At 45.3% G+C, this 67,083-nt stretch overlaps 10 protein-coding genes across 17 annotated transcripts in view; 7 read left to right on the top strand and 3 right to left on the bottom strand.

Moving 5' to 3' along the window:
- LOC101765618 (peroxidase 2) overlaps positions 1-1,144 on the bottom strand; it is a 1,242-nt gene extending 98 nt beyond the window's left edge. The window contains exons 1-2 of the mRNA XM_004958426.2: positions 791-1,144; positions 1-673 (exon numbers count right to left, since the gene is read on the bottom strand). The exon at positions 1-673 is cut by the window's left edge and continues 98 nt beyond it. Of these exons, the coding sequence (XP_004958483.1) occupies positions 1-673; positions 791-1,072 (955 nt within the window). The 5' untranslated portion in view covers positions 1,073-1,144. The remainder of the gene's footprint in view (positions 674-790) is intronic.
- An 8,253-nt stretch (positions 1,145-9,397) lies between these two features.
- LOC101765212 (peroxidase 2) lies at positions 9,398-10,639 on the top strand. Its single transcript, XM_004958425.2, has 2 exons — positions 9,398-9,751; positions 9,869-10,639. The coding sequence occupies exons 1-2, from the start codon at positions 9,470-9,472 to the stop codon at positions 10,637-10,639; spliced, it is 1,053 nt and encodes a 350-aa protein (XP_004958482.1). The 5' UTR covers positions 9,398-9,469.
- Positions 10,640-24,174: 13,535 nt separating this feature from the next.
- On the top strand, positions 24,175-27,742 carry LOC101764538 (pyrrolidone-carboxylate peptidase). Of its 2 annotated transcripts, XM_022824584.1 has the most exons (7): positions 24,203-24,365; positions 25,069-25,130; positions 25,587-25,901; positions 26,385-26,489; positions 26,583-26,630; positions 27,120-27,375; positions 27,474-27,742. In XM_022824584.1, exons 3-6 carry the CDS (start codon positions 25,635-25,637, stop codon positions 27,357-27,359), a joined length of 660 nt encoding a protein of 219 aa, XP_022680319.1. In that variant the 5' UTR covers positions 24,203-24,365; positions 25,069-25,130; positions 25,587-25,634; the 3' UTR covers positions 27,360-27,375; positions 27,474-27,742. The 2 variants fall into 2 exon arrangements, with proteins under 2 accessions (XP_004958480.1, XP_022680319.1); XM_004958423.2 differs by lacking the exon at positions 25,069-25,130 and having other exon boundaries at positions 24,175-24,365.
- Positions 27,743-28,737: 995 nt separating this feature from the next.
- LOC101763462 (eukaryotic translation initiation factor 6-2) lies at positions 28,738-31,678 on the top strand. Its single transcript, XM_004958420.2, has 8 exons — positions 28,738-28,889; positions 29,007-29,071; positions 29,600-29,696; positions 29,799-29,884; positions 29,964-30,008; positions 30,705-30,835; positions 30,931-31,041; positions 31,126-31,678. Exons 2-8 carry the CDS (start codon positions 29,062-29,064, stop codon positions 31,381-31,383), a joined length of 738 nt encoding a protein of 245 aa, XP_004958477.1. The 5' UTR covers positions 28,738-28,889; positions 29,007-29,061; the 3' UTR covers positions 31,384-31,678.
- Positions 31,679-31,751: 73 nt separating this feature from the next.
- On the bottom strand, positions 31,752-34,554 carry LOC101763869 (thymidylate kinase). The gene is made up of 6 exons (XM_004958421.3): positions 34,340-34,554; positions 33,477-33,803; positions 33,214-33,325; positions 33,066-33,125; positions 32,515-32,619; positions 31,752-32,170 (listed from the first exon to the last, which is right to left on the bottom strand). Exons 1-6 carry the CDS (start codon positions 34,384-34,386, stop codon positions 32,060-32,062), a joined length of 762 nt encoding a protein of 253 aa, XP_004958478.1. The 5' UTR covers positions 34,387-34,554; the 3' UTR covers positions 31,752-32,059.
- A 1,549-nt stretch (positions 34,555-36,103) lies between these two features.
- LOC101762784 (xylulose kinase) lies at positions 36,104-40,701 on the top strand. Its single transcript, XM_004958419.4, has 11 exons — positions 36,104-36,460; positions 37,332-37,983; positions 38,119-38,207; positions 38,773-38,837; positions 38,955-39,010; positions 39,102-39,222; positions 39,302-39,376; positions 39,596-39,649; positions 39,734-39,828; positions 39,910-40,084; positions 40,206-40,701. Exons 1-11 carry the CDS (start codon positions 36,399-36,401, stop codon positions 40,448-40,450), a joined length of 1,689 nt encoding a protein of 562 aa, XP_004958476.1. The 5' UTR covers positions 36,104-36,398; the 3' UTR covers positions 40,451-40,701.
- A 103-nt stretch (positions 40,702-40,804) lies between these two features.
- LOC101762385 (SUMO-activating enzyme subunit 1A) lies at positions 40,805-46,478 on the top strand. Of its 6 annotated transcripts, XR_002676473.1 has the most exons (11): positions 40,805-41,164; positions 41,611-41,774; positions 42,133-42,193; positions 42,968-43,163; positions 43,531-43,610; positions 43,725-43,841; positions 44,863-44,916; positions 45,125-45,191; positions 45,351-45,454; positions 45,531-45,638; positions 46,116-46,478. XR_002676473.1 is itself a non-coding variant. In XM_012844145.2 (10 exons), exons 1-10 carry the CDS (start codon positions 40,805-40,807, stop codon positions 46,121-46,123), a joined length of 1,215 nt encoding a protein of 404 aa, XP_012699599.1. In that variant the 3' UTR covers positions 46,124-46,478. The 6 variants fall into 6 exon arrangements, 2 of the variants coding, with proteins under 2 accessions (XP_012699599.1, XP_012699598.1); XR_002676472.1 differs by having other exon boundaries at positions 45,351-45,638; positions 46,113-46,478; XR_002676470.1 differs by having other exon boundaries at positions 45,125-45,454.
- A 657-nt stretch (positions 46,479-47,135) lies between these two features.
- On the top strand, positions 47,136-49,483 carry LOC101761970 (zinc finger CCHC domain-containing protein 10). The gene is made up of 2 exons (XM_004958417.3): positions 47,136-47,288; positions 48,325-49,483. Exon 2 carries the CDS (start codon positions 48,377-48,379, stop codon positions 49,184-49,186), a length of 810 nt encoding a protein of 269 aa, XP_004958474.1. The 5' UTR covers positions 47,136-47,288; positions 48,325-48,376; the 3' UTR covers positions 49,187-49,483.
- Positions 49,484-60,780: 11,297 nt separating this feature from the next.
- On the top strand, positions 60,781-63,360 carry LOC101761563 (heat stress transcription factor B-4b). Its single transcript, XM_004958416.3, has 2 exons — positions 60,781-61,262; positions 62,438-63,360. Exons 1-2 carry the CDS (start codon positions 61,002-61,004, stop codon positions 63,107-63,109), a joined length of 933 nt encoding a protein of 310 aa, XP_004958473.1. The 5' UTR covers positions 60,781-61,001; the 3' UTR covers positions 63,110-63,360.
- A 533-nt stretch (positions 63,361-63,893) lies between these two features.
- Positions 63,894-67,083, bottom strand: part of LOC101760898 — a 3,808-nt gene continuing 618 nt past the window's right edge. The window contains exons 2-6 of one of the 2 annotated variants that reach the window (XM_004958414.3): positions 66,966-67,055; positions 66,636-66,869; positions 66,386-66,488; positions 65,360-65,589; positions 63,894-64,605 (exon numbers count right to left, since the gene is read on the bottom strand). In XM_004958414.3, the coding sequence (XP_004958471.1) occupies positions 64,395-64,605; positions 65,360-65,589; positions 66,386-66,488; positions 66,636-66,869; positions 66,966-67,055 (868 nt within the window). In that variant the 3' untranslated portion in view covers positions 63,894-64,394. The other variant, XM_004958415.3, reaches the window with a different exon arrangement.

The following is a 67,083-nucleotide window of genomic DNA, read 5'->3' as shown; positions in this document are numbered from 1 at the left end:
CCCACAGCCCCGGCACGAACGCGTTCAGCACCACCGACGCCGCCGTCTGCCCCGACTTGAGGAGCGCCGCGTCCGACGTGAACAGCACGTTGCGGTTCAGCACGTTCTTGTAGTACTGGCTGTCCAGCCTGGCCGGCGTCACCACGTCCTGCACCACGGTGGGGTCGTTGGCCGCGGTCGGGGCGGCCGGGCACTGGCGCCGCAGCGACGCGGCCAGCGCCGGGTTCATGTCGGACGTGGACGCGTTGAGGCGGCCGTCGGTGACGATGAAGGACGAGCAGTGGGAGCGGCCGACGGTGTGGGCGCCGGAGAGCACGACGAGGTCGCTGACGTCGAGCCCCTTGGCGGCGAAGCTGGCGGTGAGCTCGGAGAGGTTGAAGGAGGGCGGGGGAAGGAACTGAAGCGCCTCGTCGGAGCGGGACACGCGGCCGTCGCGGCGGCCCGCGGGCATGGCGAAGTCGGCCCGGCCGCCGCTGAGCACGGCGCTGGCGTCGCGGCCGGCGAAGGCGACGATGTCGGCGCAGGAGACCGTGCCCGAGCAGGCGGCCTCGAGCGCCGCCTTGGCCGCGTCGATGACCTCGAATCCGCGCAGGCTCGGGAAGTTGGGTGGGGACAGCTTCTCCGGCTGCGGGTTCGCCGCGGTCGGGTCGAGCAGCACGGACGCGTCACAGCCCTGAACCACAAACACGTTGTTCCATGTGCAGAATTGTTAAGCATGCAGCGAATGCATGGTAGCACGTGAAGTACCGAAGAGAACACTGATGAACATGCACAGCATGCATGTACGTACCTGGACGAAGCAGTCGTGGAAGAGCATTCGGATGAGCCCTGCCCCGACGCCTGGGTTCTGCTCCACCGCCTTCTTGACGACGCCTCTCACGATCGCCTCGGCGTTCGGGCACGTGTGACTGTAGAAGCCAACCGCCAGGCCGGTGCCACTCGGTGTCGGGGTTGGGGCCGGGCTGGGGTAGCCCCCTCCCGAGCCAGGGTAGCCGTAGCCATAGCCTGAAGCTTGGCAGCATGTCACCGAGCACAGCAGCGCAAGCAAGGTCACAGCGGCAAGCCTAGCCATCGTCGTCTCTCAGGCCGTCGGAGGCTCGAAGCAGCTAGCGAGCAGTGGGATTGAGCTGCTAGCTGGAGAGTGCACTAGAGCATGAAATTGGTGGTGGGAAGGCTGCTGGCCGGTTTGCACGTGTATTTATAGTCGGATACGATGAGATACAGACGACGACGGTGGTTCGAACAGTAGCTTGTGCGGTCTTGATTGGTGAGTTCTTTAGCTCAATGTCAGCGACCAGCAATGATTTAGCGGTTGACTTATTGTGACGCAATTGAAAAATGATCAGTTTAAACGAGTAAGCGTCGTCTCATTGGCCCTGTGGTTAGTTGATCGAGGACTTTTTGGGTACCCTCTCTAGCCGGAGGCGATTAAGTTGCAGATTCCTGCTTGCTGTGTGGCAATGATCTCTTGGCGTCACCTAATCTCTTACACGATCAGTCGTTGATCGTCGTATGGTGCATGGTTACTTTACGAGATCAAGAGACGGTGCACGCCGTGATTTACAAGATGATTGACGACGCGCGCGGACGACAGAGGATGAACTAACGGTCGGTGCTCACGGTACTGCCGCGCTAGCTGCCACATTTCACTCTATACCATGCAGGCTGCAGCGACCGTTCACGCGTGCCAGCCCAGCACCAGGCTGATTACTTACGATATAACTGCATGCGTAGCCAACAACCGCAGTCGTCCCAACAACGGAAACATGCATGCTCTCGCAAACAGGTGGTTATATTTTGCAGGTTCTCTTCAATCGGGTTTTATTATTTGTTGACTGCTTACAAAAGGCCAAATTAACTTAACATTTATGATTTCCCTTGCACACATATAGAGCCCGGTCTTTCTTCACACATATAGAGCCCGGTCTTTCTTAGGCGACCGCTTGTTCGGCGCCCCATGTCACCTTTTATGTCGGGGAAAAGGTTGACCGCCAGGGGACTTAGAGGAAGGTCTTCGATGAGAGAGGAAGTAGAGATCATGTTGCGGTAATGTTTTAGTTACAATTCAGAACTTGTGAGACATGCGAAGTAATTAACTTTTGATGAAGACCGGTGTACTTTCCTTCCTTCAATGTAAAGTTGCAAACTCCACCCTGTAATCGTTTCTTGCTTCCCCTAGTTTTTTTCTCAAAATTTCTGAACTGCAGATGTAAACAGCTTTTGGCTTGATGAAAAGCCCTTTAATGCAATCAGGTGGGGATGCTCCCCCTGACACCCCCCTCCCAAAAAAAAACAAATTTTGATGAAAGATTTTATTCGCAAATAATCGATACATGTTTTGCCAAAATACCCTCAAGTATACAATCCTTTTCCTGTTTTCACCTTCTTTGTTTATGCTTTAGATACTATTGAGGGGCACATGTGTCACAATTTCTTCAAAAGAAGTATTACTTAGATGTGGGAGATTGGTAAAACTGAAAATATCTAAAAGTTTGGAGAGTACAAATAAAGAACCATTTCAGCTTAGCTTCTCAAGTTTTAAATTTAAGAGAAAACTATTTTATTAAAGTCACATGAATACCATGATCTGATGGTCATCCAGATAATAAAGTGTCTGTTAATAAAGATATAAATCTGATTTCAAATTAATCCATAGTCTAGAACTTATAAGAATTTGAGTTTCTTGAAATCAAGTCTTGCTCTAATAATTGCATGATAGTCCAATATGAGCAATTTATGAATTATGCAGTATTATAGCATGATTAAAAAAGATTTTCTGAAGATATAGTAAATAAATCATTAGTGATATGCCTAAATGAGATTATATAGTTTGCTGCACTCAAGAAGTAAAATATTGATGTCAAACCTCCTACAGCTCGCAGTATGAAACAATTAAATCATCCTTCAGTTCAGCAAAAGAGCATCATCAACAAACGTTTATGATTTTTTTAAAAGCATAATATAACTTTAATTTTGTCAACTAAAAATGAGTAACGTTATTAGGCAACACACATCAATATTTGCTTGTGGTCAGTGATCAAACATCACATTATTAACTCCTTTGTTGCTAAGTTTTTCTATCCATACTCGAAGTTATGCATTTCCTCCCTTTCTGTAAGTGGTGTACTCTAATGCTAAGTATTCTGCTAGGTCTATATGTATATAAAAACGTGAGTGACTTCAGCTGCAACATTGTACCTAAACAGACTTCTATCCATGATTTGTTTACTCATAAGTCATATGATATTGTGGTAGTTGGACATCATGCAAATTAATGTATTATTTTTTTTCCTAAAGTTCAAACCATGTTTAAGGTAATTTGAACCAAATCTAGAAATATCTTTGATTTGCAGATAATAAAGTATAATAGACAGAGCTAGTATATGATCTTCAACATCATCCTCTCTAAAAACATTATCTCTAGTTTCTATAGCTCGAAACAAAAGCAATTATATCGACCTTGGTTTATTAACCTGAGAACTGACTCACCATATAGATTGTCCATTATTGACTCAATACTTATACATAATACATCAACACAAATACAACCGTCGTTACTAATGCCCATCACCCCTAGCTTTAGCTATACTTCTCTACGTAACTTTTAACCATTTCATGTAGTGTGTCATCGTCCGCAAAAAAAGACTTGGCCGCCGGCCTGCTATCCGCGCGCAACATCAGTATCGTGATTATGGCGTGCCCATCAGCGACTCAAAGAGTCACTATTACCGACCCTACGCCACAGGGTTCACGGTACGCTGTGGCATTCCACGTTCTGAGTACATGGTATAGTACTCAATCCAGGAATGGGTTCGTTACGGTACGATCCTTGGGTCGACGGCCGGTACAGAAGATGGTACGTTGTCCTAGTTCTTGATGGCAGCTGCTAGATTGGACGACACATTGTACTGTTGGGCTGTAATGTTGGCTGTTGAATTGGACTGCACGCTGTACTGCTGGGATGGAATGTTGGCTATAAAAAAGGTTTGCATTGCAAAATGCAAGACTCGATGCCAGAATGAGTTTTACAGTACAATCCTTGGTCGGCGGGCGGTACTCCCAGTGCTTGATGGTATGTTGGATGCTGGATTGGACGGCATGCTATACTGTTGTGCTTGATGGTATGCTGCTGGATTGGACACCTATTGGGCTGGAATGTTGGCTACCAAACAAAAAGAAAAGTTTGCGTTGCAAAATACAACTCGATCTATATGCTAATAGCCATTATCTTAATAGTGATTTGGGTGGGAACGTATACAAATCGGCAACGTAATATTTCCAGTAATTTTATGGATAATCACCATGCGTATATAATCCTAAATATGCAGCGATCATGAACCTCATTTCACATTTGTTCTGAAAATCACTGGTTCACGTTTCGACATCTCGAACCCACATTTCTAAAGAGATGCACCCCTTTTACCTGAAACATAGAATGTGTCGATCCATATCCCGCGTAACCGTTCCTTGACCTGATCGTACCGGGAACTTTGTGACATCACACCAACCGTTAGTTGATTCTCTGTCCGTCATCGTCTGCTATATCATCTCTGCATCTTAGTCGCAAATCACGGTGCGTGCACACTAGTTCTCTCCATTTCGTTAAGAAACCATGCACCACCGTACCATACGCGACGGTGTGGTAACGACGTGCACCCGGCCAAGTAACTGTTGGCAGTTGGCACACAGCAAGAACCTCCAACTTACTCCTCCGGTTGGGGACAGAGTTTCTCTGTTACGCACATTACTCCAGTGTCTTCAACTAACCATAGCGACAATCAAAACTTTATCCATGCAACATCCGTAACCAACAGTCCAACATCTCATAATATTCCTGTCGATTTTCAGGCCATTCAGACGCTTGCTCGTCTAAACTTTTCGATTAATTTGAGTTGCGTCACAAGTCAACTGCTGAGCTGTGTGTCACTGTGTACCCCGTTATCTTGCTGACATTGGGCTAATCAAAGAACTCAAATTACAATCCAGAACGAACGCAATCATTCTTCGAACCACCGTCGTCCGTCTGTTCTCGTAGACTCGTACTGCAGATCATCCGACGACGACCAACAGCTCTCTCCGCCGTCACTGCACTCTCTTTTGCACGCACACTGTCATGACCCGAAATTGCAAAACAAGTTTAACATGTTAACATGAGCATCATTTGTACTTAATTGAGCATCATGGCCATGCAGTGCACATATTTATTGTTTATTGTTGAAAATTCAACTTGTGAAGCAACTCAAATTTTGATATGCAACTGTGCCTCCTGTTATTTTATTTAAATACTAGATGTAATTTGATGATTTTAAAGTATTTTTAATTCATTTTCCAGTGATGTTTCCTTATGTTAAAAATTCATTTAAGTTTCAGTTTTGGCTGTTTTCTTTTGTCAATTGTGTGAAAACTGAGTAGCTCTTGAGGTGATTCTTACGGCATTGTATTATTTGCATTTTTATCTTTCAAATAAGTATTTTTGGAAGAATTTTGGATGCCTGTAGCTGAGTCGTTTGAGTGGGGAAAGGTTCAGTTTGAAACCGACCGGGCCACGCGTCAGCCTCCTCTTCCTTCCTCCCCGCGCCTGCTCGCTCGCCGGTTGGCCAACGCCGACGGCGCCTGCCGCACTGCCGCGGCCGGACTGGCCACCGTCGCTCCGCCCCACACGAAATGCCGCCCGTGCCCTCACCCCTCTCCTCCTTTATATGCCGACGTCAGCGTCCCCAAACCCTAGCCACTCTTGTCTCCATTGCGCCGACACCAGTACTGCCACCTCCAAGCCCCAACGCCCCTTGCCGCCGCCGATTCGTCGCCGTGGGTAAGCCCTGCACTGATTCCTCGAGACCACGGCTCCCTCGCGACGTTGCGCTTTCGTTTTGCCCCTCACCCTTCTTCCTCATCCGCCGTGCAGGCCGGTCGTCGACGCCTCTGTTCGCCGCCCGCCGCCTGTCGCCGCCTCCTGAAGCTCCTGCGCCACCTCCTCCTCGCCACCTGTGCCGCCGCTGGTGAGCCCCTTGGGCTTGGGGCGTGGCCCCGCCGCTCTCCCCGCCGCCGCCGCGCCGTTTCCCCCGCCACCGCCGGCAGGGCCATGGCCGGCCGTGCGCCGCCCGTGCATGTGTCCTGTGTTGTGCGTGAAGGATGTGTGGTGGGAAGAAGAAAGAAAGAGAGGGGGTTATGAGGAGTTTTCAGGGATCTATGTGTGAGAGTTCAATAGATCTGAGGGTTGTTTTGAAAGTTGACCTCGGTTTTGTTTTATTTCCTGGATTTAAATAGCTACAAACTTGAAAAAGGCATAGAAATGTGTAGAAAAATGACAAAAATGTGAATTTTATTTTGCTGAGCTCCTGGTGATATCTAGTTTATTTCAAAAATGATTATGTTGTTCGGACCGCTAGATCACATAATACCCTACGTACTGTATGTTGTTTGCTTGTATTCAATTGAACTTGTCTTGAGGGAGTTCCTGCCCGCCCTTATATACTGGGGGAGCAGGGTTACCGGGTAGTTGTCATACAGGAGTACTAGTCGGATTCGACTAGAGAGTCCTACTCTAACTCGGAGGAGTAGTTTCCATGTCCTCGACTAGTCCCTTGGAGTCCATGCAGACTACGTCACCCTGTACCGTAGTCTCCATATCTTGATACGATTCGGTGTACGTCTCCTGATGTGGGTCCGTACAAGTCTTCTGGTGGGTCCATAGGTGTATGGCCGACAGCCTCCTCGCGCCTCACAGCCGCGCGCCTCTCCTCCTCCTGCCGCGCCGCCTCCTCGCGCGTAGCAACTGCACGCCGCGCCTAGCGCCGCTCCGCCGCTGCCTCCTCCTCCAGTAGCACTGCTCGCTGCTCCTCCTCTTGGCGCGCGCGCATCGCGTCGGCGCCGCTTCATCCTCCACCATCACCGCCCTCCTCCTCGCGCTGGATGTCACCGAGCCGCGAGAGGAAGCACAGGAGGAGGCATGTGTGGCCGCCAGAGTTGCGCCGGCTGCCGGGCCTGCAGCTCCCACAGAGCCCGTGCCGTCCGTGCCCTGCGTGCCCGCGGGTCGGTGCTACCGCCTGGAGCCCGCCATGGGGAGGGGAAGAGGTCAAGGGAGCTGGGAAGAAGCTGTCGTCACCGGGTCAACCCATCCGCGCCGCCGCCGGATCCGCGGGGGATGACACCCGCCGCCCCGGGATCCGTGTGGGGGAAGGTCAGATTCGCGCCGGGAAGAAGCGCCGCCGCCAGGATAGGGTGGCGCCGCTACCGGCTGAAGTTGGGCTCGGGCATGGGAGAGAGAGGTGAGGGGTAGGTGGGAAAAAATTAGGCTCTAGATACCAATTGTTGGTCCAAATTGAACTTTTCTATTAACCACAGCCACAAAGGGAAAATTTAGGGTACATATAGGTCAACCATGGGTAAGTGGCTTAGAAGTTAAGCAAAGCATCTAAAGAGCTTCTAAATAGATAAGGTGCAAACAGGAGATAGATAGCACACCTAACACACACATGACTTAGTGTATCACGGCGAACCTGCAGCTGGAGAATCTCTCCCCGCCCACTTCCCCAGCCTGCGGGGCTTCGAGGTCATCGACGCCGCCAGGCGGCGCTCGATGCTCCTAGCTTATACAAATTGGCATGGAGAAAGCAGCGAACTGTTCAGCAGGAAATCACAAATCAAAATTGGATGCGCGGTCTGTGGCGCATGATAACTTTTCAGGAAATGGTGGAATTCGTTGATCTGTGGGATCTGGTACAGAATGTTCACTGAATGATCAGCCTGATTCCATCACATGGAGATGGACAGCAAATGGGTTGTATTCTGCGAAGTCGGCGTACAAGGTGCAATTTCAGGGAACTTTCTTCACTGGCTAACATGACAGTATATGGAAAGCTTATGCTGAGGGCAAACTTAAGTTCTTTGGTTGGCTGCTGATTCAAAAGAAAATCCTAACGGCCGATAAGCTATAGAAGCTGGCTGTGTTCAGCCATTTGCCCTCTTCGTGACCAAGAGCCTGAAACTGCAAACCACATTTGCTTGCAGTGCTACTTTGCTAAGGAGATCTGGCTGCTCATTTGCAACTGGTTGGGTTAGGGTGTCGGTTTTCTGTCAGGTGCAGACAGTGACATTCAGGAATGGTGGGCAGCAACCCTGACGCCATTATAAGGTAAAGACCGAAGATCGACAGCAGCGGTACTGATGTATGTCACTTGGAACATATGGAAGGAGAGAAACCGAAGGATTTTTGAGAACAAAGCGATGCGCTCGGATCAAGTGTTTGATCTCATACAAGCCAAAAGCTGTTTGCGAAGGAGAGAAACCTGATTGCATTAAAGGGCTTTTCATCAAGCCAAAAGCTGTTTACATCTGCAGTTCAGAAATTTTGAGAAAAAAACTAGGGGAAGCAAGAAACGATTACAGGGTGGAGTTTGCAACTTTACATTGAAGGAAGGAAAGTACACCGGTCTTCATCAAAAGTTAATTACTTCGCATGTCTCACAAGTTCTGAATTGTAACTAAAACATTACCGCAACATGATCTCTACTTCCTCTCTCATCGAAGACCTTCCTCTAAGCCCCCTGGCGGTCAACCTTTTCCCCGACATAAAAGGTGACATGGGGCGCCGAACAAGCGGTCGCCTAAGAAAGACCGGGCTCTATATGTGTGAAGAAAGACCGGGCCCTATATGTGTGCAAGGGAAATCATAAATGTTAAGTTAATTTGGCCTTTTGTAAGCAGTCAACAAATAATAAAACCCGATTGAAGAGAACCTGCAAAATATAACCACCTGTTTGCGAGAGCATGCATGTTTCCGTTGTTGGGACGACTGCGGTTGTTGGCTACGCATGCAGTTATATCGTAAGTAATCAGCCTGGTGCTGGGCTGGCACGCGTGAACGGTCGCTGCAGCCTGCATGGTATAGAGTGAAATGTGGCAGCTAGCGCGGCAGTACCGTGAGCACCGACCGTTAGTTCATCCTCTGTCGTCCGCGCGCGTCGTCAATCATCTTGTAAATCACGGCGTGCACCGTCTCTTGATCTCGTAAAGTAACCATGCACCATACGACGATCAACGACTGATCGTGTAAGAGATTAGGTGACGCCAAGAGATCATTGCCACACAGCAAGCAGGAATCTGCAACTTAATCGCCTCCGGCTAGAGAGGGTACCCAAAAAGTCCTCGATCAACTAACCACAGGGCCAATGAGACGACGCTTACTCGTTTAAACTGATCATTTTTCAATTGCGTCACAATAAGTCAACCGCTAAATCATTGCTGGTCGCTGACATTGAGCTAAAGAACTCACCAATCAAGACCGCACAAGCTACTGTTCGAACCACCGTCGTCGTCTGTATCTCATCGTATCCGACTATAAATACACGTGCAAACCGGCCAGCAGCCTTCCCACCACCAATTTCATGCTCTAGTGCACTCTCCAGCTAGCAGCTCAATCCCACTGCTCGCTAGCTGCTTCGAGCCTCCGACGGCCTGAGAGACGACGATGGCTAGGCTTGCCGCTGTGACCTTGCTTGCGCTGCTGTGCTCGGTGACATGCTGCCAAGCTTCAGGCTATGGCTACGGCTACCCTGGCTCGGGAGGGGGCTACCCCAGCCCGGCCCCAACCCCGACACCGAGTGGCACCGGCCTGGCGGTTGGCTTCTACAGTCACACGTGCCCGAACGCCGAGGCGATCGTGAGAGGCGTCGTCAAGAAGGCGGTGGAGCAGAACCCAGGCGTCGGGGCAGGGCTCATCCGAATGCTCTTCCACGACTGCTTCGTCCAGGTACGTACATGCATGCTGTGCATGTTCATCAGTGTTCTCTTCGGTACTTCACGTGCTACCATGCATTCGCTGCATGCTTAACAATTCTGCACATGGAACAACGTGTTTGTGGTTCAGGGCTGTGACGCGTCCGTGCTGCTCGACCCGACCGCGGCGAACCCGCAGCCGGAGAAGCTGTCCCCACCCAACTTCCCGAGCCTGCGCGGATTCGAGGTCATCGACGCGGCCAAGGCGGCGCTCGAGGCCGCCTGCTCGGGCACGGTCTCCTGCGCCGACATCGTCGCCTTCGCCGGCCGCGACGCCAGCGCCGTGCTCAGCGGCGGCCGGGCCGACTTCGCCATGCCCGCGGGCCGCCGCGACGGCCGCGTGTCCCGCTCCGACGAGGCGCTTCAGTTCCTTCCCCCGCCCTCCTTCAACCTCTCCGAGCTCACCGCCAGCTTCGCCGCCAAGGGGCTCGACGTCAGCGACCTCGTCGTGCTCTCCGGCGCCCACACCGTCGGCCGCTCCCACTGCTCGTCCTTCATCGTCACCGACGGCCGCCTCAACGCGTCCACGTCCGACATGAACCCGGCGCTGGCCGCGTCGCTGCGGCGCCAGTGCCCGGCCGCCCCGACCGCGGCCAACGACCCCACCGTGGTGCAGGACGTGGTGACGCCGGCCAGGCTGGACAGCCAGTACTACAAGAACGTGCTGAACCGCAACGTGCTGTTCACGTCGGACGCGGCGCTCCTCAAGTCGGGGCAGACGGCGGCGTCGGTGGTGCTGAACGCGTTTGTGCCGGGGCTGTGGGAGCAGAAGTTTGCCAGGGCCATGGTGAAGATGGCCAGCATCGAGGTCAAGACCGGCGCCAACGGCGAGATCAGGAGGAACTGCAGGATCGTCAACTAGTTCGCTCGGTGAATCAGAGTATTCCTTGCATGGCTGCTTTGGTTTCTCCATGTTGATGTTGACAATGAGTAAATCTCTTATATATGCCTCATTTTGTGCGCGCGTGCATAGCGAGTGTTACTCTGCACTCGCGGTATGCCGTTGCTGTTACCTCCCTTGTAATACCGATCATCCGCTACGTATTCTTTCTTGTGTTGCATGCGTTGGCGTGTCCACTGTACTTAAAATCTTATCGGAATTCAGACAAACTTTGGGTTTTCAAAGATATGGTTGATCCATGTAGAGCTGTCTGCATCATGCCTGGGTATTGTACATTTGTACCCAACCATTCATATCGGTTTTTCTCTAGCAACCTCGGCCCGGCGACGCCCTCACGAGCCTGCCTACGAACAACCTCTACCGTAGGGCTGGCCTTCCTCCCCCAACCTTTCTCTCTAAAGCTCCAAATCTCCGAACCATAAACCCCCTACCTTTATCCCGCCAGGAGATCGAGAATTGATCCTCACCGGAATGCAATAGAACAAAGCAAATCCCACCGGAGTTGGAAAAAAGGAGTGGAGAGGGGGGAAGAGAAAAATCCGGGTGTAAGAGAGGGAAATATTGAGAGAAGAAGAAATCGATGGTCATATAATCGATTTCCTCTCTCTTGGGGAACTGTTATTTTGATGAATAATTGTAGGTTGTTTTACACGAAAGATTCAAAGGTCACAAGGGATTTTAGAATAGCGGACGCGCTAATCGCCGTCAACGGCAATCTTTGACTCTGAACCTGAAAAATATAGGTCAAGGCCCATCAAAATGTTCCAGCCCAAACCGTCGTGTGTGTGGCTCGGCTTTCCTTGGGCCGGGCCAGACGAATCGCTCACAGTTTCAAGTTCGAGCATGCAGTTCCGTAGTGAGATGGACACGGCACACGGAGGACGCTGAGCGCAACGATGGATGCCGTGAACAAGAGGACGAGAGTGTTCACTGTTCACGGCGAGTTACAACTTGCTCATTCAATGCCGGAGGTCCCAGAGAATGACTTAGCTGACGAGGATCTGACACGACGAGCTTCATCTGAATATGAGCTCCGTCTGATGGATGGCTTCCCAGTTATCTCTTGCACTGCACAATGAACTGAAGCCTCTGCTGGTTGCAAGCTTCTTCTTTCTTTCTTCTTCTTTTCCACCGTACTGTGAAGCTAACAAGCTGTGGGGATGCATGTCACGCCGCGTCCTCAACAAGTGCAGAGAAAACCTGAAGAGCTTTTCGGAGGATCCATCCAATCTGAATGTCAGCTGACACTCGAGATCTTCAGAGTTCTGAGGAACACAGGCGCTCTGTAGTATGAAAAACGAGTCCACTGACAAAATGAAAAGGAATTATGTGTCTCTAGGAGTCAACGTGCAAACTCACTTGCTGGCGGCGCAAGACGAGTAGACAACGTGTGCGTGTGCTCGCACGTCAGGATAAAGATAAAGACACGCCAACACCACAAAGGCATCTCAAGAGAACTTGAGGCACGGCTGTCCCCGGTTTCTGCTGCGTTTTCCGACGAGGATGTGGGCTCACCGGTGGCTCACAGCTCTGCTAGCGGCCTACAACCTTCCAAGCGAAAAGCGATGATGCCATTCTCTACAATGATCACATGCCTATGCATCTCATATCCAGAAGCTGCGAACCCAATCATATCCATCCATTATAATTACATGTATTTTATATTAGACATGTTTTCTTCTTGTTTCCTCGCTTTCATCAGGTTCTGAAGATACTTTGAAAAAATCAGGTTCTGAAGACGAAACAGCTGCCTGCTGTCCCTTTTGCTGGTATGCTACTTGTCCCGTCCAGGTCACCTGCCAAAGACTCGGTGGTATTGGTGATCTAGCACTGAAAGGACACCACAGATTAATCTAATTTAATGTGGAATCCTATCCTAATGCAGTGGTTGCTTTACAATTCCACTAGGTGGATGATCCTTGGCATCACCGGTTTATTAGTTTACTGCCAACTGGTTTGTAAGATTGGAAGAGCATAAACCGCCAGTGGTTGGAAGAATTCTGATCGAATGCGGAACGGGTGAAGAAGCAACCTGGATGGTTGGCGCCAAAAGAATTTCTGTTCTCATGTACTGAATTCACATGGCTGTTTCAGTCACCACGTGGCACACACTAATTGGGGTTAGAACATTCATACACATGATGGGTCTGAATTAAAAGCAACTCGGTACATCAAGTGTGATCAAGAGACGACCTTGTTTAACGATCGGTCAGCTTAGTTAACAATAGTTTCATTTTCCGCATGTGGAGCATGAATTCAACTAGCTAGGTGGCAACGCGTGAATCTTAGCCAGTTAAACAAATGCACAAGGGGATAAGGTTGATGAGCACCAGTGGAAGAATATATGGAGGCACTTACCCTTCTTCACGACAATAGTGGCTGTTGGGTTAATGTTCTGCACTTCACCGAGCTGACACAAGCAAGGAATCTCCAGATCACTAGGCTAACCTTTCATGGAGTTTTCTTTTGTTCCACCATTTCAGGATAGAGAATCTTATTAGAGAAGTGGTTATGGTACTGCTAGGTCGTTGATTACCGCTTGCCAAGGACCAAACCTAAAAGTTCCGCAGTGATAGCTGATAGATGGCGTGAACTCATAGTACAGTACTATGCATCGGTTGTCATGATTTTTTGCCAAAAGAAAAGGTTAGAAAAGCGTGTAGTTACTCCGTATTTGATAAAGTAAATTCTACATAACAAATCTTTCCTTTGATGACTTGGTCTGGGTGGCTTGGCTCTGCCCATTTGTTTATTCATCTCCTCACAGTCACAGCTACTCAGAGAAACACAAGTTGGATCATGGATGAGTACATCATACCTGTTCGCTATCATCTGATTCCCCTGCATACTGCACAAACGTTTTAAACATTCAGAAAGATCCAGCTGAGAAGCTGCAAAGATGCTTGGACCATTACACGGCTGTTAATGATCTGTCCTTACTTGATCTCATTTCCTGGTGCTTTATCCCTAAGTTTATCGTATTTTTATGGATCTGGCACTGGCAGTTTGTTATTTCTGGTTGCTTCTTCGTGGCCAGTCGCTCTCTGTGCTTCTGGTTCAGAGAGCTGGTGGATGAAGGAACTGGCAACACAATGGATTTCCTACGGGAGCTGGAGCCGGTTTTCTATTTCTTGATGAGCGAATCCCAAACCGTATTTTCTCGATCAACCAATCAATCAATCAAATCTGCTTCACGATATGCACACGAACTACTGCAATCATTGATGACTGCCGACTGCAGCGGCTGCTGCGCTTGCGAAAGCAGAGCCGTGAGCCCGTGGCCTTACTCTTCAATCTTCATCGTCATCCCATGCAGGGGTTTGTTGTTGGATTTGGCGTTTTTTATTTTTAACCCTTTTTTAAAAATATTTTTTAAAAAAACCCATCCCGAACATTATTTGCGTTTTGGTCATGCCGCGGGCTGAGGTGCGGCAGGTAGCCTCTGCCGCGCCACATGCACTAGCGCGGCAGAGGTGCCACGCTGGCGCGGCGCGGGAAGCCACGCCAACACGACGCTGATCTGGCGTAGCGCTTGCCGCGCCAGGCGCCTGGCGCGGCAGAGCCTGACTTACAACCACGTGTCGGCTTCCTCCTCCTTTCTCCCTCCTCTCTTCCTTCCTCCAGAAACACCCCAGCGCCCCTAGCTGCCCTCGCTGTTGGCCGCCACATACATAGTTGTTTCCAGCAAGATTACAACGGATGCAAACGAAGTTCCAGCGGAACATACGAACAACAACGACGGTAGGGTGAAGAACTAATTATACATTGTAGTGGCATGTGCGGCACGGATGCTATCATAAACTAGTGCCGTTGCTAAACCTAACATGCCTTAGGTAATCGAAATAGTTGGGTAAAGAGCCATGTGTACTTCCTAGTAGAACTAACTCTCCGAGGACAGCGACGGTCCAGCTTCATATTAGCCAGCACCCCCAGAGGATGGCGGAGACGAGGGGCGATCCTTGTTGAGGTGGTACGGGCACTTGCACCATGGACCTTTGCAAATCAAGTTACCAGCGATGTTAACGGCCCAAGGATTCGCGTTAACTTTGGACTGAAGGTCCTCGACCTTATGCTCCAGGTCAAAGATCTTGCACTTCAGGTAGTGTATATACTCCTGGGTTGGCTCAGGAAGTGGTGGATCGACCCACTTGGCGTAGCGATAGTTACCTTCATCGAGATAGGTCTGAACATGATGTTAGTTAGAAGGAAAAGAAAGTTTATGAAGAGTAACGAAGGAATAACTTTACTCACCAACCCATATGGCCATCAAAAGAAACGGCGACTTCCTTCCATCACCGTAGCCGTCATATAGCTGGACGACACAAGCCACACCATGATGACACATTGGCCACGCATCCTGGCGGTCGTCATAAGGCCTAAGGCAGTTTGGAGGGGCGTAGTTAGCCCTGTCCTCCAGAGGGAACTCATCTAGGGGTGCCTCATACTCCATTGGGCTAAAAGAACCTGGCTAAGTGATGGTTGGAATAAGACCACTCCCTCCTCTTCCCCTACTCCCATGACCTCTCTCTCTTGCAGATGACATAGTTATTACCCGTGCTCAGTGGCGTCGAAGGATATGGGAGTGTTCAGTGGCATGCAAGGATTTGGGAGAGGGGGGTTCAATATAAGGAGTGCTGAGATGAAGACGCGTTGCGCGCCCATGTGCTCAGTATGTCGTCATGTTCAATCATCCTGAGAAATGGTACATATAGCCTTTGCAGGTGCAGGGACGTAAGTGTAAGTGTGCAGTCCCATCCGCCTGAGAAGGCTTCATGTTCAGGGTCCTTACAGTCTATAGTGTAGGTTTTTCAGTGAAGGTTCATGTCAATAGTCTATAGTATAGCATTTTCAGTGAGGGTTCATGTCTTGCTGCAATTGTTCAGGATCCTTAACCTTGGTTTCTTTGCATAGAGCCTTGAGGATTTGGGATCGCTGATGTGTATAGCACTAGCAGGCCAGCCGGGTCACCATCCGAGTAATGCTTGCTATTGCCATATTTGCACGGTAATTCTGGCTACATTAATGTGATCTAGCACAAGGCAGAGCGTACTGTGTTAGGGTATATGTTGCCTCATTCATACAGTCTATAGCGTAGCATGCACCGTAGAATCTATATTATATTGTCAATATACACATAGTATCTATAATAATTATCAAAGTTAAATGTTGACAGAAAGGAATATCTAAATAGGAATTAGAGAGTGCAAGTATTTAGATTTGTATTACCATCAAGAGATGGTATGACCGATGTTGACCGATGTTGATTGCATGTCATACCCTCCTGTCCTCCTTCCCTTATAATGATGTGGTATCACCGATGTGTTTTTGAAAACCACACTTCCACGAGTATATTATATTATTTATAAATTTAGGGTTGATATTTATAAGATAATATTTTCAAATATAAATTTAATTTTAGATTGAGGGCTAGACAGACTATAGGCGCGTATGCATGATTACAAATCTGCCTCATTAATTCACAGGATTCGTGTGTATATTCTCGAGGATATTTTGGGCAGCCTGCCATGGCCCTCTCTGCGACTCTGACTCATTTCTTCAGCTGCTTGAGGTGACGCACCAGCTTCGCCTGGCCCTACGCACACATCCACAACCATCCATGACCATCCATGCATCAATCACAACCACACCATCATGATTCATGAAGGAGAAGGGCATCGCATCAAATCTTTTTTGAAGTACAACACATCAAATCTTTAGCCGGGACGATCTAGTAACATTTGCACATGGTGGTAGTAGCACTTTGTAAGAACAATGTATGGAATTTTAGGAACATATGATTCGTAATACATGCTTTACCTATTGTGGAGCCTCTAGCTCTTGTTTGTATTTGCTCACTGGATTTCTACTAGCCTCTGGAATCTGAACTCGAGTGTGCTGGATTTGTACTAGCTCTACCATGGCCAGGCGCCCGAAAGGCGGCCAAATAATTGCTTCAAAAGAGCTCATCGCTACCACTACCACGCCCGCGCACTCAATGCAAATAACATAATACATGGTTCTCAAAAAATAAACATAGTTTTCACAATAAACATGGTTCTCGACAATAAATATAGTTCTCTCACAAATGAACATAGTTTTCACAACTAAAGAGACACATGTACCAACTCAATGAACACATTCATCTAGTCAGAGTCACCTTCATATAATAACTCATCATCATCATCATCATCCCCCGCAATAACAACTTCTTTCTCTTTTTTATCCATATAACCTTACTAACAGGTAAATCGGCAACAAGTGCCTTCATCGCCTCTATCTACGCCTCTTCTGTCCTTTCTTGTAACTCTTCCATTTCAATCCTCCTCTTCCTTGCCTTAACCTGCTGCAAATATTCTTCTCATGAACCCTTAGGGTATTTTGCATTCGGATCAACCATAAAACCTATGCGATCTCTCTCCTCCCCCAACTTTTGTTTCTCCAATTCCCTCTCCTCCTACAACTTTCTCCTATTTTCTCTCCTCTCATCTTTAGTTAGAGGCCGTGGATACTTGGTTATGTTCTGTCTCCAATACTTAATAATAGCTTCCTTCGTATAAAGTCCTTCAAGCTTTACTCCAGTCTCCCAAACCATGTCTTGGTATACTTTCCCCCATAGCAAGTTACTGTCAGGTATAGGCACATCATACTCCTCCTTAATCTTTTCTTTCAGATCTTGTGTTTCTCTTGACTTTCATAGTTCCGATGTACAACCTAACTTTAACAATAAATCATGACGATCAGAAAAGTCTTTCCAATCACATGTCCTTCCCTCCTACAATAAGATATTCATATTGTTACAAATTTGTAACAATGGATACACATTTCACATGTAATGGCATAAACGATCAACAAAAAATATGAATAGTTACTCACCCAGTACTCGCCATGTTCATTGCCACAGAACGAACCATATCCAAGTTCAGAAGGCACCACATCTTGTGTTGCCAATATACCACACTTGCATCTATCACTAGGAGAGGAAACACATGGCCATGGTGCCTTTCCAGTCTCGAACTCCCGCACTTGCTCCTCCGTTGGGCACATCGGCTTAGGCCCATAGATATACTCATTGAAATCACATAGCGGCCACCCATCCTGCATAAAACCGGTGATAAGATTACACGATGCATATAAAAAAACTATCACTACTTCCTACACATGATCCTAACATTTTCCTACTAAACTTACATGGGTCGTTAGCGAACATCGAAAGAATGGAGTGAACTTAGGTGGAACCCCTAGCAGCAACTCCACACTTGCACATGGGAGGATCCCTCACACGCCTACAGGCGGCCTCCTGCTTCTCCTCCTTGGTCATTCTAGGTGGGTTTGGTGGAGGAGGAACCCAACGCCTACATTGATAGTATGGTTTAAGCTGCACGTTATTGCATGGGAATAGGCGGATACTAGGATCATATTTGTCGGGTCCATCTATCCACTGAAAGAAATTACAATCCGCAGCAAGCATAGGATCAAACTTCCACTTGCACATATAGAAAAGCTCTTCCGGCAGTCTTTGGGTGCCTTAATTGTTTCACCTCGGCTGGCACGCCACAGCTACAATTCAGTACCGGAAGGGCAGGAGGTACGGGAGCATCCGCATCGGACTCTCACATGGAATGCATGTACCCCATACACTACTTGTATTCAAACCCGGTCGCCGTGATCTCACCTACACATCAAGTGACCAAAAATTAAGTAAATGATCCATCTACTTTACCATACCAACTATAGACATCAAGTGGATATATTGCACAAATAAACCTACCAATGCCATGTACAATACACAAATGGATCAATAACTAGCTAAATATAAGCATGCAACAAGTTCTACACGTAAAAATCGCGGGCAGAGAGTCTACTGCGTATGAACTAAGCATCCAATACTACGTAACAACATTCAATTTCATCAAAAATTCAAAACAACATCCGTAACCCTAGGTCACCCAAACATCCACCGATCTAGCAAATGGTACGGTAAAACAAGAAAAAAAGTGAGGGAATACCTTCCCAAGCACGCGGGGATTGATTCCCCCCAATTTTTCACCAAAAATCGTTTGATTTGGGGGGATTTTGGGGGCCAGGGGGCAGCGGCGAGTTGGAAGTTATACTTCACTGACGAAGTAGACAGGTCTCTGGACTTTGTAGACGTGGCCTGGTTTAGACCTTTCGACTACTACTGTTGTGCTGACAACATGAGTAGTAGCAGCTATGTATAGGAACAAGTCCTTGTTTGGAGATGGAGCTGTGAAGATTGATGGTTTTGATAGAAAGTCCTTGAGCTATGTCAAGATTTTGTCTGCCTCCTCTGTCCATTAAAACTTGTCTTGTCATTTGAGTAGCTTGAAGAAGGGTAATCCACGTTCTCCAAGTCTTGAGATGAATTGATTGAGGGCTAACATGCAGCCTGTAAGCTTCTGCACGTCCTTGATGCCGGCTGAAGCTTGCATATTTGTGATGGCAGAGATTTTCTCCGGGTTGGTCTCAATGCCACGGTGGCTAATGATGAATCCAAGTAGTTTTCCCGAGGGTACACCAAAAACGCATTTTGTAGGGTTGAGCTTCCACCAGAACGCTCGTAGGCTTGCAAAAGTTTTTTCTAAGTCTGCGACTAGATCATTTGGATTTCTTGTTTTGACGACTACGTCGTCTACATAAGCTTATACATTGCGGTGTAGTTGTTTCTCGAAACACATCTGGATGGCACGTTGATAGGTCGCACCTGCATTTTTTAGCCCGAAAGACATTGTTTTGTAACAAAATGCTCCAAATAGGCTGATGAAAGCTGTTTTGGCTTGATTTTCTTCTTTGAGGGCTATTTGAAGATAGCCTGAGTAGCAGTCGAGAAAACAGAGCAAAGCACACCCAGCTATGGAGTCGACTACTTGGTCGATCCTGGGTAGTTCAAAGGGGTCCTTTGGGAAATGCTTGTTGAGGTCTGTGTAGTCGACGCACATCCTCCACTCATTGTTCTTCTTGCGAACGAGTACAGGGTTGGCTAGCCAATCAGGGTGGAAAACCTCCTTGATAAACCCTGCCGCGAGTAATTTGACCAGCTCTTTTTTGATTGCATCTCTTCTGTATTGTGCAAACCTTCATAGTCGTTGTCTTTTTGGGGTAGCTTTGGGGTTGACGTTTAATGAATGCTCAATCAGCTCCTTGGGCACACTAGGCATGTCAGCTGGCTTCGAAGCAAAGATGTCGTGGTTAGCCCGAAGAAAATTGACAAGCACGTTTTCCTATTTAGGGTCTAGCCCTATTCTAGTCAGGGCTGTCTTGGATGAGTCACCAGTCTGGAGATCGACGGTTTTGAAGTCCTTCTCGCTTGCTGGTTTCACCTTAGTCGATCCCGACTTGTTTTCTAGGATCTCGAGTTTAGTGGGGCTAAGTTTCTTTGAAGATGTGAAGACTTTTTGCACGGGGTTGGGTGCTTGAGAAGTCGCTGCGATCTTGATAGCTTTCGTGTCACACTCGTACGATCATCTTAAATCTCCACATAGTGTCAACTCACCCTTAGATCCTGGCATCTTGAGTACCAGGTACACGTAGTGTGGTATGACCATAAACTTAGCCAGGGCTGGTCTTCCGAGTATGGCGTGGTAAGACGTTTCGAAGTCGACAACCTCAAACCTGATGTACTCGGTTCGGTAATGTTCCTTGGTGCCGGAAGTGACTTGTAGGACAACTTGTCCTAAAGGTATAGCAACATTTCCTAGGACAATTCCGTAAAATGGTGAGTCCATTGGAGTAAGCATGTATGTGATGTCGAACCATATTTTCCTTAGTGTCTTGGTGAAAATGACGTTGAGTCCGCTTCCGCCATCGATGAGTACTTTGGTCAGTCTTGTGCCTGCGATGACAGGGTCGAGTACTAGAGGGAATCAATTTGGTTCTGAGAAACTTATCCATTAGTCCTTTCTGTTGAAAGTTATGGGTAGTTCAGACCATTTGAGTGGTGTAGGAGCTGCTGGCTTGATAGCCATAATCTCTTTAAGTACTAGCTTATTGGACCGCTTGGACGCAATACCTGGGATTCCGCCAAAGATGATGTTGACCATCTTAGAGGCAGTTTGGAACTCGCCTTCTCCTTCGTCAGCTTCGTTGACCTTACCTTTACCCTTATCCTTCTTTTGACCAATGTCTTCGGGAGGAGGTGGTGCGGGTAATTCTTACATTACTCGGCTCATGCTATAGCAATCAATCGTCGAGTGTTTGTTGTTTGGATGCCATGGGCATTGTTTCTTGAGTAACTCGGTGAAGGAGGGCCCATCATTGCGTTTGTGTGATCCTTTCTTGCCTGAGTTGGACATAGCCACGATAGTGTTGTCAGGTTTGCGCTTGCGGTTCTGATTATCCGAGTAGTTGTTTCGAGTATCATTGTTGCAGTTTCTGTCTTGTTCATGATTGTTGTTATTGTTGTTGCGATTGCGGTTGCGATGAGAGCCGAATCTCTCATGCTCCTTATCTTCTTCATCTGCCCATTGTTGCACCATGATTTTGAGATCTTTGACAGTGGTTGGTCAACGTCTGCCAAAGTCTTGGTATGTTCGACGATCATAGAGGTCATTTTGAAAGCACTCGATGACGTCCCCTTCTGAAATGTCGACTATTATGGCCTTTTTTTCAAAGAAATGACGTAAGTAGTCGCGAAGTGTCTCGCTTTCCTTCTGTTTGACTTGGCTCAGGTCAATTTTGTTGCCTGGGCGAGACATAGAATCCGTGTAATTATTAGCGAAAGCCTTCGTCAAGTCTTCCCAGGAATCGATCGATTTTGGTTTGAGTGACTCGAGCCATGTCAACGGCACGGGTTCCATGCATATGGGGAAGTGAATGACCTTTGTATCATCATTACCCCCAGCTGCTTGAACTGCTAGTAAGGAACATCGTAGCCATTGGACTGGATCTTGCTTGCCATCATACTTGGTTATCCCCGTCGGCTTGAACTTTTTAGGTAGTTTAGTCTTCGTTACCCGTGTGGTGAAGGCGGGGAAGTGATCATAGTCATTGGCTTCGCGTTCGTGTTCGCGTTCGCGTTCGCGGTGACGGTTGTTATTGATTACCTCTCTAAGGTCGCTGAAGATTGAGGCTTCGTGATCAGCTCTTCGGTGGCGAGGGCTCTTTGCAGAATTGGTGCAGCTAGCCTCCCCTGCATCCCTGTTTCGCCTTGGGGCCTCACGTTTATCTCTATTTTGCCTTTGGTTATGTTGTCTCGGCTGGTTGACTACTTCGTTACTATTTCTTGGAGCCTCGCGATTGTCACCGTAGACTGCAACGTCTCTGCTGCCATCCTGGTGGGCCGAGTTTCAAGGGATAGATGGAATTGGTGATTCTTTGTCGAATAGTTTGTAAGCTTGTTCTGCGAGTTGTGCTATTAACTCATTGCCCCTTTCTGCGAGTTGTGCTGTTAACTCGTTACCTCTGCCATGAGGTATGAGAGTTGATATGAGATTGATCGAGGTAATTGCTGCGAGTGGTGTGTTGTGCTCTCGAGCTTGCACTGCGTCGAATGCTCTTTCAAGGTTCACAATAGGAATGTTTGTAGCTAGTAGTCGGTGATGATCTGCTCGGGCAGCATTGCGTGCCCTTCTTTGATTTCTCTGTTCGGAAGTTTCATCTTGCGGGGCGTTAGCTGTCGATTCGTCCTGTGAAACGTCGTTGAGTTATGCAACCCGTCGAGGAGTTTTTTGGTGGCTGGCACCTGCGTCGTTGTTTGGTGACGTGATGACGAAGATTTCTCTGTCCCGGTAGTAACTTCCAGAGCTTGATGTTGCAATCTCCGTAGTGCTTCCTTCTTCGCGGGTTGAAATAAGCAGAATACCCTCTTGATACGGGAGGTTGTCTATGTGAGCGACAATGCGTGACTTGTAATCTTGGGCAAGGAACGATGGCTTCATCCCAGACCAATAAATGAATTTGCCTTGCGGAGTTGAAGTAATTACCAAGCCTTGAGTTGGGCCTGATAAAGGGATCTCTTGGACGGAGTTCGAGTCTTAGTCGCAGTCCTCGACTGACTCGAGTTCGGATTGGACTTGTGAGGAGTTCTTGGTGGACCGCGGCTGCATTGCAGAGTCCGAGCGGGAATCGACTTCGAGTTGAAGTCAACTTGCGGGATGACTTGGACGTCAGCCTGTGCAGGCTAGTCCGAGTCGGTGTCGAATCCAAGCCGTAGTCGAACTCAATGTTGTTGACATTGAAATTTTGGATTTCCTCGATGAGATTTTCTGCTTCTTGATGAAGAAAGTTTTCGTTGAGATGCTTCTTTTCCTGGTTGTCAATGATGCAGCGTTGAAAGGATCCAATGCCGTCAGCAATGCAAAGCCAGGAGCCGAAGATGAAGGTTGCGCTCGCCTCAAAGGCGAAAGCAGACTTGATGATGATTGGTGCCATCGATCTCGCGCGGAGAAACTCGACGACTTCCCCTACCTGGCGCGCCAGCTGTTGATGTTTTAGACCGGCAACCCTCCTAGGGAGTATCCTAGGTGGTCTTTTGTGCGGTGGGTGTCGTCGAGAATCAAGGAGTCGATGGTGACACAAGGAATACAATTTAGACAGGTTCGGGCCGCTAGATCACGTAATATCCTAGATCCTGTGTGTAGATTGTATTGATCTTGTTCTTCGTTGTTTGGAGGGGGTCCCTGCCCGCCCTTATATAGTCGGGGGAGCAGGGTTATAGGGTGGATTGTGTATAAGTCCTAGTCGAGTACGTTTACAGAGTCCTACTCTAACTCGGTAGAGTAGTTTCCTTTTGACCCGACTAATTTTCGGGGAGTCCATGAAGCCTACGCGCCCTGCGGAGTAATCTTTATGTCCGAGTAGGTTTCGGGTACGTTCCCTTGAGTGGGTCCGTACAAGTCCTCCGGTGGGCCCAGAGGTGCCTAGCCGACAAAGGTGGAGCTCGGGTGTGGCTGGAGGAGGAGGAGAGGAGGAGGAAGGCTAGCGCGCGCATGTAGTGTTGGCGCTGGCGCGCCAGGTGGGCTGGCGCGTCAAGGGCTATGCCAGGTCAGTGCGCTAGCGTGGCAGCTCTGCCGCGCCAGTGCATGTGGCGCGGCAGAGGTCACCTGCCGCGCCATGGGTCGCGGTGCGACCAGGAGGGTCACGAGCTGCAAATAAAGTTGGGAGGGTTTTTTTAAAAGAATATTTAAAAAAAAGGTAAAAAAAAAATCTTGGATTTGTCTGGAAATGTAAAATCCTCGCGGAATTTCTGCTGCGTGGAACATGCATGGAGGAGCCGGTTTGCAACTGGTGATCGATACGAAAACAGCCAACGAACTCCGGCCATGTTGCAGATCGCATCTTCATCCTGCGTGTCTTGTCATCCTGATTGATCCTGACGGCATCCAACAAACAGCCCACTGCACCGTGTCTACGGAGTCCTAGCTAGCTAGCACTACACCCCTACCTGAGAGCGGGCCCACCCAGCCGGCGGGACCAGTCACTGCATCGCGGGCCCCACCACCACCTCTTAATTGCTTCTGCGGCTCTAGTGTTCTAGAGCACTGCTCGCCTGACTCCCTGTGCGATGCGCTTTAAAGGGAGCGGACGGGCTCGACTCGGCCGTCTCCTCCCCCCACATCCACCTCTATCCACCTCCATCTCCTGCAGCAGCGAGAAACGCACGAGGGGTACGGCTGCTGAGATCGCCTCGAGGCTCGAGTTCTTGCGTCCCGCGGTGCCTCCCTTCCCAAAGGTGAGAATTCTGTGTGCTCGGTTGGCCGTTTGGTGCGCGGGGAAGGCTGCGGTGGGTGCGGTTGGTTCGTGGCGAAACTCCGGGGCTCCCTTTCCTGGCTTCTCAGTCAGGCGGGGATATTTCCTGCTTTGCCTGCGAAATCAAGGCCCGTCTTGGTCGTGGGGTTTTAGGGGAATTTTGAGGTGATCAGGCCCAAAGGTGGCGGCTTTAGTTGGATTAGTGTCTCGGACTCATGGGTTCTAGCGAATTCCTTGTTAATTTGGTTGCAATCAGTGCCAGCGTTCATTCCTGGTGTTTGATTGGCATGGAATAATGGAGAATTGGGATTTGGTACTTTGTGTGGTTCTGGTTCCCCAGGCTGCTGGCTCTGGCTGATTGTGACGTTTATGCCACACAGAGTTGACTAGTAGGCGCGAAAATGATTGAAGGGAATTTGTTTTGTTTTATTTCCTGAGTTTTCTGTAGAGGTGTACATCGATTTCAGTTTACATGTGGTGCAGTGATTTTATTGGTCTTGTGAAGCTTCCATTCTGTGAAAACATAGCACGATAGCGGATTGGGTGAACTTTAATTTCGATTGTACTGTAGCCGGCTTGGATTGAAAGTTGGATGCTTTGAACTTTGAAGACGGCGTGCTAGTTTCATTCATATTGGTAGGAACTTCACTAGTTACAACTTAGAAAGTACTTGTTCTTGTGGTCAGGCTTGCTTTGGTAGGGGTAGGCATCGGATCCGTGCACTTGCTTCTTCAGTTCTGGTGCTGTGGTGAGTAGTGTGCTTTTTCATTGGAATTAGGTTCTTGTCCAACTTATTGTAATACATTTTTCTTCAAAATTTGAATAAGGTTATCATCACTCAATCAAGAATTAGGTTCTTGTCATACTTATTTTTGCTTGATGTGCTTTATGTGACGCTATTGTTGTGTGGTTCGCTTCTCAATAAAATACTGAACAATGATTGCCTTCTCATATCAATCAATATTTACTGTTACTGCAGTTTAATGTAGTTACCGACATTTTAGCTTCCTTTCATGCTGTATGCGAGTAGTGTTCTTGAGTGGGAACCACCTGCAGTAGTCTCCATGTCTTAAGATTTGATAAATTCATATTGATGGTATAGCGACATTATTAATATTTTTGGAACTTGATTGCCACATTGCTTTATGTCTGGTAATATGTGTGCATTGCTAATGTTTATCTGTTTATTGTCTTTGTTTTTCAGGATTTTGGAAAAGAGTTCTTTGGTATTAGGTGTTTCTCGAAAGGGTAAATGGGATCAGAAGGACCTTCAGTTGTGACTGTCCATGTTACTGGATTTAAGAAGTTTCACGGGGTTGCTGAGAACCCAACTGAGAAAATTGTGACCAATCTTAAATCTTTTATGGAAAAGAGAGGGTTACCGAAAAACCTTGTGCTCGGAAGCTGCACGGTTCTTGAAACAGCAGGGCAGGGGGCACTTGGCACATTGCATAAAGTTTTAGAATCTGCTATTGCAGACAGAGAGAACGGGTCATCGACGCAGGGACAAATAATCTGGGTGAGTGCTTACTGCTGATCATATTCTTGATAGTGTGTTCTGGGATTATCTTAGATGAAAAAGCTTTCCTCTAATTTTTAGCTAAAATGTCTGTGTTCTACACTTCTGCTGTTTACCATGTTTTTATGTCTCTCATCAAGGAGGTTAGCATTTAAATTATGCCAGTCCAAGTAGCAAGTTCCTTCATGCATTGTGAAATGGAACAATGAATTATGTAGTGTTTAATCAATATATAATCTACCTGATTCAGAAACAACGTCAGCCACCATTTGCATCATCTGTTCCTGGGCCTCAGAGTTGTCACTGATTCGTAATTCCTGGTTGCATTTGACTGTGTGGGCACTTAGTGCTGTAGCTCCACTTTTGGATGCAATTTATGTCTGATATAGTGACGCGATCATCCTTTTTCTGAAAATAAAACAAAAAATATCTAGCTTGTATTCAGTGCCACTGGAATTGAGTTTCTCATGGAACATTTTTCAGATCCACTTTGGGGTCAACAGCGGCGCAACAAGGTTTGCTCTTGAGAACCAAGCTGTTAATGAAGCCACCTTCCGTTGTCCAGATGAGCTAGGATGGAAACCTCAGGTTGCTTTGTTGGCCAATATTCTTATTATTCTTATCTACACTTACATATAAATCTTGCTATTGCATTTTATCAGCTTCATTGTTCCAATGCAGAGGGTTCCGATTGTGCCAGCTGATGGAAGCATCTCACGGACGAGAGAGGTAAATATTTAATACACTTGATTTATGGGTGCTTGTTGAAAGATAGATAGCTGCCATTCTTCTTTCTTTCTTTCTAATCATGTATCTGCTGTATCTAGTTCTCCGTATGGAATCCACTTACTGCGCAGATATTTTATCTTTAAAGGTTTCTAAAGTTCATAAATAAGTTACTTCTCAAATGTATTTGGTTGTACCTGCCAAAAATGTCAGTGAGATATAGAAGTCCAATAATTAATCACTTCCTGTTACTTCTATTTGAATCAAAACACTAGTCTTGGATAAATTAACAAATACTGTGATGAACAATGCACTAGGGCAATGTATTTTACCTTTTTTTACATATGAATCAAAATGTTGTTTATTGTACTAAACAACCTGCTAGAGCTATGGATTTTACGTGCACACAGCTACATGAATTTGAGTTCAGTTCTCTTTTCCATTTGAAGCATTGTTGTTCTCAACGTTAATCTTGTTTTCACTACCAATCAGACTACCCTGCCAGTAAACGAATTAACCAAGTCACTCCGGAAGATAGGCTACGACGTGGTGCCTTCTGATGACGCTGGCCGATTTGTGTGCAACTACGTGTACTACCACTCTCTTCGGTTTGCAGAGCAACACGGGATCAAATCGCTGTTTGTGCATGTGCCCCTCTTCTTGACGATCGACGAGGAGGTCCAGATGCACTTCGTCGCTTCCCTTCTCGAACTTCTTGCATGCTCGAACTAGGAACAACAGTCTGAAGGTAGGTCCGCATACTGCTTATCAGTCTTGCTGTCCAGTTTATTGCTGTCAAAGAGTAGAGTGTAATCCTGTTCTGTTTGGTTGGCTTGTTCCTTGCAGAGCAATGATTCTATCCTAAAGATGTAAAGTTGGAAGCAGACTGAAATAAGGTGGTGTGGTGATTGATGAAAATTAATCTTGCTTCAAGGGGTGTGTTTGGGAGGTGGGGGCAAAGTGCTGCATAGAGTCATATTGTATCTTCCTGTGGCCAATTGTGGCTTGTATGCATGCCATCACGTGCTGTAAAACACGCTTGAAACTGAAATATTGGGAATTTGGTTTTCAATAAAATCGAGTCGTGGGAGCGGATGCATTACACGCGACGAAAACTGTCGAAGCTGTTGAGCCTGTGCTTTGCGATCGTTGCTTTGCGCCTGTCAATTTTTGATGCTGGTGTATTGGTGAATGGCGTCGCCAATTTCTGATGCCATGTCAATGTCATCCGAGCCGCAGCTGCTCGCCAAGACCAAGAATGGATATGTGTCACGTTCAGTTCAGACATCAGAATCTTCAGATAAGCTGCAGAAGTTTTTGGATAGTCCAAAGAACTGAACTGTCCACGTTTCATTCAGTTGCCAACTTGCAACCTCTGAATTGCTGCGAGCGTTGGATCTGTGGGGCCGAAGGGGCCTCCTATCTACCTCGTGGAAGATAGGAGTTGAAACCTTCCTGCCCCCACCATGTCCCATCTCAATCTTATCTTCTTCTTGCTCACCTTTTTCCATTACCCTCTCATTTAACGATAGCCCACTAAAAAAATATTGGATAAAAATGTTGTCCAACATTTTTTCAAAAAAGTTGGACTAACATTTCTTCGGAAAAAAAGTTGAACCAACATTTTTTCGAAAAAGTTGAACAAACATTTATTCGAAAAAAGTTGAGCCAACATTTCTCTAGAAAAAGTTGAATCCAACATTTTTCGGAAAAAAAAAGTTGCACCAACATTTTTTCAGAAAAAATTGAATCCAACCTTCTTCTCCGGCCGCGACGGCAGCGGCGGAAAGGGAGGGAGGGGTGGGCGGCGGCATAGGTAGGGAAGGGAGGGAAGGAAGCTAGGGTTTGGATTTGAGGTAGATCTAATAAACCTCATTAATTGCACGAATCTCGAACGCTGGAATATTCGATGCCATCGTACCTTCCGATAGGTTTTCCGGGGGCCGAATCGTTGTCTATGATGTGCCGCAAAATTCGTCAACCCGAGCCCAGGCCCAAGTATCTCCACGGGCCAGAAGTCGCACGCAGTCTGGCCTGTGAGGCCCAACGAGACCAGCCCATGGCTCCCACCGCGCGCCGCCGCCTCAGTCCACGAGAGCGATGTGGCGTGCGGCGTGCCCATGTACCGCCACGCCCCACGCTCCCCATCATTGCGGCTTCTACCCTTCGCATTCCTCCCTCTCAGGACCGCGCCTGAAACCCTTGCGCCCCCGCCTCCGCCGCCTCGGCCACCGCCTCCCCCGACCCGAATCCGCCCCGCCGGTTCGTCTTTCCTCTCGATTGCTGCCTCCTTCCTGCGTAGATCGCTATCCCCAACTGGATTCCTCGGCTGGTTCGAGTTTTCCCCCGGTGAAAATCGCTCTTGCGTTTGATCTGCAGGTGCGCGCTTGTAGTTGAGGAGTGCTGCTGCTGCTGCCGTGAACACCGATCGACCATGGCGACCCGTAAGTTTTGAATTCCTTGGGCCATATTTTTCGGTGCGAGTTTCGTCCGTAGGGGCTTTTGTACCCCATAAATGGCGTCGGTGGTGCTCTAATCTTAGGCTTGGTCTGTTTTGTTGTATTAGTTTTGCGGCTGGATGACTGGTAGATTTATGCTAACCATGTGATGATTTATGCATCATATCAGGTGAAGATTGTGGGTTTTGGGGTCTATAAGGTAGTTGATTGAATGCATATGCTTGCCTGAATTTTGGGTTTAGAGTTAGAAGGCCAGGGTTGCTTTCAGTCTAATGGGGGTTTTCGGCAGCTACACAGTGTGACAAAGTTTAGTCTGTAGAATCGCCATGTTAACAATACTGCAGTGGTATTGCAATTCCTTACTAATATAAGAACTCTTCTGTGATTCAGTTCATGGTTTTCTACATGGCTTGTTCTCTGTTGGGTCTGTGTGATTTTAGACTCTGATGATCCTTTTAAGGTTTGTGTTTCATGTTCTATAATCTGCAACTTCTGGCATGTAAACTATTTCAGGTATTCAGTTTGAGAACAATTGTGAAGTTGGCGTTTTCTCCAAGCTAACAAATGCCTACTGTCTGGTAGCGATTGGAGGGTCAGAGAACTTCTACAGGTTAGTGCTACATATTCTTTTGATTTTGAGTTATTGGATAACCTTTGGTGGAAGTAGAGGAATCTCTTAACTTTAATAACATGTTCTTCTAATGTTTTGCAGTGCATTTGAGGCTGAGCTTGCAGATTCCATTCCCGTGGTCAAGACCTCTATAGGTGGCACCAGAATAATCGGCCGTCTCTGTGTTGGTTAGTTTTTGAGCTTGGCTTTGCTATCTGAGTTATTATTTACTCGACTTCAGCTTACTTTTCCTCTTTGATGACCCAGGAAACAAGAATGGACTTCTATTGCCACATACCACCACTGACCAAGGTAAATATTTGCTTTGTGCTGTAAATGTTTGTGTTGCTCCTACTAGACCTGTTGTTATTGCTTACTGACAGCTGGTTGTTAGGAATTTCTATAAACTTGTCCAGATTTCCTTTTCACATACATGTCTTCATTCCTTTTAAATTGCTTCAGGCACATTTGATTTTGTAAGTTTATGGGGCATGGTTTTTTGAAAGTAGCTGTGCGTTGTAGGAAATATTGTTTTCTAGCAGCAGTCAACCTCTAGGTGATTTTAATACATAAGGATAGTTAGTACTCAAAGTAGTCTGGAAACCACTTAGAGAGTGATTACATTTAGAGAGGCAAGTCGTCTTTGGCGATTGTGGTGCCATGTGTGTTTTTTAAGCCCTCAGATTTATATTGTGGACCTGCAGTTGAACAAGTTTGCATGTAATTTCTGGGCCAAATCTTGTGGAGATTGTACCTATTTGTTAGGGATGTATAACCATTCCAGCTTGGTAACCGGCATGGCCTCATTGTCAATTGCAAAGTTGCTATAACGATTCTCTCATTTGTTGTAGTATCCGTTCATCTCAAACCCATCTAAGTAATAGAGAAGTAGGTGGAGATAGGAGGAATTTTCCTGTCAACTTGGTTGTATATGTTGTGATATTTTTGCCTCTTCATATCATGAATTATTTATGCTTATATCCTCCCTGTGCTTTGAAACTGTTCTAGAGCTTCAGCATCTGAGGAACTGCTTGCCTGATCAAGTGGTGGTACAGCGTATTGATGAGAGGTTATCAGCCCTTGGCAATTGCATAGCCTGCAATGACCATGTTGCTCTTACGCACCCTGACCTTGACAAGGTATGCCTACATATTTCTGTTGACCGTCCCTCCCTGAACCTTTGCCTTTTCTCAATTACCTAAGGCTGAGCCCTTTGAGCTGTTTGATTCTCCAGGAGACAGAGGAGTTTATTGCAGATGTGCTTGGAGTTGAGGTATTCAGGCAGACCATTGCTGGAAATATCCTTGTGGGGAGCTACTGTGCGTTCTCTAACAGGGGTGGCTTGGTACGGGTTTAACATCAACTGCATTGCTTTTTGGCTTGCAAATGCTATATATATACCTAATGTCCAATGGTACTGGTGAAACAGGTTCATCCTCACACATCCATTGAAGACCTTGATGAGCTCTCCACTCTCCTGCAAGTCCCGCTCGTCGCTGGAACCGTGAACAGAGGCAGCGAGGTCATTGCTGCAGGCATGACTGTGAACGACTGGACTGCCTTCTGTGGCTCAGACACGACAGCCACCGAGCTCTCGGTCATCGAGAGTGTCTTCAAGCTGAGAGAAGGGCAGTCCACCGCGATCGTCGATGACATGAGGAAGTCTCTGATCGACAGTTATGTGTAACTGAGGCCCTGCAGACGTGGGTCTCAAGTACTACCTGTGCCAAGGTGCACCGCGAGCTATACTTGTGTTATCAGTAGTAAAACCAAAACGTACCCTTTGAGAAGCTACGTTTGGTGGTTTATCCTTTGGCTTCTGAATCGTAGACTTGATGTTTTACCATGTTCCATTAAGGCCATGGTATGCTAGTAAGAAGATAACGCTTCTGCTCTTCGTTATAGATGTTACGTGCATCTTTCCTGCGTATGTTTACTGTTTGTGCAACCACCTGGGAAGTAAAGAATTTTGGCTACATTCACCGTCCTTGCATCGATTTAAAAATTAAGGTTTCAAATGCTAGTAGTTTGTTGCTTCGAGTGATGACGCATGCCTTTACAAAAATTTGTTCAGTCCAGCAAAATCATGAAACTTGAAAGTCGTGTTTCGTATCCCCACGTGTACCGCATCACAACACAACCCGAACTCCATCGGATAAACTCTGACAAATAAGCCTATCTGAAAGCACCAGTTAAATGTCGAAATGTATATTGCACTCGGGACATTGATACAGCAAATGGCAAATGAAAGCGCTGCCAGATGCTTAGTTTCTCATCACCAGCAAGGGTGGATCACACAACGTGCAAGAAGGTATGTATCAGCTTGTGCTGAGCTGTGCGTTTCTTCGCCGAATGGTGGCGCTTCACCAAGTCAGATTGGTAAGTGGCTTCTCTTGACACTCTTGAATGCAGTTCGTAGCCAGTTCTCTCAGGTGTTCTTCAACGGTCTCCATGGGAAGGGAACCGTCAACAACCTTCAAAAACACAAATGTGAAGCGATATTGGGATCCATTCGAGAACTGGTTAACAAAAACAGCATGCATTGTGGCCCTGAGCACTGTCAAAATAAATAATCAAAATTTACATTATGGATTGCTTCTCATCTACTCATCTATGGAATTTCTATTTCGCACATAGCAAATTAGAAATATTAGCGGTCACAAATTGATCGTGGAAAGTTGAACAGAATATATAGAGAATAGGTTGCCACTCTGGTTCCTTGGGTTTGGCACATAGAACTTCACTCACTGCTCACTAGCACAAGAGGCAAAGCAAACACAAAGACCCTATTGTGGTGATTTTGCAGAAACTAAGTTACCTTCCATGTTGAATCACGGAGTGAATGATAATGATCTGCAACTCTCTTTTGGAATTCAATCTTTTCATATCGCTCACCTCCATAGCCCCCTCTTTCAGCCGCTTTCTGTAGCAATCATTTCACATTCCATAATGAAGCGGGAGGATAATCAATGTAAACTATTGAAGCATGGATTAGATGACACATAACATCGAAAATCAATTTAGCATACAGGCTGGTATATAGCATTATAGGTGGGTGGGCAAAGAAAATTTCTGAACAAAAAGTTCTCAGCAGCAAAAGGCTTTAGAAATAAATGTATTGATTTTAGCGTTTCAAGACAGAAATCAATACAGTGCGACCTTAAGTGCATCATCATCAGTTCATCACCGAGTTCTATATGTAAAGATTATTTTGATTGGGTTAAGGCCGAACAATGGCCATCATCCTACAGTGTGTAAATAATGTAACACAAGTCAAATGCATTACACACCATAAGCACAATAAAACTGAAAAATCTAGAACACCTTCATGATGGAACACCATAGACCGAGTGAGTATAAACAGAATACCTCTGGTTGTACATCCAGATAAATTACAAGATCTGGAGCTATAAGTCCAACATCTGGAGCCTGAAATAGTACAGACATCACTTGTCAACTTCCAGGTATTTATGCAAAGGCAGAAAATCATTATACATCCCAATGTTACCAAGCTCACCTTGCACCATTGAATGTCAAGCCCTTTAGCAGCTGAGAACGCCACTCCGGAATAAGAATAACGGTCTACAATGAGAGTAGTTCCACCGAGTAGCTTGCTTTCCATCAAAGCTCTGTATGTAACAAACCAAACGAAACAGCTCCACGGTTTTAGCAATCCCTGAATCATTGTGCACATCATACAGTATATAACTCGAGCAAATTTCCCACATATCACAATAGCATGTTGACAAACATTTATCTTACATTGTGAAAAGAGCATACCTCTTCTCCCAGCGGTTTGCGCTGAAGAGCAGATGAATCGTTCTGTCATCAAGCTGCGACTCATTTGCCAGGTAGGCAGAGATCATCTGCCCAACACAAGTGCCCCTATCAGGGAACCGCCACCCTTCAGCACGGCAACCTTGGCCTTCCAGATAGGACAGCAGCCGAGCACACTGTGACGATTTGCCACTCCGGTCCAGCCCTTCCAAGACGACCAGAGCACCACGCCCGCTCTTGCTGCCAGCATCCGCCATCCTCACGCCCTGAAACGCCCTCCGACGCGTTGCAAATAAGCCGAGACCAGAGGGCGCCGCCGCTTTGCCACTCCTTCAACAAAGAAAGATTGCAGGTACTGAAATCTTCTAGTTCACAAAGGCACCCGGAGACACGTCTCAGGGGAAATCTATTTCCAAGGCCGGCATTGCACATCAGCACGCATCATACGTGCAGAACCATCAGATCCAAATGACGGCAGATTACATCTGATCTGACTTCATGCATATTTCCTGAACCTGAGCTACATGATTTTCAGTAACTAGGAGAAGCGAGTGCTGACCACCCCATGCCGCGCCCAGCCCCGACCTCCCCCTACCTGCCGCCGCGGTCACCGGCTCACCGCTCCACCCACCGCCGGCGCAGCAGCCCCAGCTCGCGTCGCCCAGGCTCCTACGCGCGAGGCCCAACTCGCGTCGCCCCAGTCCCGCGGCCCCTCCGTTTGCGGCGCTCCGCGGCCGGATCTAGGCGAGTTCCGCCCCTCCCCGCCTCCTCCGCCCCGATTCGGCCGTCCGGTCCTCGATTTGGTCTAGTTCGTCCCCAATTTACCCCCTACTCAGCTGCATAGGAGTGGATCAGACACGCCTCACCTGCTCCAAGATGCTGCTCTTCCAGCGAGACGAACGAATGTAGTCATGCACAGCCGAGTATCTCGATAGCGAGCGGAGGCGTTAATATCGGGTGCTGTGCTGCTCTGAGGTCGGCGGAGCGGAGCTGGAGCCCTACCCTAGTCGCGGCAGCGGCGGCGGCGGCGAGGGAGGGAAAAGGAGGAGGCGGGGGCACGTTTCGTATTTCGCCGGGAGGGAATTGGTTCAGTAGTAGCACCTGATCTAGGCCATTCAGGAAGCATCCAACGTCCCAAAAAAAGCCAGCTCACCCTACGCTTCCCCCTTCTCCAAGTGCTACCCTCTGCTGACTTCAGTTCTTCCCCAGTTCACCTAGTGTTGTTCTTTCTTGATCTTGGCCTCGCAGTCTTAAGCAATAAACTTCTTTTTTTTAGGTAAATGAGAGCTTTACTGACTAGACCGGAAGGTGATTACATTCGTTTGTTACTAGGTCCAGAACACACGTAGAAGCCTGGCCTAGCCAACAAGCAGTGTGAATGTTGCGTCTAGCCAACTGAGCTAACTCATGTGTTACAAGATTGCAATAAACTTCAGAAACGAAAAATTGAGGATGTAATCACTTGTCTCCAGAAAATCCGGGTAATTTCCACTTCTTTTCTCAATAGGGTTTTGCTTGAGAAAATGTTTGTATATGTGGTAATGCGTGTATCATGGTGTAAAGAAGAAAATAACTAACACGAGGAGTCGACAACATATATTATGTTCGAATGCTGGTGGCCGGAGTATTACCTTATTTACATATTATGATTTTCATGGGACTGGCTAGGATAATTGGTTAGAGATGGTGAGCGGCATTAGATTGACCTTTTACTATAAAGGTTTAAGCCAAACTTGTTTAAATAAATACTATTTTTTTATAGATTACATATATCCCCAGATGAGGTCGTTCAATGTTCCTTTTCAAATTTAAAATTTATTCTTAACCTCATGTCCATTTATTGGTATGTTTGTTTCCGCTTATAAGCGGCTTATTGGTGAAAATAAGTGAGAATCCCACCAAACACCTTGCTTATTTGCTTATTTTTTCAGATTCTCCCTTATGTGGTAAGTCGCTTTAGAGATTTGAACTATAAGAGATGAAAAGCGAGAAAATCTTTTTAAATTATAATACAAGCCTAGTTGAGAGAAGTGAAAATAAATAGAACAATTGTGTTTTCGTAAGAAAAAAGGAAGCACAACCGGGAAACCTGTATCAAATATGAGTCAACACGTAGCTGCTACCTGGGCGATATCCTCGACCAACCCATGAATTTTGCATTTCAATGCTTCATGGGCAGGTTCCTTTGTACATTTTTATGCAGTCCTGTATATTAGATAAAAAGAAAAGGGCCCACACGTCAGGAAGCAACCTGATCTACAACGACCATATTCCCTTCCCTCCTCCAACATAATGCAATGGGGCATTTGGATACCAGGCTAAACTTTAGTCCTGTCACATCGGATGTTCGGATATTAATTAGGAAGACTAAACATAAGTTAATTATAAAACTAATTGCAGAACCTCTAGTCAAATCGTTAGGCGAATCTATTAAGCCTAATTAATCTATCATCAGCGAATGGTTCTTGTAGTACCACATTGTCAAATTATGAACTAATTAGGCTTAACAGATTCGTCTCGCAATTTAGCCTAGAGGTTGTGTAATTAATTTTATAATTAGTCTAGATTTAATACTCCTACTTAGTGTCAAACATTAGGCCTCCAAGCACCCCCGAATCCAATTCCGACGATGGAATGGAATGGAACAGATCAGCGGAACCCAGTTTTTTTTGTTGTTGAAAGACCAGCGGAACCCAGCTGAACTGATGATCCTAGTCCATCCTGGATTTTAACAAACAAAACATCCTTATCCGAAGGAAGCAAGCGAATTTGACGGGCGCCAGTCCACTCCTCATTCTCTAGATCGCCGGTATTTATACCATACCTCTCTCCAGGTTTTTGATCCGCAGCGCAGTCGTCTGTCGTCTTCGCCTTCCCCATCGCTCTTGCTTGGGCGAATTTCTCGGGGGACGAGAGACGGCAGCCATGGCGGGGCGAGGCTCCCTCCCGGAGGGATCTCTCTTCCTCGGATTCGACAGTTCCACTCAGTAAGTCTGGTCCCTTTCTCAGTTAATCCCTCTCTTATAGAGTTACAGTTCATTTGGGCGTTGGATCTTGTTCTTGCTGTGGTGGCGGTGTAGCTTGTTCATCTTATGAAGCGCTCATTGCTCTAGACGATGAAATCATACGGGTAAGGACTAAGGAGTAAAGATGTGAACTTACTTGCCTGTAAATGGGGATAACGAAAATGTGCTTAAAATTTACGGGAGTACTTGTCTCGGTGAAGTGAATAGAATTTTACTCTGGCCGAAGGTTTAAAAAGAAGGGGAATCGGAATTGATTAGTTGTGTATAGAGTTCGTGCCATGATGCCATGTGATTTCTGTGCAAGTCCATGTTGGAGAGGTCTTTCTACAATGTAGAGTCCATAGCAGGGTCATGGCGATAGGGGCCTAAGAAACTGCGTATTGCTGTCCTGATCTGATTCCAAGAGCAAGCATAGCAGTATGACGATAGGTTCTGCAGACCTCTGCATGAGGTTCCCTGTTCAACGCTATGGACGTTTAATCGCACGTGCTACTTGCTGCTTACTCTTTTCGAATGATGATCTAGAATTAATCAACACCTGTCATCGGATGCAATATAGCAATTCCATTTAATTTCTGCAGCTTTGACTGCAAAATCAAGTTCTTAGCTAAATAGATAAGATGCACCTATGTGGCTATGTGTGATTCTTCTTAAATAGATCTCTTTCAAGAGTTTGACCCAGCTCAAATGTGGTTTCCTTGTTTTGTATTCTTCGCACTGATAACTCGGTAACCATTTGCTTCATATCATCCTTTCTGTATTTTATTTTCATCCTAAATCGTCGGGTTAGCATTGGACTTGGATTCTAATACTGTCATTCTCTTGTTAACAGGTCACTGAAAGCTACTGTGCTCAACAATGAGTTAGCAATAGTAGCTTCTGAAATTGTTAATTTTGACTCTGAATTGCCGCACTACAAAACTGAAGGTGGGGTGTACAGAGATTCCACTGACGATGGCCACATATTTTCACCAACTATTATGTGGGTCGAAGCTTTGGAGCTGCTGCTTGAGAAGCTAAAACCAAAGATAAACTTCAGTAAGGTTGTGGCTGTCTCAGGGAGTGGGCAGCAACATGGCAGTGTTTATTGGAAGAAGGGCAGCCAAGCAGTTCTTTCCTCCTTGGATCCCAGTAAGAGCTTGTCACCGCAGCTCAAGGATGCCTTTTCTACAACGAACTCACCAATATGGATGGACAGTAGCACAACTAAGCAATGCAGAGAATTAGAGAATGCAGTGGGAGGTGCATTGGAGTTAGCAAAACTGACAGGATCTCGTGCCTACGAGAGATTCACTGGTCCCCAGATACGGAAGATCTATCAAACAGAACCCAATGTTTATGAAGATACCGAGAGAATATCTTTGGTGAGCTCTTTCATGGCATCAATCCTTGTTGGAAGCTATGCAAGTATTGACGAAACTGATGGTGCTGGGATGAACTTGATGGATATAAACCAGAGGACCTGGTCAAAGACTGTTTTAGAGGTTTGCCACTTGCTAGGTCATTTAGTGGTACATTAAATATTTGTTGAATGACTAAAGTCTAGAACATCAAAACTGTGGGCTTTCATTTAAGATACCATGGACTAAAATATCAAAATCGTGCCCTTTCTCTTCTAGGCAACTGCTCCTGGACTTGAAGCAAAGCTTGGAAATCTAGCACCAGCATATTCGGCTGCTGGCCGGATTGCTACTTATTTTGTAGAAAGGTAAGTTTTGTTTGGTTATGTATTGGGCCAGTGCTAAATGAACACTCTCAAGTCAACCTGTAGTATACTTGGTTTGGTTTGCAACACTGGATTCAGAATCCCCTTTGCCATGTAGTATCTTCTTGTGATGCCATACCTTCTATATTCCAAGTAGAAATTACTGTTTGCACAATTGCTGAGATGTTATAGGGCAACCAAGCATAAGATAAGGTTCAGGCTGCTCTTTATTTTGTTAACTGGAACGCACACTCTGATTCTAAAACTATTATTGCAGAACTTTCCTGCTCTTACTGTCATTATTAGATCTAGTGAACTCTGAAGGCTGAACACCTCAAAATTTATGTTCACACCTTTTCATTATAATTTTGGATTTAGTTGAAGTTCTCTGAAGCCAAACACTTTTTTTATGATAATTTGATTTAAATAAAGTTTCCGAACATTGTGGACAAGTTAATGTGAACTGACAAGCTAGCTGAATAAGAAAAGTACATCCTAATGACCGATGCTATGTAGATTATTTGCACTACCATTTTGTAGTTACTTAAAAGACATTATGTATTTTCAGGTTTCAGTTTGATAAGAACTGTTTGGTGATTCAGTGGTCTGGAGACAATCCTAATAGCCTTGCAGGTGTGCTTGACTAGTGCTTCTTACATAAGCAGCTGACATTTGTGATCTTCTGTGTAGCTGGAAAATGGGCATGAAAATGGTTCCATGATTTCTTTATTACCCTTGCATCTTCTGTAGGTTTAACTCTGAATACTCCTGGTGATCTTGCCATTAGCCTTGGTACAAGTGATACAGTAAGTTGGGAAGACGTGCTAAAAGTCATGTTGGTTATTTGGCATGTATACCTGGCGCTTGTACGTAATTCATCTCCTAACTATCTTATAGGTATTTGGGATAACAGCAGAAGCTAAACCAAGTCTTGAAGGGCATGTTTTCCCTAACCCTGTTGAGCCTGATGGTTACATGGTGATGCTATGCTACAAAAATGGCTCCTTGACCAGAGAAGGTATGTGTGTTTCCTTTCTATTTTCCTACCAAGTAGCCTTTATGTCATGTTGCTTATGATACTTTCATTGTGGTTTCAGATGTGCGAAATCGATGTGCAGAGAAATCATGGGATGTTTTCAACAACTATCTGGAGAAAACTCCCCCTCTAAATGGTTAGATTGAATTTGTCTTGGTCATTTTGCTCCAAGCCTCCAACGACCCTTTTCTGTCAAGTTTATTTTAGAATTATCAGAGAAATTAACATTTTTTATGAGAATAAATTACCAATTTGAATTCCTTGCTGTTATTCATTTGATATCTTTCCAATATGAGGCATTAACAGAACAGCTGTGGCCCTGGAATCATGACATATTTCTCTACCTTGTATGTAGGCGGAAAGTTAGGATTCTACTACAAAGACCATGAAATCCTGCCACCTCTTCCAGGTAGATGTATTGGTATTTGTAGCATTGGTGCCCCTTGTATTTATAAAGATTCAAAACCTGAAACAAAACGGTTTGTTCATGCAGTGGGCTTCCATCGGTACATGGTCGAAAACCTTGATGATGCCTCATCTGACAATCTGATAGAGCGTGAATTGTCAGAATTTGATCCACCATCTGAGGTTTGCGAAAAGATGTATTTGTGAGTTTATCTGATATTTTGGCAAGCAAATTGCCGTGTGTTCATCATACCTTGCCTGTAGGTCCGTGCCATCATTGAAGGTCAAATGTTGTCGATGCGAGGCCATGCAGAGAGATTTGGCATGCCGAACCCTCCCAAGCGGATCATAGCAACTGGTGGGGCATCCTCCAATGAGAGCATCCTCAGGGCACTTGCACAAATCTTTGGCTGCCCTGTCTTCACTGTTCAGAGACCTGGTAATTGCGCAGATCTGCTCCCTGAATAAACTTGGTTTTGTTGTGATCCTGTCACATTATGACACAAACTGATATCACCAATCTTCTATTGAGGTAAAACTGACGCCTGTTTCTGTCCCAGATTCGGCCTCACTGGGTGCAGCACTGAGAGCCGCCCACGGGTGGCTGTGCAACGCTGGAGGAAGCTTCGTTCCCATCTCGTGCTTGTACGAGGGCAACCTGGAGAAGACCTCCCTTGGCTCGAAGCTTGCAGTGCCGGCTGGAGACAAGGAGGAGGACAGGGAGCTCCTAAAGAAGTACACCCTGCTGATGAGGAAGAGGATGGAGATCGAGAGACGCCTGGTGGAGACGATTGGGCGGGCATAGGGCATAGGGCATCGGAAAGTTCTGAAGCATTGCTGAACATGCCGGGACTCAGGATCATACCGTGTTCATAGGCACGAATAATTGTGAATAATTGCGATTATCATCTCTTGTGCCAACTCTCTTAGGTGATAATAATACTAGAAAGTGTCAGAGTTGTTGGTTCTTTATAAACCCAGTGCATTGCTTTACATAAACTTGAAAACCCCCTTTCCATTTCATTTCTGAAGGCCTAACAGAGCCTACGATCCAAAGACGAAAAATCTCTTTGCAAATTTTGTATGCACCTTGTCTTTCGTAGGACTACTATGCATCCATGGAAGAATTTAAGCTGTATCATTGAATGTAACACAAGACATGCAAATTCTTCACTTGAGGTGTTTCTCAACCCTTTTATCCTATTTTCTTATTTTCCTTTTTCTTTTGTTTTTCTTCTCAATTTCCAGCCCAACTGCCCAAGTCACCCTCAGTGTCTTCTCTCCGCCGCCGCCACCACCGAAGCTCTCGCCGCCAGAGCGCCGCGCCGGGTCCTCTCCACCACGCAACCACACCTCCTCCCCGCCGCAGCGCTCGCTGTGGCTCCTGCAACGCTCAGCCCGTCCGCGCCGTCTACTCGCAGTCGCAGCACGATTTGGCGAGAGGAGGGAGTGCGGTGGAGCCGTGGAGGTGGCCGGCGTTGTCCTGGTGCAGCCGGGTCTAGAGCCACTATCAGACTCAGTCCGTTCCCTCTCTTTCGTGTCCTTGCACGGCTGCTTGTTCTTGCTAGTTGCGTCGTCGGCGGTCCGCCACCGCCGCCGCCGCCTCACTCCATACGGACATCCGCATTGATACTTTGTTCATAATGTACTCAGTAGTTAGTGATGGATTGCTGATTGATCTGATCTTTTTTTTTAGTTTTTAGCATATGATCATTGAATTTTCTATGATACGGTTAATAGGGTAAATTGATCGATACTTGATCAGTTGATTGTGGAACTTTTGATAGTCACATGCTGCCTATGGTTCTGCAGTAAAAACTGAAATATGGAAGGTATATACTTTTGCGTATCAATATGTACTGTTAGTTTGTTGTGTTTGGTAGCCAATGTGTGAGGACCAAAATATAAATATAGCAAATATAATCTGTCCAAGTTTGTGGCTGATTTGATATGTTTCTTCCGTAGGTACATCTAAAGCGATCGATTTTCTCCATTCCAAATTTCCAAATTGAGGATCTGGCGATGGATGGCAGTGTCGGAGGTGGCAGCGTGGAGGAGGAGCTCACGGCGCAGGAGACGGCGCTCTACGACCGTCAGATCCGTGTATGGGGTGTCGATGCCCAGAAGAGGTGCGCTGCGGTACAAGAACTAACCTTTCTTTTATTTGTTCGTGCTCCCATTCGTTTCTGGTTTACTGTAAATTTTTTCTGTATTTTGCTTGTTTTTTTAGCACGTGTTGGTTATGTTTGCTAAAAAGTTTGATCTTTTGGGGGGTTTATGATTTATTTTGGATTTACTGCAGAATTTCTGTTTGCTTTTTCATCAAGGTCTCGGTCCAAAGCTTGCATTTTGATGTGAAAAATCCCATAATTGCTGCGGTTTCACATGTTTGCCGGACATTCCCCAATTCCTGTTGCTTCCCGAAGTCGCTTTCGTGATGCATCACATTCTTTGTTCTAACTGTTATATCTGTGTTTCCTGGAACAGGCTAAGTAAGGCGCACATGCTTGTGTGCGGCATGAACGGAACCACTATTGAGGTGTACTTTGTGTGTGCTCAATTCCACCACATTGTTATCTTCACTTGTATTAACTATTCAAACAGTGACAGTGTATATTGTACTGAAACCAACTCAAGTTTCTATTGAACCTATCCCAAATTTAGCCTTTGCTTTGAACTAGATGTAAAATTTTCTTGGCATTGTACTACATCTATTATGTTCTTGAGTGTGTTTGCGCTGTTTCTGAGAATCGTATTTTTTTTTCATTTTAAATTCCGACCTTTTCTGGAAAATGATATTGCTATTTGTTCCCGTTGATTAAGCACTACTGATTAAGGTTGTCTCAGTCTCACCTGCTGATTTGATTTTTCTTTGCTTATTCTTCCAGGTTGTGTAGCATTTCGGTTGAAACATATCTTGAATATTTGAAGTTGAAATTTCTACTTTATTGCCTCCCTGTTAGACTAATATCATATGGTACTCGAATGCTTAGGTAGAACCAAGTTCTGGGATTATCAGTTGTCTATGCTTTTATTTTATTTGTGGGTTAAATGTGAAGTTGCTGTTTCCTGCCTCTTGCTCCACACTAAGTTTAAGGCATCTCAACAAGATCATCGTGTTCACAGAGAACATGCTAAATATTATAGATAAGATAACAGCAGCATACTAAACTTTGTATTCATTCAAAGAGTTTGGGCTACGTTGAGGGTCCTCATTTCTTCTATACATATTGACTGGACTTCTTTCATAACCTTTTGTATGGTATTTAGTGAAAGCATCGTCATATCATGCACTGAAAATGGTTTCTTTCTTATGATGTAGTTCTGCAAGAATATTGTTCTAGCAGGAGTTGGTAGTTTATCTTTGATGGATGATCACATGGTCACGGAGGATGACCTGAATGCAAATTTCCTGATTCCTCCTGATGAGAGCATATATGGTGGTAGATCTCGAGCCGAAGTTTGCTGCAAGTCTTTGAAAGATTTCAATCCTATGGTTCGAGTTTCTGTTGACAAGGGTAAGTTTCAGTCTGTCTGCTTGGCTTGCTAGTTTTGAGGTCAGAATGAGGAAAGATCTTGTCCTTGCATTCCTGAATTCTTGTGATCCTAGCCTGTCTTGTACTGATGGGAGATGCTATTTTGATATGTATTCTTTAACTGATGGTGGTTCTTAAGAAAAAATTCTTGTAAGAAAAATTCTTTATCGAGTACACTGTTTTCGTATTAATACATTTCATAGTTATTTCACAATTCCACAAGTCTGATTCTCCTAGAAAATTTTCTGATAGGTCCAATTGTACAAACTGTTATCATATTATTGTATTGCTAAGATTCTAAATGGGTTTGATTCGAGCAAGTTTTTTCTGATTTGTTTTTTCCCTTCAGGTGATCCATCACTGATTGATGGAGAATTCCTTGACAAGTTTGACATCGTTGTAGTTAGTTGTGCATCTCTTAAAACAAAGGTGCAGATTCTTCTCTGGAACTAATTATTACCACTGCTTAGCCTATTCTACTTTGGTAATACAGGAAGTTTTCTGTCCTCACAATGTTTTTGTATTTGTTTTGTGTTCATTCAGCTGTTTATTAATGATAACTGCCGGAAGAGAAGCAAGCGTATTGCATTTTACACTATAGATTGCAAGGATTCTTGCGGTGAGATATTTGTTGATTTACAGAAGCATAGCTTTGTCCAGGTATGATGCAAGTCATAACCTGTTTAATATTTGTTCTACAGATCTGTCAAATAGAAGCTGTAGTATCTTAAATGTTCAGAAGTAGGAGCAGCTATGCTTTTACGATCTAAGTATCCCTGCACAACCACTTGCAATTGAGCTATGTTCTGCCCACAATACTGGTCCATTTTCTCCAAAACTATAACTGCCTTTGTACGTGCATGTGTTGATGATAAACTCGTCATTTTTCCCCTTATGTGCTCTGTAACATCTGTTTCAAAAGGCTGTGCCTAGGCGCGGAGCAACGGTACCTTGCCTAGCACCTAGGCGGTTTTCCGACTAGTTTGGTTTAGAACTTGACCTAAGTGTCAAAGTGGGATAATTTAGGTGGAGATAGATGCACTGTAGAACTAATAGTTGCAAGATAATGTCAGCTAGTTTGTTTTGGTATACCCAATTTCCTCTGTTAACATGGTGTCAAACTAGCTGCCTGCAAAAAGTACAACTGCCTAGTCTCGCCTAGGCTCGACTAGGTGCTAGGCGGAGCTTTGATCGCCTGCTTAACACCTAGTGCTTTTTTAGACATTGTGTGTTATTAAGTATTTACTTGTCCTTCCATATGTTTCCACAGAGAACATTGTGTCGGTGTCATACAAATAGCAAAATTATCAGAACGCCGTTGCAGTTTTTCATGATTTACTGGTTGCATTGCAAAGACTCGAAATCATGGAAAATCATCCTTATTTTGTGATGCAACTTTAAGTTATGGGTGGTCTTCCAAGTCCTCCTTGTTACATTCTCCTGTCTAGAAGAGGTACAAAAAAGTCTGGCATGTTGTGCTTGAAGCATGGAACAGTCTCATATCATCAAAATTGGAGACCAAGGAATCAACTTTGATACACAATTTCTTTAGGTTGAATCACATGGTGAAAAAGTTTCTTAGATCAATCACGAGCATTTGAGAGGCATATATGTTCTTTTAGTTTTCTTATTGTTTCCTGCTTATACCTTCCTGAAGCTGTGTCTTCACTTTTGTTTTCAGAAGAAGCCTGGGGGAGAAACTGAACAGCAGGAGTTGACATATCCTAGTCTTCAGGTTAGATGACTTAGGTTTACAGTGATTTTAAAGCTGATCTTATGTTTTGCATTGCACCACTCGATATAGTGATTTTTTGGCTGCCATATGTACTATGACTATGTCGTATTTGTGATGCAACTGATACATGTTATGTATAGACGGAAGCAATTTTAGTTACATCTCTATACAATCAAACGTGATGATTGCATTCATCATGTCCTTTCAGGAAACTATCTCTACACCTTGGAATAATCTACCAAGGAAGATGACAAAATTATACTTTGCTATGAGAGGTAAGGTTAACAAAATTGAAGACAGTGCTGCAATAAAGAAAAGTTCCCTTTTTAGTTTCTATTTGCCAAATGATGGAACTTAAAACATGCTGATTTCAACATTTTTGGCCTTCTTGATTCCTCTAATTTTCCTGTTCTCTTGATCATATCATTTTGTAGTCCTGTAGAATTATGAATTATCTGAAGGACACTGTCCTGGCAAAACAACACTTTCTGATATACCTGCAGTTTTGGCTCACATGAAGGACATGTGTGATAAAATGGTATATCAGTTTTTTTTATTGTCGTAGTTTAGCTGATATTTCTTCTGATTCTTTTACATGGTATTGCAAACTGCAGTCCTTGAACGAGTCTCAAATTCCTACTGCTCTCATGAAACGACTGCTAGCAGCTGGAAAGAAGGAACATCCTCCTGTATGTGCCATCCTAGGTGGTATTCTTGGTCAGGTAGGTTCTATTCTTTAATTTTTAAACTGCCTAGTCTGAGCTTCTAGTATTTGTCTGCGATACATTCCACCTATTTGTATGAACTAAAGCTGTGACGGATATTTGCATTCTGTGTGCTAAAAATGATATTTACATTATGTTTTGTTGTTTAGTTGGCTTGTGAACAATGGAAAGCAACTAGGTAGCTGTAGAAATTGTATTTGGTGCTAACTGCTAATTGAAAGCCTCCTTGCCTAAAATAGTGATCCCAAACAAAGCAGGTAGTGTGTCAGCAAAGAGGGTATGGAATTACTGAGCGAGTATGATTAACAGCAAAGAGACATTCAGAAAGCTTTATTGCTTGTGCATCCAAAAATCAAAAGTCCAAAACAGTACTTGATTTCATCAAATGTCTAATGCGCAAAAAACTGCAGCATTGTAGTATCTTTCCTTTTTTGTGTTAGTATTGTGTTTACAGATTTACCTTTTTAACAGTAGGTGATTAAATCAATATCCTGCAAGGGTGATCCGATCAAGAATTTCTTCTATTTTGATGCGGCTGATGGTAAAGGTGTCATTGAGGATATTCCAACTCCACCACCTTCTGCAAACTGACACCCAGCTGCTTGACTGCCAACTGTACCTGGTTCACTAATCCTTGTAGCCACTCAATAGGATCAAACGTGCAGCTACTTTTAGATTTGTAGCCGAGTGAAAAGACAAGTTAACTTCACTGCAATGTGGCATTTAGGAATTGTGTCCAGCAGTAAATGTGACAATATGCACCAACAATTTCAAGCTGAAGTCTCGATGGTTTCCAATTCCATGATTCTGGGGTGATGGATTCCTTTGTTGTCTCTTCATCCTTTTGCCGAATTTGGTAGCAGTGGTCGGGAGAAAATGGAGTGAAAAGGTTATGATATACTCACTCCGTTTCTAAATGTAAGTTGTTTTGGGTTTTTTAGATATGCACCTAAATATAGGGTTATGTTTTAGATACATAGCAAAACCTATGTATTTAGAAAACCTAAAACGATCTACATTTTGGAACTTAGAAAACCCAAAGCGACCTACATTCTGGAACGGAGGGAGTAGGCATATAGCCGTGAAGTTACTCCAGCTACATCACTGTGCCTGTGTGATGATGTGGCATGTTTCATGTTTGATTACGGTACATGTTGCTTGAATGGCTCTCAGCGCATGTGTGGAGCAGGTGCTCACTACCAGTTTGTTTGGCTGCATTCCTAACATAGTTTCACCTGTACCTTTTTTTTTTAATAGTTTCACCTGTATCAGATCAGAAACAACTGCACTGTTTGGTTCTAGTAACTGCCATATTTTTGCTGGGATCAGATGAAAAAAAACTCTGGAACGATCTAGTCGGGCTGTGCAGTGGGCAAAGAGCCCAAGACCAATGCGGCCCAACTTCCATAATCATCCCACCCGTCGTCCCAGCTCGGGCGGGGTCAAGCAAGCCAGCAGCAGCGACCGGGCTCGGCCAACCGCCTCTGGCTCGGACTCGTCCCTCCCCCTCCCCCTCCCCCTCCCCCTCCCGTTCCTGACCCGACGGCAAATCAAACGGGGTCCAGGCGGCTTCGTCGTCCCCGACCGCCAAACCCTAGCCCCTTCTCCCCGGCGGCCTCCGGCCTCCACTTCGCCGCGCTCCGGAAGGTAAGCGAGCTCGCTCCTCCTCTCCTTCCCGCGCCGCCTCGCCAGCTTCTTCGGTTCCCGTCTGCTGCGCGCGTAGATCCCGGTTCATGGGCGGTGGGGTGTCTCGGATATTCGTTGAAATCGTTGGAAACCCTAGGGTTGTGTAGCACGAGGTCGTATCTCCCACTGCGTCTAGCCTCCCTGCGCGAAACCCAGGTCCGTGCCTCCCTGGCCGCACGCGTGTCCGCCTGCCTCCTCCCACCTCGTCGCGGCGGCGGCGCGCCTCATCCGCGCAGCCACCGAGGCGCAGGCCCCTTCTTTCACGGGGCCAGGGCACCGGCAACACCGACCCTGAGCTTCACCTTGTAGCTCACCAGGGCCTCCCTGCCCTGGCCTTGCCGGCCTTCAAGGTTCTGTTCAATTTCTCCGCTAGATCTATCACTACAGACCTCTGGAATGTGGACATTGAGGAATAAGTGTTACAGCCCTTGGTTCTGACTGACCGAACTGAGTGCTTGGTATTGTCTTGTCTTCTATTCTATTGATACTTTGTTTATATGTACTTAGCAGTTAGTGATGGACTGCTGATTGATCAGACCCTTTTTAGTTTTTCAGCATATGATCATTGAATTTGATATGATAATAATTAATAGGGTAAATTGATCAATACTTGATCAGTTGATTGTAGAACTTTCAGTAGTCACATGCTCCCTGCAGTGAAAACTGAAATATGGAAGATATATAATTTTGCAAATTAATTTCAATATCTACTGTTAGTTTGGAAGTGTTTGGTGGCCAGTGTGTGAGAACCAAAATATAAATATATCAAATACAATAAACCTAAACAATCGAATTCCCGATGGCCCTGTGTGACAATCCTCTGATAAAATGTGTGCCCTGTATTGTCCTTATAGTAAACAGGGTGAAAACTGGGTCTGAATGTGTGCACATGTCTACATTTCAGTTGGGTAGAGATTGATCTTATTTTAGATTTTCACTGAAGGTGTGGAATGGCCTCATTAGTTTACTACTGAACAGTATAGTTCATTCTTTGCAGGATAGTGGGGTTGCTGATTTGGGATAATCTGATTCTCTCCGAGTGAATCAAGATGTCTGGAAATGATGATAAGTCCCAGGCTGCGGCAGACCGAATAAAAGCAGCCGCATTATCAGCGGCTAAGGGATTGAGCAGGGCTCAAGCTGAGCGTGCTGCGGCTGCTGCAGCCCGCAATGTCAATGCCTATGGGCAGAAGGAAGAGGGGCCAAGCCGCTGGCAGGAGAGGAAGGAAGCTAAGAGACAGATGTATCTGATGAGTACAGAGAAGGCTGCGATACTGGGTACTGTGAAGCCAAAAGCTTCAGAAGCTTCTTCTGGTGGAGCATATACCCAATGTCAGAAGTGTTTCCAGCATGGTCACTGGACCTATGAGTGCAAAAATGAGCGGGTTTACATGTCGCGTCCTTCCAGGACGCAGCAGCTTAAGAATCCCAAGTTGAAGAAAAGTGTACCGGTTTCTTATCAATTTGAGAATCCTGATCTTATAAAGGAGAGGGAAGCGGAGAAGAAGTTGATGAAAGAAAAGAGGAAGAAGGAAAGATCTGAAAGAAGAAAGGGAAAGAGCAAGAGGAAGCATCGTTCACCGAGCGATTCTGATAGCAATAGCAGTGATGCTTCAGTGTTTGACTCTGAATCAGAATCATCAGGGACTGGCTCTGATTATTCTTCTGGAAGCAGTTCAAGTTACAGCTCCTCGGACTCCGAGGACAAGAAGCAGCAACACAGGAGGAAGCAAAAGAAGAGAAGGCACCGGAGGGACAGCACATCATCGGCTTCATCTGAATCTGAATCTGCATCAGACAGCGATTCTGATGACAAGGGCAGCCGGAGGAAGAGCAAAAGGCGGAGCAGTAGGCGCTGAGTTTGAAGAACTGGAGAAGGCATTGTGGATGTCAAGTATCATGATATACTTATCGATCGATTCACGAGTATCTTTTTTTCATCGTCAGACCTGCATGTGCCGGGCGTTCTCCAAGAAGCAAATGTAGCATTCCTTTCCTGAATGCTAGTACCGATAGTTTTCCCTGTACCAAGAAGTGCCTAAAGCTCTAAGTGTTCTTATTCTATGGTAGTTGTGAGAACCATTGAATGCTGTAACAATATTCGCATATGAATTTCTGAGTTTTGCGTGATTACCTTCCATACAGTTGTTTTTTTATGATTTAACCTTGGGCTCATCCGCTATGGTTCATTCTTTGGCAACCTGCAGTCCCTACCGTGGTGTGCTCATATCTTGCAGAGTTTACTGTTAAATAATCCTGGGTCGTCATGCTCTTTGGCTCATTCTTTCGTAGCTCCAGTCCTTGCTGTTTACCGCTTGTTCAGAGAAATCACATCACTGGCCGGTTGTCCTCGCATAGTCGCATTCCCAGGTTGACAGACGATCAGTGTGACAGTCCAGTCATTGTCATTTCCTCTGCAACCGTGCAGTTAACAAGCTGGACCCGTATGACAAGCAATGATATTGCCTTCGGAGTGGAGCAAATGATGCCTCTACCAGCTGAATCAGCAGTCGCCAGTAGTTGATCAGAAACTTCAGATGAACAGTTTCACTGTTTGGGATTGTACCTGCCTAAGTCTGCACTGTATCTGCAAAACTGAAACACACTACACCACCTTATCATCTGACCGTGTTTTGCTCATCTTCCCTGGCAGATTTGAGACACTCGATCGGTTTCAAAGATTTGCTGACTGGGAGCTTGAGCTGGAGGACGACAGGACATGAGCATCCAAGAATCAGAAGGTAACCAAACCACACTTGGAGCTGCCTGGCAACGCAAGCATGACCATTGAGCTCAGCTGATCATCCTCTATTGAGCATTGTTGCCATCATGCCCTAGAGCTGCTCCGGCAAAGGAAACAGGCCGGGTAGCAGCGGAGCCAGTTGCTGCGTTGAAAACCTTTCGCTTGGCATGCATGGGGACGCCACGCCACCACCGGGGGCTGGGCTTCGTCTTGTCGGCAGCGGCTGCGGCGCACATGATCGGTGGCAGGCGCCTGTCGACGACGGGACGGGATGGTTCCAGCTGCCGCTGCCGGTCGCCTCCCGCCAGCCGGGCTACCGGTGTAGTTTGCCTTGTTGTTTACCGCCGGCCTCCGCCTCACGTTCAGCTGCGCAGAGCCTGATGGATGGACGGCGGCCAAGAGCCGGAGGAATCTACCGGTTCTGCTTGGATTTACCCTTGGTTTCATCCGCCTGCGCTGCACGCTGCGTAGCAGGTACGTATACGTGACTACGTGTACATCTCTGTCCCGTACAAATCTGAGTCATGCATGCATGTGGACCGTAGAGTACGGCTGGTGGGACACGCACGTCAGAGTTGCCTGTACTGTCGTATGTATCCCGTCCGAATCTTCAGCGCTACAAGTAGGTACTCTCTCCGTCCACGTTCAGAAAAAGAAAAGAATGCAAGGATTCAAAAATTGTTAAAAAAGAATGTAACTCTAACATGTACTAATAGGTGCACATAGCAATTTAAATTAGCAATTTAAGTTGATGCTAGCTAAGTGACTATAAAAATTTCTAGTAACTTCTTGAAGTGAGTTGGTGCTTGAGACTACCTTCAATTTAAAATATTGTTGGAGTACGGGTACATACGTCATTTTACCTGGTTATTGGTTTGTGTGAAGAATGCTAAAATTGCATTCTTTTCGGAACGGAACGAGTAGAGTCCAGGAGTCAGGAGTTGTGTAAAATCAAAAGTGGAACAGAACAACGCTTGCTTGCTAGAGATGCTAGTGTTTTCTTTCAGATTATACATGTTCTCTGCTGGGCAGCACTTTTATTTTCACTGTAGCTGAAAGTAACTGTAAACTGGATAGATCCTTCTACTTAGGATTCCTCCTGGTAACTACTAATTAAAGTGTGTAGCAAACTAGCAACACAGCTCATCCCTTTTCCCTATAAAGACAGCCTCCATCTTTCTCTACCAATGTCTAGGACAACACTCTTTTGGTAGATATAAGTTACAGCGCCGAGTTTTTACAGGCTTTTGGAAATCTCCTCATCTTTAGAGAGGGCTTTGGCATGCATGGGCATGATCGATGGATTCTCCTTGATCCAAACCGGTCCCACGGGGGCTCTGAAAGCCGGCAGCTCCTAATGATTCCTTCCCATTTAGCTTTTCCTCCTTTTTCTGCCATCGATCCATCTCTCGCTCCTGGCTCTCTGCTACTAGCTTTATCTGTGGAGATCTGAAATCTTTGCATCAGAATCTGCTGAGACATATGCATCAAGGGAGCTTGCTGGGACAATCATTGCTGGCAACATTCCTCCGTCACTTGGTTAATTCCCTGCATATGCATGCACTTCCTGGGCTCTTCTCTGTTGTGTTCCACAGAAGTATCCCAGGCATTTTTTTTTTCTGTTGTTCACTCTGGAAATAGAGAGGGGTTTCACTGGCTTATTATGAGCTACGAGCCTACGATTGCTCTTCAAAAGGATTTATACAGTTTTTGAAGCAACAGCTAAAATAGTGAAACTGATCAGAAACAGGTCATTATTACTACCACAAGATTTATGTGCACACAGAACTTCTATATGTTGATGAATCATAGCAACAAGTGTTATGTTTATGTCCTTATTTTGTACTATACATATACTTTTTCTTTTTTTTTCATGTCACTTGGTATGATCATATAAACATTCATTGGCTTTGTCCCTGCATACATATTAGTTGACACACATAACATATGGCTTGGAATAACCTAACGCATCACATGATAACAAACTAGACCACTGTATGCATGTGTGCATTGCATCCATGCTTCAAGGAGACAGGCACGACATTGAGAACCATGCAACGAGCTGACGATTGATCAAGCAAGTGTTCAGTTGGCAGTAAATTTTGTGGCATAAAAGGGGACCAGCAGTGGCAAAATGTGGCGCTGAATGTTGTGGACTTCAATTTCCCGTGGCACCACACACTTGCGTAAGCAGGAAAGCCTGAAACATCTCTCAGAGCAGCAGTTCAAGGCTCATTATGTGATGGAACCACCCCCCATGTACCCGATATCATACTCGCTGACTGCAGCATCTTTACTTGCTTTCCATTTGTGATACACAACACATGAACTTGTTCATAGAGAATAATGCCTTCAAAGTTCAAAGTTCTGCTTCCATCTAGCTACCTCAATAAATTGTTGCACCATATACGCGGCATGGTTGAGACTTCAAATGCCCCTGAATGTATCACATGCCATCAATTTTGCAGAAGCTGAAACATGCATGGCCATTTATTTCTATCACCATTTTGTTTCTCATTAGAAAATAATATATATGGAAATCCATTTTGTTTGGATAAAATAATTTGCTGGACCTGAGAGTTGAGTGAGTCCATGTTTCTTTGACTGGTAGTGGACTGGTAGCCGGCCTGTAGGTGTGTCCTTAAAAGCTGAGCTTGCATAGGAGCTTGCTCCCTCCGTTCAGAAAAGAATACAATTTTAGGATTCAAAAATTGTCAAAAAAAATGCAACTCTAGCATGTACTAGTTGCGTGGGTGCACATAGCAATTTAAATTGTGAGTTAATGCTAGCTAAGTGCCTATAGAAATTTCTAGTAACTTCTTGAAGTGAGTTGGTGCGTGAGGCTATCTTCCATTTAAAATATCGTTGGAGTAGGGATACATGTGTCATTTTACCTAGTTATTGGTTTGTGTGAAGAATGCTAGAATTGCATTCTTTTCGGGATGAAGGAAATAGCTACCAGTAGTAGTACTGCATGCTTTGAGATACCCTTTGCAACTAGTAAAATCAACACTGCCATATAGTTTACTCTTGTGTCCAACTTTTTTGACCATCTAGCACACACTGTCATTCCTCTAGGGTAAAAGGAAGATGGGTAGCCAATGCCAGGCCAGGCATGATTAGATTCTGCAAGGAAAGGCAGAAAGATCTATCTGTACTATATGCATTGCTTGGTACTCCGTATTATATAATCTAGACGAAAGGAAAAAAAACTCATTTCTTTTCGAAATGGATGCAGGTTCAGATCTCTGCCAAGCAGTCAATACACACAAGCAAACAACAGATGAAACTGTTGTCGTGTATGAGCTGAGAGGTGAGGTGAGAAGAGAAGGCTGGGGAGGCACTGGTGCATGTGACACTATGTGGAGCAACAGAGTTGCAGAAGAGTACCAGGCAGCCAAGGAAGAGCCCTTGGGCCTTGGCCATGCTCAATGCTCATGCACCTGTGAGGCTGTGACTCTCTATCTCTCTGGGAAAGAGAGAGAAGCAGTGAACTGTGCAGGAGAGAGAAAGATAGAGGATGATGCACTGCACCCCCACAGGCCATGCGATGCTGCAGATCGGTAGCTCGGTTCAGCAAGCTCAAGTTTAAATGAGAGAGAGAAAGAGAAGAGAGATAGAGAGAGGGATCATGAGAGAGAGAGAGATAGAGAGAGATGTAGAGAGTTTGGAAGCTTCACGGATGTGAGCCCTGGCGTGCACTCACGTGTGGCAGTGCACGAGCTTGGACGCATGTCCTGTTGCCTCGCAGCACCCATACGCGCAGTTACAGAGGAGAGGACCCCTGTGCCCTGTCGCATGCATGCACGGGGCAGATGGGCTGCTTGATTGTTCCAGCCGGCCACCTCGCCCGTGCACCCCAGCTGCCGCGGCAGCGCCCTGTGACAACAGCATGGCATCCATGGAGGAGAAATGATCCCATACCACTTCGGTAAAGACCTATACACGTACTTGCTGGATGTTCAACAACTTTCGCTATCATATCTAAATCTAAGTATATCTATTTTGGTTTATTTTTTTGTAGACATAAAGTTATCTACACATATTTCATGCTACTTTTAATTTGGTGATACGTATATACAGCTAAAATAATAGCACAAGCAATTTACCGATGTCATGGAAAGTAGCGTGTTTGTTTGACTGTGGAAGGTTTAACTTCAGGCTGCAAGGTGCTGGCTGCTGTGTTCATCTAGTGCTGAGGATGTACAAAGTTTGCTAGAGAAGAGCTCTCCTTCACACAAGATGCATGGAGCCTTAGGCTCCGTTTGGCAGCAAGAATCAGTTCCGATTCTTGCCAGAAACTGGAGAAACGCTGCCAAACGTTGCAATCGAGAAATGTTTCAATGAAAATCACCGAGAAACGATTCTGTCTTTCTACCTTGTCGAGTGAAACGGCAAGAAGGTGGTTTCTCATGATTCTATTCTTTCTTTCTTATCTACTCTTTTATCTAGAAATATTTATATTGATCCTCTATTTATACTGATCCTCTTAAAGTGCAATAATTTAAAATGGATGGCATTCGTATCGTTCTTCACCCACAAAAATTCTCAATATTTTTTGTAAAACCTATCCATTTATATAATTTTTTCATACAAAATAATATTTCTTACCAACCTTTCATGAATCTAAATCCAAGCCTTTTAGCCAAACGATTCTACAGAGTGATTCTGATTCATCGGAGAAACGTTTCTTGAGAGAATCTGAATCCAAAATGTTTCTGTGAGAATCTGGATTCATACCAAATGCACCCTTGGTATATCTACTACTACACTACAGGCACGCCCATCTAGTGCTTATAAGGTACTCCGCCTCTCAATGTCTTTGGTTTGAATGAAAACTTTGAACACATTTTTGCTATGGTTAGCCTTGCCACAACTTTGTGGCGACAAATTGGCCACCTAACCTAGGCAAATACTTTGGGAAAAAGTAGTGTCCGTGACAAATGCATGGGTTAATTAGGAGGCTAAGAAGATAGTTAGACAAATTAAAGCTTTTGGTTGCTAAACACTGATTAACAAAACTGCGGTAGTCTAAGCTTATGTGTGGCAAAAACCTTAGGTTGCAGCGTAAAAGCAGGCATTGACGTGCAAAACACCACAAATGGAAGAAGAACATGAGAGAGAAAGAGACAGTGAGAGAGAGATATGTGCGCATGTGTAAGTTTGGAAAAAGTAGGACTTAGAGAGCAGTGGTGATTTCACATCTTTACAGCTCCTTTTATGCATGTGTGCAAGGACTTTAATCAGTTTTCCCTAATGCTCTGACTTCTGACCGCTCCCCCTATCTCTTTCTCTCCCTCTAATAGCCCTGCTTTCCCTCTCTTTCTATGATAAAGAGAAGGAAATGTTCTCTGAAAAGCTTCCTTTGTCTGGCGAGCGACCTCCCCATCTTTGGAGTGTCTTTTTCGCCTTTTCCGTTTCCCTACACGAAAAAGCTCCCTTGCGCATAGAGATGGTGAAAGAAGAATCAACCTTTCATGAAATGCAGCCACAGCAAAAGATTTGCATTGGCATTCCCATCCAACAAGCAGCTCTAGCTACTTCTAGACCTCCAGTACTACTCTAGGTAGTGTAGTGCTAGCACCAGTACATACAAGGGACAAACAGTAACATACACACATATGCATTGCCTTTGAATGGAAAAAAAAAAGTGTACTGTAGCTGTGGACCTGCTAGGTAGGCACTGTATGGCTGAGTATGTTCTTAGACTAGCCTTCAAACTCTGATGCAAACCATCAAGGGCCGGCTACATTAGACTATATAGGAAGTAGGAACAGCTAGCATAAACATCTAGATCTCTCTCTTTAATCAAGTACACGCCTAATTGTCTAATCCTCCACATTGTATTGCAGGTATGTGAGTGGCAATCATGCTAAAGTCCAAGATTGCAGCTGTTCTCTATGCAGCCTAGGGAGCCGGGAGAAGCTTTCACATACACATTTTGGTCTTTCCTCTACCTTCACATGACCTCTATGCGTGTGCTGTGTGCATCTCTTGCCCTATATGCCTGATCTAATCTACTCCTAGACAAACAGCTCCAACTTTTGCAAAGTGCGTGCTGCCGTCTCTTCTTCCAGTCATCCAGTGAGTATTTTATACATCTTGCTCTCTCTTGTTCTAATCACCTTAATTATGCCCCTAACTAGCTAGTGTCAGTTCACTGCACGAATACACATATGTTCTTTAACATACAGACAACAGTATCACATCAAAACTGTTTGCGCACATATGCATGCACGTATATAATAAGCACTGCAGTATCTTTCTCATGCATGCATGCAATGCAATGCGATGATATGATAAAGAATGGGTGGTATTTCAGAGCGAGGAATCTCGAGATGGGAGAGACGTTAGTTGTTGTGATTTGTGCGGCACGAATACATGTCTAGAAAACTGGTTTTTAACGGCATCTGGGCATGGCGTGTCATCTGCAGATAATGTTGGCCCGCCTGATCTAGAGAAGAAGATGACAACATTCTTTGCATGGTGCATGATATATGATCTCTCCCTCTCCCTCTAGCCAGTCACTCTCAGAGGCAGCCCATCACAAATATAAAAGTAAGCATATGAAATAAAAATAATCTCTCTCACAGCAGCAGGCAGTGAGGCAGGCAGGCAGCAGTGTTCTTTTGTGGGCTTATTATTTTATGCATATTTCCCCAGTCAAAGATAGATCTAGACCTGGCAGCACTGGGCCACATGTGGGCATGGGGATAGGTCATGTGATGTACTCACAATGTGTCTACCACAAACATATGATTAAAGCAACCTTGTCATATGTGGAACAGAATCTTCCATAATATTCAAACCCCGCAGCCAATCCACACTGCGCACACTGCACTGCCGCACTGAACCAAATAGTTGCGTTGCATTGCGCCACATACATGCATCCCTGCCTGCTGCTGCAATGCTATGCCTCAAATTGTACCTCTAGCAAATACTTTCTAATGAATTCTTTCTTATATGCATGCATGATTTCTTTGTTTCTTCTTTGTCATCTTTATTTAAGAGAACTGCATACATTATAGGATGTATTGCCTTTTGTATATATACAAGCAGGTACATACATACGTACGGTAGCCAGGGGGCAGTGTACAACTAAAATGTGTACTGCATGCATTAGCCCACATGCTATGTAGTAGCTGGCCAGGTGGCTCCTGCATGCATTGTATTGATGCGTAATGCATGTTGCTTGCAGCCTGTGGCATGCAACTGATGAGTACTTGCATGCCAAGACCTAGCAAGCTAGCTTCATCTATTGATCACCTGCAGGCAGGCAGGCAGGCAGACGGAGCCCCTGGAATTAATGGTTCTTGTGTTGTTGGGTGTAGCTAGCAGTTTGACTGCGCTGCATTGCTGCTTCAATTGATCACAGCTAGTTTGCAAGGCATGAAAGAAGAAGGAAATGAGGAGGCCACACAACAGTTGATTAGTATTGCTGCTCTATTTGCTATCTTTGATCTTTCAAGGTTCATCTAATGAAGAATCAATTTGAAGTTTGAAGTACTCGCTCGCTCTCACTCTGGGCAGCTGGCTGGCCGGCTAGCAGTGACTGTGCAACTCATCAGCTCATGATGCTATGTACACGCATGCTGGGACCGAAAGACTTTGTTTTGTTTGGTTCAATGCCGGTTGGAAAGTTGGGAAGAGAGGAATCATGCATCAGGAATGTTTGTTTGCTTGCACATTGATATGATATTAATGGAAGCAGCAGCCTTGCCTTGCATCACACACTCCCATGCATGGATGGATGCAGACGCAGAGACTTGCAGGCCTGGGAGGCCGGGACGAAGGGCCGGCGATAGAAAATGAAAATGATGCTGGACCTTTCATTGCCCTGCCTCAAAAGTGGATCGATCGATAGATGGTCATAACTACTCACTCCATCCAGGCATTCACTGCAACTGCAAAGCAGCCCCTGGCGAGCCTCTGGGGTCAGGTCAGGTCAGCTGGTATGTTGCTGTTCCATGGAAGAAGCAAGTCACGGGGCTGCCTTGAAACTTGCAAGCAGGAGGCGCCAGCATCAGCAGCTGCACGAACCAAAAGTATCTCTCGTTCTTCACAACCAAGCATCAGCAGGAGTACGCGGCTAGCCTAGCAGTGGAGGCGCAGCAGCAGCAGCTAGGAGTAGGTGGGGAGAAGCAAGGGAGAACAATTTGGTCACTTACCATGAGGATACGGGCCGTGCGCGCGGTGCAGTGCATGCGCTCGCAATTATCTTTTTCTCTCTGCGGCGGATCGGAGCGGAGGGATTCCTCCGATCCTCCAGCAGCCATGGCAGCGGCAGCAGCTGCGTGCGGCGTGCTCTGCTCATCTGCAGCTAGCTGCGTCGTCTTTTCTCTTTTCCGTCCCCTCCTTTTTCCTTGTTTATTTGTATCTGAGATGTGTGTGATCCACGGACCACGGATCACGTCAAATCGCCGGCCGGCCGATGGATGGAATGGCTCGGCGACGCGAGTGACGCGCGGCGGAGGACGAGGACATTCACGGAGACTCGCTTTTGGATGCATCTGTTGAACGCCTCCTGTTCACCTCGATCCCAAATTAAAGGCAAAGGCCGCCCCCAGCACCAGCAGGCACCCGGACGATACAGCAATAGTATTGTTGGCAATGCTGCTAGATTCCACTTTCCAGTAGCACTGCAGCGTTTACTTACAGGGAGGGGAATATAGTTTGTTGTTAAGTAGCAAGATGATAAAGATTTACTATAGCTACATCAAGATATTCACATTTGCATTTCTTTCTGCCGATCGAAAGTGTCGATATATGTTCTGCTCAATAAAAAAAAATGTTCCGCTCAAGTAAAAAGGAAAATATTCCACTCAAGAAAAAAAAAACTCTACCAGGCGAATTTGTTAATGTTCTTCTCAAGGACAAATGTTCTGTTTATTAAGGAAAAAATGTGCAGCTTTATGAGAAAGTTGCTTCAGGTTGAGTAAAAAAGTTACTAAGTTGGTCTGAACAGTTCAATACAGATCCAACATTGTCGTACACAGGGTGGTTACCTTGCAGGCATGGTATTCTAATTCTTGATTCATGACTGAATGTAGTGTTTTGAAAATTTGTTCATGCTATGTTGCTATGTGTATTCTTATGACAATAATAAGAATCTAGGAAAGGTGTACTTTTTGCCATACTCTTGAGTAAATAAATGCGGTGTTCTAAAATTTATTAAGCTACAAATATGCCAGTGAAGAAAGAAGTTGACAAGATAAGTCTGTCTTACAACTCATAACTCTTGGTTGACTTTAGTTTTCTACCCTCAGGCCTCAATGCAACTATACCGTTTGTTTTTCAACTTTTAATCGGTAATTCATTTTTGGGTGAAATGGCGTCGATGTACCATGGTTGAGTAGTTTTGGGTGACACGAATACATGATGGCGCTGATGTACCTAATTGCTAAAATAACATTTGACTTCTAACAATCTGTAATGAATGGCTTAAAAACTCTAAAAATTTCTTATTTGTACCGAGTAGTAGAGTATTTGCAATTAAATATTTTCGTTTGAGTTATATTTCACTCTAAATTGCAATATATTTAGAATATATATATGTATATTCTATAGTGCAAGTAAAAAAATCAAAATATTTTTTCTTGGTAACATCATCACATTAGCGCTATTCTAACCAAAACCACTCAAGTTCAAGCTAAGATTAACAGGTGAACTGTTTAAATGTTGAGGATTAAAAATTGAACGGTTTGATATGTGATGTTGAAAACTAACTAGGACTAGAGCTGAAGGTTGCATGGACTTTTTTCCAAGAAGAAGAAGTTGTGAATGCTAAATATTATCAGCCTCATGAGTCGTGACATCTCTTTTCCAAAGGATCTTCAAGAGATCCAACGGCGAGAAGTCTGCGCCCTAGGTTTATGCACAAATTGCAATGTTAAACGCGATTATTATTATACACTACTTGATCTCCTGGAAGCAACACGTATGCCCTAGCTAGGAGTTAACAAGTATACATGGAGCGACACGAGTGAGAGGGTAATGCCAAAAGAAGGACGACCTAAGCTAAGCTAGCAATGGAAGGAAGAGCTTCTCTCTCCTCGCAACCATCATCTTCTTCCGTTCTTCTCTCCAACAGGCAACAGCTAGCTAGCACACTGGGGCAGGGCAGAGCAGAGCAGAGCACCCACACCACCCTGCACTGCTCCTGCACAGATATCCATGCATATGCATATATAATGATGAGTGAGAGAGAGGGTAGGGCAAGCAGGGGTCCAGGCAGTGGCCTGAGCCCTGACCCACACGAGAGAGAATATTTGAAGGGGCTCGGCTCGTGGGGTGTGTGTGCGGGCGCATGTGTTTATGGGGGTGTTTGGATACGAGGTGTTAAACTTTAACAGTGTCACATCGGATGTTCGGATGGTAATTAAGAAAACTAAACATGAGCTAATTATAAAACTAATTGCAGAACCCTGTGCTAATTCGCGAGACGAATCTATTAAGCCTAATTAATCCATCATTAGCAAATGGTTACTGTAGCACCACATTATCAAATTATGGACTAATTAGGCTTAATAGATTCGTCTCGCGAATTACACTCCATCTGTGCAATTAGTTTTGTAATTAGTCTATATTTAATACTCCTAATTAGCATCCAAATATCCGATGTGACGGGTGTTAAACTTTAACACGTGATTGCCAAAGAGCTAAAGATAGAGCTAAAGAGCGGCAGCCTTTCTTTCTTTCTCCTCTCTCTCTCTTCATCTCTCTCACACACATATTCTCTCTCCTCGTCTCTGTGTAGCTACTAGCTTATATTGCCGCTTCCGTCCTTGGCTCTCGCTCACCTCTCCTTCCATCTTCTTCTTCTTCTCGTCCTCCTCGATCCCTCCCTACCGAGCTACACACGGCTGCAAGAAAGAAACAAAGAAAGAGAGAGGCCCGCCGATCGAATCAAATCAGATCGATAGCTTTGTGCCATGGCTTTCCTGGTGGAGCGGTGCGGCGAGATGGTTGTGTCGATGGAGACCTCGCCGACGCACGCGAAGCCGGTGCCGGCGCCGTTCCTGACCAAGACGTACCAGCTGGTGGACGACCCCTGCACCGACCACATCGTGTCGTGGGGCGAGGACGACACCACCTTCGTGGTGTGGCGCCCGCCCGAGTTCGCGCGCGACCTCCTCCCCAACTACTTCAAGCACAACAACTTCTCCAGCTTCGTCAGGCAGCTCAACACCTATGTAAGCTCTTATCTTGCTTCTCAGCATCTAGCTGTTCTTGATTCTGTTGCTGGCAAATGTGTTTGGCTTTGTTTTCTTGATGTGTGTATTGTTGTTGTTTCATCTTGTTTTGATTGGGTTTTTGTTTGGTCAATGCATTATATTGCCGCATCTCTAGCTAGATTATTGCTTGTAGTGTTTCCTAGAAAGTGACAAGCGAGCAAGCAAAAGTTTTTGGTACTCTTTTCCACTGGATTTGGTTGCACTATGTCTACACTACTGCACTCTGCTGCAGGATGGGAAGGCATTGGTGTGACCTGCCAACTAGACCGTCGATTTCTTGCTCCCTAGCATGTGACAAGATATGAGAGGAGCGAGCAATGCATGCATGCATTTATTTGTGCCTTGCATTTCTCTCCACTGTTCTTGGGCTTAGCTTTCTGGTTGACTTGCTGAAAGGGACTTCTTCGTTAATTTGCTTCAATTCAAGGAATTATGTTAGAAGATTTTAATTACACTTTATTTATATAGCCTTCAAAATCAAAATAAAATTTTTTGTTTGATTCTGTACCATGATACTGTTTGGGTACTACGTACTGCCTGGTTCTTTTTGTATACTTCTTGATCTGTTTTCTTCACTTCTTGTCTCAAGGTCTCAACAACCTTTGACCTGATGCGAATCTTCTCCCCCATTTTCTGTGAGCTACTAAATCCCATGTCACAACTCACAAATGTGCATGCATAGAAAATGCTACATAGATTTTATGCGCATGCAAAGAATGTACACATGGCCGGAATCCTTTATTTGTATCTGTAGTCTCACTCCCAATCATTGGGAAAAGATTGGCACAAAAATGAAATACAGAGAGATACACCCTATGGTATTCTGTGCCAACCAGTATATACCATGCATTGCATTACATACCACCCCACATGACGTGACTAGCAGTTGACTGCATAGTAGTCGCACACACATGCACACAGCAGCTTTGAGCATTCATCGTCTACCACACATTTCTCTTGCTATAGCTCGATGTGTACGTGCATCTGCCATGTTTGGTTGCTGCAATTGCAATGTGCTGTTGTGAAACAGTGTCGTCGATCTCATTAATTGATTCCTCATTTTTGTACCAACACAAACTCATTGCAAGGAAAAATGCTGAAATTTTTCTTTTTGTATTTGCTGTTTGTCGCAGGGTTTTAGGAAGATAGTGGCAGATCGGTGGGAGTTTGCCAACGAGTTCTTCAGGAAGGGAGCCAAGCACCTCCTTGCCGAGATCCACCGGAGGAAGTCGTCGCAGCCGCTGCCGACGCCGCTGCCACCGCACCAGCCCTACCACCACCACCACCACCATCTCCACCACCACCACCTCAACCCCTTCTCCCCGCCGCCGCCGCCTCCAACCCAACCGGTGTATCATTTCCAAGAAGAGCCCGCCGCCGCGCACGGCGTCCACGGCGGCAGCAATGGTGGTGACGGCAGCGGCGGTGGGGACTTCTTGGCAGCGCTGTCGGAGGACAACCGCCAGCTGCGGCGGCGCAACTCGCTTCTGCTGTCGGAGCTGGCGCACATGAAGAAGCTCTACAACGACATCATCTACTTCCTGCAGAACCACGTGGCGCCGGTGACGAGCCCCTCGTCGGCGGCGCACCACGCGTCCCTGCCCAGCGCCGGCGCCGCGTCCTCCTGCAGGCTGATGGAGCTGGACCCGGGCTCCCCTTCCCCGCCGCCGCGGCCGGAGGCGGCGGAGGACGCCGGTGACGGCACGGTGAAGCTGTTCGGCGTGGCGCTGCAGGGCAAGAAGAAGAAGCGGGCGCACCGAGAGGACGGCGACGACGACCATGAGCAGGGAAGCAGCGAGGTCTAACCGCCGGCCGGCCGACCGGCCGGATTGCTCTCGTCTCGTGTACATATAGAGATCAGACCAGAGAGGAGTAGTTGCATCGCTAGCTCGCTAGCTAGGCTTTGGTAATTTCTTTTGAGTGCGTGTACTGAGATTAATTTGCAAGCTAAGTGTTGATTAGTCCGAGTAAAACTAACAAGGATGCATGCTTGCGTGCATGGATGAATCGATCGAAGTTAAGTTGTTCCAGAGGCTTGCAGTTGCACCAACTTCAATTCTTCTGTTCTTTCTTGCTGTGCATGGGATGGATTGTGCTTTGCTGATGCTCTCTTGCTCACGCATGAAACTATGTAAGGACTAGTGAGCATGAAACTATGAAAGGACTAGTTAGACTACTCAGTTTCTAAATGAATGCGAAGCAGTCCAGATAAAGCTTTCAAGGCTTATTGGTTTTGCTGGAATTATTCCTTAAGAACTTTTTTTGGAAGAAATACTTATTGCTAAAATCTATCAAAATTCTTTTGGCGTCAACTTATCACCTTTGGATATGCTTCAGGTTTCGTGTGCCAACATATCCATGCAATCTCCAGCTCCGGAGATGGATTATTTACGAGGGAGCTTAGTTATTAGGGTTCACTGCAATTTGAAGTACACTATATACACTGCAAGTCACTAGCAACTCCCTGCTACATATGTTTTAGCACATTGTCTTTCGACAGGAATTGTATATTGCTGAAATAACTTTTGTACACACTCACCAGACACAAAGAAAAAGAAAAAAAACTTCATATCATTCTCAAACAACTGATTATTTTTAAAAGATATTAATCCAAGATGCTCAGCATTCTATCTTCCAGGAATGACAAAGTACAAGTATGTAAACACAGCACAAATACAGTATAGCAGCAGCAACACAAAGTAGTGTGTGTCTGAACGGTTGATATCTAGCTCCCGCAGCAGTTACATGCTATACATACACAACTGTTTGGTTCACAGGTGTTGATAAACATAGTCACCCACCACCAAGATAAAAATTAAAAAGAAAATGAAGGAACAAACCAATTAAGCACCACTGTAACTGAACTGAAGAACACGGTGTGTACAAGAGCAGTCATATCTGAAGCTAATTTCGAGCTGACTTAAGATGATATGATACGCTTGTGTTGTTACACTTCTGTCATGCCAACATAGTATATAATGCATCCGTCTCAAGCCATTATGTCATCTCACAAATGGTAAGCACTCAGTCATCTTTGTGAAACCTTTGAGATCAGTGATGTGGCAATTAAGCTGTATCTACAAAACACTGTCAGTCATCTGTATAAACTGGTTCTTGCCAATCTTTGGTATTCTTCTTAGGATCATCACAGAGAGCAAGATCCTTGTCAAACTCTTTCATTGTCTTCACAAACGTCTTGGCACCTTGCATGATCAACCTTTCCACCATGAATAGCTGATAATTGTTCTCAATTATCGGAGCCAATATACTGCTGAAGTTAGATGAATATGCTAGCTTGTACCTGTATGCACAGCAAACCATCATTAGAGATGCAAACAGTGTAGTATCTTGTCCCAAGAGAGCCCATGCAAATGCTGTATTGCTCACTGCTACGCAAATACTACCTTTATATCAGCAGTCCATGGTGATAGTTCCATGAGAAAGATGAAACCATCCATTACTCATGAGTCATGACAAATTTAAACATTCGAAATTTATTACTCCTTCTGTTTCTAAATGTTTGAAACTGTTGACTTTTGGACACAACGCTTGATCATTCTATTAAAAGAAACAGTGTAAGTATCATTTTTTTTTGCTGTGACTTGTTTTATCATTAAAGGTACTTTAAGCATGACTTATGTTTTTGCATATTTGCACTGCATTTTTTAATAAGACAAAAGGCCCAACTTGGTGACCAAAAGTCAACAGTGTCAAACATTTACAAACAGAGGGAGTATACTTAGGTAATTACTCAGGAATGCAGTTCCTGAAGTAACAGGAATCGTGAAACCTAAGTCAAGCAGGATACCATATGAGAACCGGGCTCAAACCCTGATGATCGCGGTTTGGTGTTCCCCTTTCTTAAGGCAAATCCAGGGATTTTTGCTCCCGTGGTTGAGTTTTTTTAGCAGGAATACATTCTGGGGCTACATGTTGGTGCATGGACGGATATACCCTGAAATAGACTCCATTGGAACAAGTCCTCAAAATTTCCTTGATGTATGAGATGCATGTGCAAGAAGAGTACATATAAGGTGTCAGTCACTCGGTCTTACCTGTCTGATAGAGGTGAAAAGAAGCCTGGGGTCCTTTCATTTGAGGCAATGAAAAGAGTGCGACCTGGTCTAACCCACTTTGCAATTCTTTTCTTGATAAACTCAGGGCGAGTATCTCTGTCAAGATGAGGATGAAGACTTCGCTCAACACCAAATCTATCTTTCCTATTCTTCAGTAGGTCACCTCGTCTCACATGAATAGCATCATAATCACCAAGTATCTCTTTCATCTGAAGAGAGTACACAAATTTAGAGGCAGAATATAGCATGCTGTATTGAATAAGTCAATATTTCTAAAAGAATATTGAACACATGGGACATGTTCACAGGGCTACAAAGACCAAAGAAAGGTAGCAAGTTTCTTCTACAAAATTCCTTTCAGAAGGCAGTACACAACCTTGTTTCAGAAACCAAAAAAAAAGTGGTACAACATTAAAATAGGGTTTGAAATTCCTTTAGCATAAGCAGACCTATATGCACAGAAAGCAGTAATACCATGACACACCCTATTCCAAGAATAAATGTGGCAGCATGACATGTCATGATAGCTTGATATGATAATATACTGAATGAAGTAATCATTCACTGCTTGCTATCGAGTTTAAACAGGCAGACTGGCAGAGGCCAGCTGCTGCCCATGACACATAACATGCTACATTCAAATGACATAACTACTACAGTGTATAGGACAGTAAGCGGTATGTTCATAACAGGACGTGGAAACATCAGTGCTTCTAACCGGGAATCTGACAAAAAGCCTACTCTGGTACCTGGGCACGTTGAATTAGTGATGCTACTGTTTTCTCCATCAGGCATCAGGCATAAAGAGATGAATTTCCACGTGACAGTTAATGATGGGTTAACAGAACAATATGATTCAACAAATTAGCACATAACAGAAGCAAGAATAAGATTTTGAGCTAAGAAAGACAGTGGGGAAAGGTTATTTTCCTAGTGGGTTGGTGTGGCCACTTTCATTTAAAATATTTGTTAAACTAAACAGAAGTCAATCTCATAATGACATACCTTGTTTGCCGCATCCCTCAGTTTCTTTGTTGCCATTGTTGGCAGGAATGTGTAAGGTAACATCACAGAGCTGCGCTTGGTCCGGTCCTTGCACTCCATAAACCTGAACTGCAATGATGATTAAAGTCTATACCTGAAGTTTATGCATTACATGATAGGCATGAATAGCTGTAACTATGACATTAAGCTAATTCTTGGATGCAGGTAACATGGCATTTACTCATAGGGAACTAGTATAATTATTCCTTACCAAGCAAGAGGACTTGCTGTGCGATTTATGAGGAGAGCACTTGAGTAATTTGGATTTTCTTTGAGTTCAACTCTGCTAACTCCCTGCACATCCACCACACCAGCCTCTCCTAGTTTTGTACTTCTTGATATTATCTCATACCATGATCGTGGATTATCCAAAATAACTGGTACAGTTCTTGATATGAGGTCTAAATCATATAAAGATTCCATTGCGCAAGAACCCGTTTCCCATCTGTGAAGACATCGAGTATTAGATAGAATCGTTTCCAACTAAGAAAAACCAATATGCAGAATTGCAGATGCAGATCAGGTGCATAAGAAGCGAAACCTTTGCTCTGAAGTTGCATTGCTTGAGTGGAGGATTCCCTTTGTATTGTGCGCTGAACTAAGGCACATCCTTAAAGGCATGACGAGTACCCTGCAGAATGGTGCCATTGCACATTAGC

Source organism: Setaria italica, chromosome II (assembly GCF_000263155.2).
Source record: "Setaria italica strain Yugu1 chromosome II, Setaria_italica_v2.0, whole genome shotgun sequence".
Classification (NCBI taxonomy): Eukaryota; Viridiplantae; Streptophyta; class Magnoliopsida; order Poales; family Poaceae; genus Setaria; species Setaria italica.
This window is presented reverse-complemented; position numbering and strand designations above follow the sequence as displayed.

Coding starts and splice junctions, on each gene's coding strand:
- LOC101765212 (XM_004958425.2), top strand. CDS start 9,470: ATGGCTAGGCTTGCCGCTGTGACCTTGCTTGCGCTGCTGTGCTCGGTG. Junction 9,752..9,868: donor TCCACGACTGCTTCGTCCAG/GTACGTACATGC, acceptor TTTGTGGTTCAG/GGCTGTGACGCGTCCGTGCT.
- LOC101764538 (XM_004958423.2), top strand. CDS start 25,635: ATGGGATCAGAAGGACCTTCAGTTGTGACTGTCCATGTTACTGGATTT. Junction 25,902..26,384: donor CGCAGGGACAAATAATCTGG/GTGAGTGCTTAC, acceptor AACATTTTTCAG/ATCCACTTTGGGGTCAACAG. Junction 26,490..26,582: donor AGCTAGGATGGAAACCTCAG/GTTGCTTTGTTG, acceptor GTTCCAATGCAG/AGGGTTCCGATTGTGCCAGC.
- LOC101763462 (XM_004958420.2), top strand. Junction 29,697..29,798: donor GGGTCAGAGAACTTCTACAG/GTTAGTGCTACA, acceptor AATGTTTTGCAG/TGCATTTGAGGCTGAGCTTG. Junction 31,042..31,125: donor TCTCTAACAGGGGTGGCTTG/GTACGGGTTTAA, acceptor CTGGTGAAACAG/GTTCATCCTCACACATCCAT.
- LOC101763869 (XM_004958421.3), bottom strand. CDS start 34,386: ATGACTACATTCGTTCGTCTCGCTGGAAGAGCAGCATCTTGGAGCAG. Junction 33,326..33,476: donor GCAAACCGCTGGGAGAAGAG/GTATGCTCTTTT, acceptor TGTTACATACAG/AGCTTTGATGGAAAGCAAGC. Junction 33,126..33,213: donor TTGACATTCAATGGTGCAAG/GTGAGCTTGGTA, acceptor GTACTATTTCAG/GCTCCAGATGTTGGACTTAT.
- LOC101762784 (XM_004958419.4), top strand. CDS start 36,399: ATGGCGGGGCGAGGCTCCCTCCCGGAGGGATCTCTCTTCCTCGGATTC. Junction 38,208..38,772: donor GCTACTTATTTTGTAGAAAG/GTAAGTTTTGTT, acceptor ATGTATTTTCAG/GTTTCAGTTTGATAAGAACT. Junction 40,085..40,205: donor CTTCACTGTTCAGAGACCTG/GTAATTGCGCAG, acceptor TTTCTGTCCCAG/ATTCGGCCTCACTGGGTGCA.
- LOC101762385 (XM_012844144.2), top strand. CDS start 40,805: ATGCAAATTCTTCACTTGAGGTGTTTCTCAACCCTTTTATCCTATTTT. Junction 43,842..44,862: donor AGAAGCATAGCTTTGTCCAG/GTATGATGCAAG, acceptor TTTTGTTTTCAG/AAGAAGCCTGGGGGAGAAAC. Junction 45,192..45,530: donor ATTATACTTTGCTATGAGAG/GTAAGGTTAACA, acceptor TGCAAACTGCAG/TCCTTGAACGAGTCTCAAAT.
- LOC101761970 (XM_004958417.3), top strand. CDS start 48,377: ATGTCTGGAAATGATGATAAGTCCCAGGCTGCGGCAGACCGAATAAAA.
- LOC101761563 (XM_004958416.3), top strand. CDS start 61,002: ATGGCTTTCCTGGTGGAGCGGTGCGGCGAGATGGTTGTGTCGATGGAG. Junction 61,263..62,437: donor TCAGGCAGCTCAACACCTAT/GTAAGCTCTTAT, acceptor TGTTTGTCGCAG/GGTTTTAGGAAGATAGTGGC.